The sequence below is a fragment of the Zootoca vivipara genome, chromosome 16, assembly GCF_963506605.1.
Source record: "Zootoca vivipara chromosome 16, rZooViv1.1, whole genome shotgun sequence".
In the NCBI taxonomy this organism is placed as follows: Eukaryota; Metazoa; Chordata; class Lepidosauria; order Squamata; family Lacertidae; genus Zootoca; species Zootoca vivipara.
In genome coordinates, this window is record NC_083291.1 from 23,527,700 (window position 1) to 23,583,485 (window position 55,786).

At 47.5% G+C, this 55,786-nt stretch overlaps 4 protein-coding genes across 6 annotated transcripts in view; 2 read left to right on the top strand and 2 right to left on the bottom strand.

Annotated features, from left to right (window-relative positions):
- Positions 1–6,035, bottom strand: part of TRMT10B (tRNA methyltransferase 10B) — a 25,868-nt gene extending 19,833 nt beyond the window's left edge. The window contains exon 1 of the mRNA XM_035141036.2: positions 5,901–6,035. The gene's annotated coding sequence lies outside the window, so the exon portion shown is untranslated. The remainder of the gene's footprint in view (positions 1–5,900) is intronic.
- Positions 6,036–7,172: 1,137 nt separating this feature from the next.
- On the top strand, positions 7,173–18,501 carry LOC118075420 (uncharacterized). The gene is made up of 5 exons (XM_035097383.2): positions 7,173–7,332; positions 13,390–13,566; positions 14,621–14,720; positions 15,968–16,098; positions 17,572–18,501. The coding sequence occupies exons 1-5, from the start codon at positions 7,267–7,269 to the stop codon at positions 17,848–17,850; spliced, it is 753 nt and encodes a 250-aa protein (XP_034953274.1). The 5' UTR covers positions 7,173–7,266; the 3' UTR covers positions 17,851–18,501.
- A 1,802-nt stretch (positions 18,502–20,303) lies between these two features.
- On the top strand, positions 20,304–37,303 carry DCAF10 (DDB1 and CUL4 associated factor 10). The gene is made up of 7 exons (XM_035141291.2): positions 20,304–20,816; positions 23,735–23,848; positions 30,509–30,706; positions 32,100–32,302; positions 33,568–33,678; positions 34,017–34,162; positions 35,668–37,303. Exons 1-7 carry the CDS (start codon positions 20,464–20,466, stop codon positions 36,034–36,036), a joined length of 1,494 nt encoding a protein of 497 aa, XP_034997182.1. The 5' UTR covers positions 20,304–20,463; the 3' UTR covers positions 36,037–37,303.
- Positions 37,304–41,786: 4,483 nt separating this feature from the next.
- Positions 41,787–47,678, bottom strand: SLC25A51 (solute carrier family 25 member 51). Of its 3 annotated transcripts, XM_035097365.2 has the most exons (3): positions 47,491–47,678; positions 45,404–45,473; positions 41,787–44,284 (listed from the first exon to the last, which is right to left on the bottom strand). In XM_035097365.2, the coding sequence occupies exons 2-3, from the start codon at positions 45,450–45,452 to the stop codon at positions 43,371–43,373; spliced, it is 963 nt and encodes a 320-aa protein (XP_034953256.1). In that variant the 5' UTR covers positions 45,453–45,473; positions 47,491–47,678; the 3' UTR covers positions 41,787–43,370. The 3 variants fall into 3 exon arrangements, with proteins under 3 accessions (XP_034953256.1, XP_034953258.1, XP_034953257.1); XM_035097367.2 differs by lacking the exon at positions 45,404–45,473; XM_035097366.2 differs by lacking the exon at positions 45,404–45,473 and having other exon boundaries at positions 47,351–47,678.
- Between the last annotated feature and the right edge of the window lie 8,108 nt (positions 47,679–55,786).

Consider the following 55,786-nt stretch of genomic DNA (forward strand, 5'->3'; position numbering starts at 1 on the left):
TTTGGACCTACAGAAGAAGTTGGAAGAGGAGAAAGCCGCTAGAGGTGGGGGGGGTGCCCCAGCCGCAGCTAGTCCAAGTGAGAAGGGGACAGAGCCTAGTCACCAAGTTTAGCGGCGACCCTAGGGAGTACCTAGGATTCGAGACAGAAATAAATTATGCGCTGGAATTGCATGCAGCAGAATTCCCAGATGACGCGCACAGAGTCTCCTTTATCATAGAGCATTTGACGGGGGCCGCCCGAGAATGGGTAAGACCGCTCATCGCGCAAAAAAATCCTTGCATGAAGAACGCAAAATTATTTCTAGAAGCTTTAAAAATAATGTACGCTAGTGACAGTGAAATGGAGGCCACTAAAGAGGAGCTTCATAACTTAACACAAGGAAAATCGACAGTTAGGGACTACTGGGCGAGATTCACCATGCTGGTGCACAAACTGGGGTGGGATCTGCAAAGTGAGCCAGTGAAATCAGCCTTCTACATGGGTTTGCACGCAGACGTTAAGGATGAGCTGGCAAGAGGTCCCAAACCGCGAACTATGGATGAGTTAAGCAAAGCGGCGCTAGCGGTGGGGGTGAGACAGGAATCCAGATGGAATGACAAACAAGCGACGCGCGCAGCAAAACCTTGGTTCCCACGCTCCCAGGACAGACCACATCACCAAACCCCACCCCAGGGCCCGCCCCCACACCCGCCCAGGCCAAGCCCAGAGCCGGAACCGATGGAGATCGGAGGAGCGCGCGCGCGGGCTTTTCAAACCCCGGCGGCGCCAAGACGCAAGGAGGGAAGAGGCGGGAATTGCTTTCTCTGCAACTCCCCCAGGCATCGCGTCAGAGACTGCCCTCATCGCAGAGAGTGGCAAGGAAAGGCGGGAACGGTTGTACCTTCCCCAGCTGACGCAGCACCACAGCAGGGAAACGAGACAGCCTGGCTGCAGGAGACAAGGGGGAGCGGCCAGGCACAGTCAGCAGACAACAGCCCCCGCCCGCCCACCCGCACAGAGAGGAGCACAGCCAGCCCACCCCTCCCAGAGCAGGAGTGGTTCTAGAAGTTACGCTCACGCTCCCAAATGGCTATCCCCTGACAGTCCTCGCCTTAATTGACAGTGGTGCCTCAGCCAACTTCTTCTCGAGAAACTTTGCGGAAGAGCACCAGATCCAACTTCTGCAGCTGGATTTTCCCCTGCACGTGGCCACCATTGACGGCAGAGAGCTGCTGGGAGGGGCCATCACGCATCAACCCCCCCCCCCATGAGAATGACGGTGGGAAGGCACTCAGAGACACTGGCTTTCAACGTCACAACCATCTCAGACCCCCCCATCGTCTTGGGCATGAGCTGGCTGACGCGCCACGACCCCTCCATAAGTTGGCACCAGAGATGCATCACTTTTGGATCGGACTTTTGTCTGGAACATTGCATGCAGCACCAACCAGGGGAGGGGCCTCCGATAGCCACGGTGGCCACCATGCACGTCAAGGGGGGTGAGGCAATACCCAAGCCGTACTGGGACCTGCAGGAGGTCTTCAGCGAAGCGGAGTCCGACCACCTACCCCCACACAGGCCTTTTGACTGCCAGATCAACCTGGTGCCAGGGGCAACTATACCCCCAGCCAAGCTGTACGCCATGTCAGATCAGGAACTGGAGGATCTGCGCGCTTTCATCGACAAGAACCTCAAGCGGGGGTTCATCAGAGAAAGCAAGGCAGCAGGGGGCAGCCCGGTCTTCTGGGTGGACAAGAAAGACACGCAACAGCGCCGTCTGGTGGTGGATTTTAGACGGCTGAATTCGGTGACAGAGCCAATGGCTTTCCCCATGCCCAGAGTGGATGATCTCCTGACAGCGGCACGCAGGGGCAAGATCTTCACCAAGCTCGACCTAAGAGGGGCGTACAACTTGATTAGGATCCGGGAGGGTGATGAATGGAAAACCACGATGTTCACGCCTCTGGGCTCTTTTGAATATCTGGTGATGCCCTTCGGGTTGCAAGGGGGCTCAGCATGCTTCCAGGCCTTCATGCACCATGTCCTGGGGTCCCTCCTCTTCAAGAACTGCTTGGTCTTTCTGGATGACATCCTTATCTACTCCACTGACCCAGTGCAGCATGTGAAGGATGTCAGGGAGGTGTTGCAGCGCCTGAAGGACAACCACCTGTATGTGAAGCTGGAGAAGTGCAAGTTTCACACCAAAGAAGTGGACTTCCTAGGCTACAAGCTGTCAGACAAGGGGCTGGCGATGGACAAGGACAAGGTGCAGGCCATCCTGGACTGGCACAGCCCCAGGACGCGCAAAGATGCCCAACGCCTACTAGGCTTCGCGAACTTCTACAGGAAGTTCATCAAGAACTTCTCTCGCGTCACGGCTCCTATCACCGACTGCCTGAGAGGCAAGCAGAAGTTCCGGTGGACACCAGAGGCGCAAGCAGCGTTCGAAAGCCTCAAGAGGGTATTCGCTTCAGACCAGCACCTGTTCCACGTGGTGCAGGATGCGCCCCTACGCCTGGAGACAGATGCTTCGGACAAGGCTCTGGGAGCGATTCTGTTGCAACTGGACGCCAACAGAGAGTGGAGACCCTGTGCCTTCTTCTCCAGGAAGCTGACCCAGCCGGAACGCAACTACACAGTGTTTGACAGGGAACTTCTCGCGATCCACGCTGCGTTCCAGCACTGGCGACACTTCCTGGTGGGAGCCAAGCACCCCATCCAGGTGTGCACAGACCACAAGAACCTGGAGTTCTGGAGAACTGCCAGGGTGCTCAACCAGCGGCAGATACGGTGGGCAGAGTTCTTCTCGAACTTCAACTTCTCCATCCACTACATCCCGGGAGAGCAGAATGTCAGGGTGGATGCCCTCTCCCGCAAGCCAGAGTACATGGAGGAGGAGTTGCCACCGGCACCCAGGCATATTTTCCCCCCATCAGCATGGTCCTGCGGAGCAACAGTGGTGAGCGAGGCAGAACTCACAGCACTGACAGCAGCTGATGAATTTGCCACCCGCATCTTCAGAGAACTGAGAGGGGGGGGGAGCAGGCCAAAGACTTTGAGGAAAGGAGGGGTTTGCTTTTTTACAAGGGAGCCCTGTACCTGCCAACCAAACAGCTGAGAGGTAAGGCCCTCAAGCAGATGCACGACAACCCAACGGCGGGTCATTTTGGAAGGGACAAAACCACTCACCTAGTCATGAGACACTTCTGGTGGCCAGGGGTGCGGGAGGATGTTCGGGATTATGTAAGGGGATGTGACACCTGCCAGCGAGCAAAGGTGGTCAGAGCGCCACCAGCTGGTTTGCTGGAGCCCTTAGCCACACCGCACAGGCCGTGGGAAGTAGTGTCCATGGACTTCATCACAGACCTGCCGTCGTCCAGGGGCAAGACAGCAGTGTTGGTGGTGGTGGACCTCATGTCCAAAATGTGCCATTTTATACCGTGTGCCAGGGCGGTCTCGGCAGAAGAGACGGCCAAACTGTTTGTTGACCACGTATTCAGACTGCATGGATTGCCTTTAAGGGTTATTTCGGATCGTGGCCGCCAATTTGTTTCCAGGTTCTGGCGGCGGCTCATGAACCTCCTGCAGGTGGAGGTCAGCTTGTCGACGGCTAGGCACCCGCAAACCAATGGACAGGCGGAGCGGGTCAACGCCATTCTGCAGCAGTACCTGAGATGTTACGTCAGCCAGAGGCAAACGGACTGGGTGGATCGCCTGCCACTGGCAGAATTTGCCTACAACAATGCGGTGCACGTCTCCACAGGGGTGTCGCCCTTTAAGGCCAACTACGGGCGCGACCTCAGATCTTTCCCGGAGAGGGAGGGGGAGGAGGAGGAAGAGGGCCCACAGGCAGAGGATTGGGCAGAGGACCTGGAGACGGTGCACCAGCAGCTCAGAGAACACTTGGAGAGGGCCAAGGAAGCGTACAAGAAGGGGGCAGATCGCCACAGGCGACCGGGAGAGGTCATCAGGGTGGGGGACAAGGTTTGGTTATCCTCGGAAGGTCTTCCCACCAGGGGGCGATGCAAGAAGTTAGCACCCAGGAGGCTGGGCCCCTTCACGGTCACGCAACAGGTCAACCCGGTAGCCTTCAGGCTAGCACTGCCGGAGGACATGAGAGTGCACCCAGTGTTTCATAGATCGCTGCTGTCGCCGTACAGGGAAAGTACCAGGTTCAGGGACAGCGATCAGCCTCCAGAGGGAGGGGGGGAGACGGGAGACGCCCGACAGCTCAATGAGGCAACTGAGATTTTAGACTCAAGGAGAGGGGTGAGAGGACTGGAGTACCTGATAGCATGGGAGGACACTCCGCCGTCCCACAATGAGTGGATACCGGCCACAGAAGTACCTGAGGAATTTTTAGTGGAAGAGTTCCACGCCCTGTTCCCCCACAGGCCCAAGCCCTGGCACATGGAAAGGGAGGGAGAGGGGGAGGGGCAGGAGGAAGGGATAGCAGGCAGCAGCTCTCCATGGAGATGGGAAGCGGAATTTGAGGACACGGAAGAAGAGGTGTGGGTTTCACCGAGGTCAACGACGTCAGAGGCAGGAGAGGACTGGCAGAACATTTTTACTCCCACCAGCTCTGACGCCACTGACTTCTTGGGATTCCCGTCTTCTCAGGGGGAAGGAGAAAGATCGCAGGATTGGGGGAAAATTTTTACACCCACAGGCTCGGATGCCACAGACTTCTTGGGGTTTCACTCGTCCCCAGCAAGCGAAGAGCCACTAGGAAGGGGGGGAGAGGAGCCTGGGAGGGGGATGGATGTGAGGGACGAGGGATACAGGGAAGTCCCTCCCATCTTAAGTTCCAGCCCATCCCCAAGCGCGGGAGAGAGTAAGGAGAGCTCTGCCTCCAGCGGAGAGTCAGGAAGTGGTGTCCGAGGCTCAGGCAAGGTTGTGGAGCCCAGGCCGCAGGTGGGACAGGACGTAGGACGCACAGGGGGGAGGCCAATTCCCCCAACTCCCGAATTGCGACGCAAACGTAGGGGGAAGAGGTTGGGTCTGCCAAAGCTGTGGTGCTGGAAGAAAACGCGCCAATCGCCATTCGGGAGTTCAGACACCTCACCTTAAGGATGCATTTTTACTGCTCTGAACACTGTAAATAATCAGCACTTAATAAAAACCTTAAAAGACCATGCTGGAGTCGTTACTCTAGAGTAGCCATACCAGGCCCCCTGACAGTATGACAATAAAAACAATACCCACAACCCCACTCAAAAGCCCATAGATGGTTTAAGGCCTAGTTGAAGTGCAGTGTTTCTGCCTGGCAACTAGAGATATGTAATGAAGGTGCCAGGCGAGCCTCCCTGGGAAGAGCATTCCACAAACAGGGAGCCACCAAAGAAAAGGCCCGTTCTCATGTTGCCACCCTCCTGACCTCTCATGTAGGAGGCACCCAGGGCCTCGGGACCTGAGTGCAACAGGACTCTACCCACTAGCGCTTCTTTGTGTGGCATGCCCTCATTCACTGAACATTTGCGCAAGAGAGAAGTGTGAACATCAAAAGAGGGGTTTTCGTGTGCCAGTGCACAGCCCACAAGCCTCCCAGCTGCATCCCTCGCCGGCCACATGCTTTCCCAAACGAAGCATGTTCACTTGTACCCGCAGGGGCTCTTTCAGACGTTACAATAAACACAAGAAGATCAGGGGTACACGACTCCTCCTTCCCCTCCCACTATATAATGTCTTCTACATAATGGGCTGTTTCTACATAATGGGATCCAATCAGCTAGGATGCCTTAATTAGCATTGCAACAAAAGGGGGGGCAGCGTTTGATCAAGCGAAAGGCTTAAATGTAAAATAAAACCGACTTCACTAAAGACTCAGTTAGCTCTCATGCGGGCGCCACCAACGCCGAAATCAGCTGAAGAAGTTACTGCCATTTAATGGTCGGCAATTGCTGGACGTTTGCAACTCACCTCCCTCGGAGAGTAAATAACAAGACGCTGATTAGGCTCCTCTTCTCTGCTTCGGAGTCAATCTGATTGCAAAAATAGCGCAGTTAAAGGCGCCTTGGTGGGAGCCGTTTCCTCGAAAACGTGCAGATCGCTTTGAACATGTGATGCGATATCACGTGCGATACTTCCCTCTAACGTCACAAACCAGTCAGGTGCATTCTGGGGGTTGTAGTTTACTTAATTGGAGGGCTCTGATTCATAGCATGGTAAGAGTTTGAAGGGCCCCTAGGGTCATCTAGTCCAACCCCGTGCAATGCAGGAATCTTTTTGCCCAATATGGGACTTGAACCCACGACTCTAAGGTTAAGAGCCTCATGCTTTAGCGACTGAGCTATCCCAGTTACGGTGATATTTGGGACGAGGCAGCGTTTTATATTTTGATTTCTGCTGCTTAACGCTAAACGCTCGAGCCGCTGGTTTCCCTCACTGCTTACCCAGGAGCCGGAGACATGATACTAAGAGCATCTTTAATACAGTTTCTTGAAAGATTTATACCTCGCATTTCAAAAGCAGATTGTAATTTTGAAAAACCACACGCATAAACTCAAGAGCCCACAGAAACCCGACAATCCTCAATCCTCCGGCGGCCGGCCAGAAAAAGTTCCCCTTAGGCAATGCAGACCGAGAGCAAGTACTGTAGTAGTTATTTACGGCAGGGTGGAAGATGATGTCTTAAGGGCTGCAATTCAGTGGTAGCTCCCATCTTTTTGCATGGAGAAACTCCTCGACATCTCTAGGTCGGGCTGTAAATAAAAGCCTACTGTGGGAAACCTGGCTATTTTATTTGTTTCATAAAATTTGTACAATGCTTGATTACAAAAAGAACAATGTTTCGTGTCTGTTTTGTGCAATTAAAGAAGCCGGGGGCGTGTGACTCTCATTGCACATCTTGCAATACAGTAAAGGCTTTTTGGCTGCAGGGAGGCTGCGAACCCATCTACAAAATATGGCTTTTTCTGCAATAGTACGGTACCTGGCCACATTTGCCATTCCCTCTCGGAAGGTACAATGTGACACACAAACACAATCACAAAAATCGGAAGGGTCCCGCAAGGGGCATCTAGTCCACCCCACTGCAATGCACACGTGCATGGCAGCGCGCGGAGGAAACCCAACGAAGTTCTCCATCGTTGGGAAGTAGGGTCCCGCGTCGAAATGGGGGGCGGTGGCTTGAGGGTGGGGTGGGGCGGGCTAAGGGAGGCCTTTCCGGGCATGCGCGCATGCTCTCGCCTCCGGAGGAGCGCTGGGTATAAAGGAGGAGGCGCCGAGCCGCGCCTGCTCGTCCTTCGGCCCTTCCCAAATCGCGCAGCGGCCGGATCGCAGCACCATGATGGCGAGGCGGCTCCTCCTGGGCACCAGCCTCCTGCAGCTACGCCGTCGGGGCTCCCTGGGCGTGAGTATCCCCGAGCCCTACGCAAAAGGCAGCCCAGCTCGGCTGGGATGTCTTCGCGGGACACGTGCGTCCGGGAAGCGGGCAGCGCTCCAGAAGGGGGCGCTTCCCCTTGGCGCAGCTTCCTGCGTCTTTACGCGCTGCTCAGGTTGCGTTTGCGCCCTGGCTAGGCAGGTCCGGCCCATCCAGGAGGCAAGGGGAGGGGACCGATCATAGAATGGTAGAGATGGAAGGAATCCCGAGGGTCATCTAGCCCAACAAATTGATAAAAATGCTTTAAAAAACCCAACAACGTTTAACCCGGGAGACACCAGCAACACATTCCAGTCCTGGCGCCACTGCAGAGTGTCCAGACTAAATAGCATTCTGATCCCCTTGGTTGAATCAACGAACATAGGTAACATTAAAATCACAGATACACCCCAGTAGAAGTTACTCTTAAAACAGGAGAAGAAACACAAACCACCCCATCATGGTCCGTCCTTCCTAACCACAATTAAACAAATTAGAGAGAGTATCGCAAAAACTCTCCAAAACTACTAAAGAGAAAATGATGCTACAGTTCCTTGACAAACCTCAGCTCCCAGGATTCCCCTTTGGGGGAACCGTGTGCTTTGAATGTGCTTTAAGTGCTGAAAAACACTGTTCTTTCCTTGAATCCCTTGCCCCCCCCCTCTAACTCTTAATTAACTTCATTGTTGCTACAACCAGGTGCACAGAAGCCCCTCCCCTCCTCCAGACAATTTTTTTTTTAAAGCAAGGATAGCACTTCAGAGTTTACACATGCTGCTCGTAATTCCTCCCAGCAAAATGGGTATAGCATTTGAACTATGGAGCCTGCATAGCTCAGTTGGTTAGAGTGTGGTGCTGATGAGGCCAAGGTTGCAGGTTCAATCCCTTTATGGGACGGCTGTGTAGTCTTGCATTGCAGGGGGTGGGACTAGATGATGCTCAGGGTCCCTTCCAACTTTGCAAGTCTATGGTTCTATACTTTGCAGGACTGGCGTAGCCACAGCCCCACACCTTCAATAAGACTTTGTTTGCACTGACACTGGCAGGGTAGCTTTTTAAATGAACTCACGGGGTCATTTTTTTGGAATGCAGTCCAGCAAAGAGAGCTGCCCCGGTGACCCCTCTGTTACTTAACCAATTTCTCTTTTCACGCTTGGAAAAGTTTACATGTAAGGCAGGGGTGTGTGAGAGAGAAGGTGATGGTGCTGTTGTTAGAAGTTCCTGAGAGCTGTAGCAGTTTTTGGTTAAAGGTAAAGGTACCCCTGACCATTAGGTCCAGTCATGGACGACTCTGGGGTTGCGGCGCTCATTTCGCTCTATTGGCTGAGGGAGCCGGCGTTTGTCCGCAGACAGCTTCCAGGTCATGTGGCCAGCATGACTAAGCTGCTTCTGGCGAACCAGAGCAGCGCACGGAAACACTGTTTACCTTCCCGCCGGAGCAGTACCTATTTATCTACTTGCACTTTGACGTGCTTTCGAACTGCTAGGTTGGCAGGAGCTGGGACCGAACAACAGGAGCTCACCCCGTCACGGGGATTTGAACCTTACGATCAGCAAGCCCTAGGCTCTGTGGTTTAGACCACAGCACCACCCGCATCCCTCAGTTTTTTGGTTAGAAATACATAAATGCAATCCCCACAGATTAACAGAAACCCTGCTTTTTGAAATATATTAATGTTTTGCATTGCTTTATGTTGGGGTTGTATTTTATATGCACTTTTCCACAAACATATTCTCCAAACAACCTGCTTGTTAAAGGCCTATTTATGCAGACCCATTGGTGAAACTCTAACCCGGGGGGGGGGGCATCCTGACATTCAGAATGACATTCACTGACATTCAGAACCGGACTTTCTATTATGGTCAGGAAGAAAGAGATTAGTGAAGAAATTTCGCTAGCTGGGTGTTGTGTGACTAAAAACAATGCAAGGAGATTTCAACAGAAGGACGAGTTCTGCCTTTGCTAGTCTAAGTGAAATGGCTTATTGCTCTGTGTGTCTCTTAATTGCACAAGCATTTGTTCCATTGCAAAAGAATGGCTGGTATTTTTTCACACTGTGAGCAGCTCATTCCATTGCTTTATGCCAGTGATGGTGAACCTATGACACGCGTGTCAGCACTGACACGCATAGCCATTTTCGGTGGCATGCAGCCGCATGCTGAGAAGGGCATTTCATCCTCGGCTACTGCACGGATCTTCAACCTCACTTCCTGTTCCCCCGCCGCTGCACAAGCATAGCTGAGTGAGAGGAGAGGTGGGCTGAAGAGGGCCACAAGGAGGCACAGGCCTAACCCGAGCCCACCTCCCCAGCGGCAGACCCGTTGAAGGAAGGCCTGAGCCCAGAGTACCACTGGGAAAGATCTCTGGGTTTTGCCTTATTTTTTCCCCTTTTAAAATATTTTTTAAATATTTTTTTTTCAAAAAAATAAGTTAAATAATTAGTTTTTGGTTTATTAAATACAGTGGTACCTCGGTTTATGAACACAATTGGTTCCGTAAGTCTGTTCATAAACTGAAGCGTTCATAAACTGAAGTGAACTTTCCCATTGAAAGTAATGGAAAATGAATTAATCCGTTCCAGATGGGTCCGCGGCGTTCATAAACCGAAAATTCATAAACCGAGGTGTTCATAAACCGAGGTTCCACTGTACAGTTATATATTACAATTATACATTTTTGTTATTTGTACTATAAATATCGTGAAATTATGGTTTTTTCCTCCAAGTGACACACTACCCGAATTATGCTCTGGTTTTTGGCAAATTTTGACACACCAAGCTCAAAAGGTTGCCCATCACTGCTTTATGCCAAGAATCGGGAACCTGGGACCATGCAAATATTGTTGGACCAGTTCCCATAATCTGATTATGTCAGTCTGCAATGCTGACTGAGGCAGATCGGAGATGGAGTTGAACAATATCTGGAGGGCCGGATTTGCCCATCTCCATCTACAGCCCAGCAAATAAATCCTTCCCCCAATTCTGCACGTTCACACTTGAGTTTTTATTTCGAATTTGGTGATACCATTCTTCTTTTTAAAAGCTATTAGTCACAACAGTCAACCCATTGTTCTATTGCAACACTGTATGCTGCCTCTCAAGTGCTTGGTGTGTTTCGGAAAGGCAGCAACCATGTTTGATTAGAACAATAGGTCTGTTTGCTTTTAAAAATAAGAACACAGTGTCTCGAAAACATTATTTGCCCAAAGGAAAGTAAAAAGCCCACAAGAATAGAAATATGATTTGGAAAAGCAAGAGCAAATTTTACTGCCTTATGCAAATTGACTTTAAAGCTTAGCTGATTTCACTCTCTTGTGGTGCACGCTGGACCTTTTAATTTTAAGAGCTCTAAAGTAGGAAAATGTTTGGCAGCCTTCTTACTTCTGCTGTTAAGAGATGGGGTTGGTCAACATGGGGGGGGGGGTTCCAACGCTCATCAGCCTCAGCCAGCTTGGCCAATATTCAAGGAAGATGAGAATTGCAGTCCATAAAATATGGAAGGCACCACATTGAATCATAGAATTGTAGTGTTGGAAGGGACCCCAAGGATCATTTAGTCCAACCTCCTGCAATGCAGGAATATGCAGCTATCTCATACAGGAATCGAACCTGCAACCTTGGCATTATCAGCACCATGCGCTAGCCAACTGAGCTATCCATATCATATTTCTTACCATCTTGAACCAATAAGCCAACCTCACTTTCCGTTCACATAAGCCTGGAACTGGAATGTGTTAGAATGTAGGAATTTTAAGAGCAGCCCTGCACAATCAGACTAAAGCTCCCATCTACCGTAATGCAGTATTCTGAAAGATCAGCCCCTAAGCCTTCCCCAGCAGAAAGACTAAGCTCAGTTTCTTGCCTCTAATTGATGCTGTAGACCAGGCATCCCCAAACTGCGGCCCTCCAGATGTTTTGGCCTACAACTCCCATGATCCCTAGCTAACAGGACAAGTGGTCAGGGATAATGGGAATTGTAGTCCAAAACATCTGGAGGGCCGAAGTTTGGGGGTGCCTGCTGTAAACCCTCCAAGTGTCCCTATTTTCCAGGGATGTCCCTGATGAAGAGAAGCTGTCCTGGTTTCTGATTTGATCCCGGAATGTCCCACTTTTTCTTAGGATGTCCCTATTTTCATTGGAGAAATGTTGACTGGTGTGGAGTTATCTGGCCCACAAGCCGTCTGAAGGCAATCCTGCATAGGGAAGTTTTTTAAATGTTTAATTATGTTTTTGTATATGCTGGAAGTGGCCCAGAGTGGTTGGGGCAACCCAGTCAGATGTGTGGGGTATAAAATAGTAAAATTATCATCATGGAATGGGATGTCCCTATTTTCATCGGAGGAATGTTGGAGGGTATGCTAGTCCAGCACCCTGCAATGCACATAGCTGTCAACTTTCGGATTTGAAAATAAGGGATCAGCAGCCTCACCTGTCCCAGGGACAGTCTACGGTATATCTAACAATCCAGGATAGCAGCGGGAAACGGCGCTGGAATAAGGGAATTTCCAGCAAAAAAAGGGAGAGTTGACAGCTGTGGCTTGGAATAAGGGAGTTTCCCGCAAAAAAGGGGGGAGAGAGTTGGCAGCTATGGCAATGCAGAAATATGCAGCTGTCCCATACAGGGATCGAACCTGCAACCTTGGTGTTATCAGCACCATGCTCTAACCAACTGAGCTATTGGCTATCCCTGCCCTCCACAATAATGAGAAGAGCATGAGTCCGGAAGGCTGGAAGAAGCGTAATGGGAGAGAGTGCTTAGGAGATGATGGAAAGTTAACACAAAAACCCAGGATATTTGACCCCCAAACACTGAGGCATATGAGCCCTGGAAAACTGAAGACACTCAGATTTATATATCTGTGCCGGAAGCCATAGAACCATACAAGTGGCTCTGCATGCGGCCGGCGGCTTTGTCCTCTGCCATCTGGCAAACAGTTACAGTATTTGCTTTTTAAAAGTCACTCAGTTTCAGCACTGCTTGAAGCTCTCCTCTTCAAGCGTTGGAGGGACACGGGTGGTGCTGTGATCTAAACCAGCGTTTCTCAACCGCTGTTCCGTGGCACACTAGTGTGCCGCGAGACGCTGGCTGGTGTGCCGCGGCGATGAGAAGGGCGATTTGCATTGTCATGTGCCTGGTGGCCGCCAATAATCAGCACTGACCCGCCGGAAAGCAATATTTCTCCTCTTTCCCAAAGCTCAGTGCAAACGAGCCTGGCGGCCGCCAATACACAACACTAACCCGCCGGAAAGCAATATTTGGCAAGTGTTTCTTACAGTCATAATTATAATATAAGGCGGCACAGAGTTAAATTTTTTAACTTTTTAAATGGTGGTGTGCCTCGTGATTTTTTTCACGGAACAAGTGTGCCGTGGCCCAAAAAAGGTTGAGAAACACTGATCTAAACCACCGAGCCTCTTGGGCTTGCCAATCGGAAGGTCAGCAGTTCGAATCCCCGTGACGGAATGAGCTCCCATTGCTCTGTTCCAGCTCCTGCCAGCCTAACAGTTTGAAAGCCCAGAAGTGCAAGTAGATAAATAGGTACCGCTCCGGCGGGAAGGTAAATGGCATTGGCCACATGACTTGGAAAGCTGTCTGTGGACAAATGCCAGCTCCCTCAGCCCCAAAGCAAGATGAACGCCACAACCCCATAGTCACCTTTGACTGGACTTAACCATCCAGGGGTCCTTTACCTTTACCTTGTTGGATTTCCTTTAAAAAAAACCCACTGCATTGGATCCTAGCCTTTTTTGGTCCCTGGCCCTGCAGTGGTGCCAAACAGCAGAGAGATCGAGCTATTCTAGAACTGCATGGAGCTGGTAGATGGGGAACCAGCAGCTCTCCAGATGTTGTTAGATTCCAGCTCCTATCACCACCAGGGATGGTTGATGATGGGATGGGATCCAGAAACATCTGGAGGGTCGCAGGTTCCCCCATCCCCATGCTAGTGGGTGCACAATTTGGGTTTGTTTTCTACACCGACGAAGCCAACATCAGGATGCCGCGCTTTGTCAAACAGAAGATATTTCCCTCTATTTCTGTGTTTCTAGCTTCTGCCTCGCAGTTTGACGTCTTCCCCGAAAACTCTTGAACACTCTGCACCTCAGAACCACGTGTACAGCACAGAGGAAGGGAGTGCTAGCAAACTGTCCGGGCGCTATCCAGTACCCAACAAAAAGGATTTGCCGTATGATATCGTAGAGCTTATGGAGGAAGTGGAAGTAAAGGTAAGAGGAAAATCTGCTGGGGAAGAAGCCAGATGTTAATGAATTGTTGGATTTTGGAGGGAGGGAGAACCAAAAACCAGATTGTCTGGATTTGGCACACTAGGTGATATGGCCTTCATATCAGAAGTTACTGAGCTGTGTGATTTATCTTTGACTAGAAACAGTGTTAGAAACTCAAATATATCAACTAATTGCCAAATGGGACCTTAAACCTAGGTTATGGTCACCACAATAGAATGTGTAGGCGCCTCCCCCCCCCTTTTTTTTTTGCAATGCACTTTATTATTAGAGTGGCTGGGGAAAGCCAGCCTGATGGGTGGGGTATAAAGTATTTTTATTTATTTATTTCTACTACTACTATTACTATTTTTTCTTTTCTATACCACTTTACCTTTTAAAGAAAAAACCTCAAAGCCGTTTACAACACATTAAAACATCTAATAAAACAATCCAGGATTAAACAAATTCAAGCTTCGAGGAAAACATTTCAGATCCTTGTCTATAAGTGCCATTTTGCTTTCCTCATATTTATTTACATACCTACTGAATTTAAGTAGCTTGCCCATACCAGAAGTACTCTAGAAAGGCAGTGTGGTGTAGTGGTTAGAGTGTCAGACTAGGACCTGGGAGATCAGGGTTCAAATCCCCTCTCAGTCATGCAGCTGACTGGGTGACCTTGGGCCAGTCACAGCCTCTTAACCGACCTCACAGGGTCGTTGTAGGGATTAACCGGGGAGGAGGGTGAACCATGTACTCCTTGGAGAAAAAGTTGGGAGAGAAATGCAATAAGCATGCTCTTCTGCTTAGTTTCTTAAGAAAGTTGGAGGGGCCAGCCAGAAGGAGATGTCAGTCGCCAACCTGGCATTCAGAGATCTCCATGTGGTCGCAGTTGGACCCACACTAGAAATAGTAGCAGTGGTAGAATAAACGAAAAGTTTTATGGGATTTTCTGATAAAGGGTAGTATCATAATCATAAAAAGAACTGTACCGGCATCTTCTCTTAACAACTATTTTAAGGTGATTGACTGGTGTATTTTCTTAATTCTCCAACAGAGTGGGTTTTTGCCCAACGTGTTTAAGGTTATGTCTCACCGACCGGCAGAATTTAGAGCATTCTTTGCTTATTACAATACCATCATGAACAAGGAGACAGGTAAGAACAGAAACCATACTCCTGGCTTCCTCAATCTCAACCCTCCAGATGTTTTGAAACTACAATTCCCATCATCCCTGACCACTGGTCCTGCTAGCTAGGGATCATGGGAGTTGTAGGCCAAAAACATCTGGAGGGCCGAGTTTGAGGAAGCCTGCCATACTTAGTCTATCTTAATGTGACCGCCGTTGAATTCCACTAGGGTTACCCATGCGTAAGTTAATTTCCACCAGCTCCAAGGTTCTTTAAGGCCTCTAATCAACCAACAAACAAATAATGGCATTCCAGAACCCCTAGCTCAGCACTGTATTACGTACCTCAGGGGCCGCCTCTCTCCTAATGAATCTACCCAGACCCTGAGATCATCCTCTGAGGCTCTTCTTCATGTGACTCCTCCATGAGAGAGCTGGAGGGTTGCAAAATGAGACCGGGCCTTTTCTGCATTGGCTCCCTGTTTGTGGAATGCTCTCCTCTGGGAGGTTCGGCTGGCTACTCCATTATACACCTTTAGGCACCAGGTGAAAACGTTCCTCTTTAACCAGGCAATGGGCTGATTGACATCCAATGCCCTTTTAAATGTGTTGGGGGCAGGAGGGATTATTGGGTTCTTGTTTTTATTTTTATGATGTATTTTGTAACCCAAGGGACCCAGGTGGCGCTGTGGTTAAACCACTGAGCCTAGGGCTTGCTGATCAGAAGGTCGGCGGTTTGAATCCCTGTAACAGGGTGAGCTCCCGTTGCTCGGTCCCAGCTCCTGCCAACCTAGCAGTTCGAAAGCACGTCAAAATGCAAGTAGATAAATAGGAACCGCTACAGCGGGAAGGTAAACGGCGTTTCCATGTGCTGCTCTGGTTTGCCAGAAGCGGCTTAGTCATGCTGGCCACATGACCTGGAAGCTATACGCCGGCTCCCTCGGCCAATAATGCGAGATGAGCGCGCAACCCCAGAGTCGGTCACGACTGGACCTAATGGTCAGGGGTCCCTTTACCTTTACCTATTTTGTAACCCATGACCTTGATATTAGGAGTCTCGTGCTGTTCCGACTGAGCTGCCCAGAGCTTTTTTCAATAGACCTGCTGCTGCTTCTAGCTGATAGCATTTGGACATCTTCCAGTCAGTCCTTATTATTTGGGAGTCCAATCTATTTTATCTCTATATGGTGGTATTTGTGCATGTTGGTCAAGTGACTCATTTCCACTGCCGCTCTCGAAATATGACCCACCTTCTGCATGTCTGTTCTTCTATAGGAAGCCTAAGCAAGGCTGACAAAGAGCTCATTATTGTGGCCACGAGTATTGTTAACAAGTGTCCATACTGCGTAATTGCACATGGTGCTCTACATCGGATATACTCCAAAAAACCAGCGCTAGCAGATCAGGTTGGTATCCGTGTCTGTCTTGCTTGTCTCATCTTCTTCTGTTTCACTTCCTTGCTTAGGATTTCTCTCCTGTACTTGTTTCCTTGCCACTCGTTGGCTAGTTCTGCACAGATACTTGGCGAAAGAATTGCCAAACAGAGAAGGGAATTGTATGAAGGGGGATGTTGTTATTAATCTGGATTCAAATGCTAGTTTTCTCAATATGTTGAATTGCCCTTGTGAAATCTGCAAAGCAGTTTTATTCTTTCCTGTGCATCAAACTGGTAATATGATGGCAAAGCAGTCCAAAAGTGCCTTCAGGTTGATATTTATGATAGGTGACCTTGAGAGGTTACTGAAGAAGGCATAACAAAAATTATGCAGTTATGATTCCTTGCATTCTGCATGATAGGAAACCGTGGACTTTGATCAGTTTGGATTGTAGTACTAGATGCTGAGTACTTTGCCACTCAATCAGGTCATTGAAAGGTCCTATGAAGCAGCTAAAAAAAGCTGTTTTCCAAAGGCTTAGAATTCTATAGAAGAGGGCTTTTCGGCGGATGCTAATCTTGCTGCCATTCTTGGACTTTTATTCATTTTTGAATGTTTATAAATACCTGGTTCTTATTGATAATTCTAATGTTTTGCTTTCTATTTTTGTAAACCACTTAGAGCAGGCATACCCAAACTCGGCCCTCCAGATGTTTTGGGACTACAATTCCCATCATCCCTGACCACTGGTCCTGTTAGCTGGGGTGATGGGAGTTGTAGTCCCAAAACATCTGGAGGGCCGAGTTTGGGCATGCCTGACTTAGAGGTTCTCTTCCAATCAAGTGGTATATAAAATTATGGACACGACTGGACCTGATGGTCAGGGGCCCCTTTACCTTTTTTTAACTTAAAACAAATAAAATGGTGTTATGCTACAAACCCGAATTCTGTGTTCATCCTCTGAGAACGGGCCTTTTCTGCAGTGGCTCCCTGTTTGTGGGATGCTCTCCCCAGGGAGGCTCGCCTGGTGCCTTCATTCAATATTGTTAGGTGCCAGGCAAAAACGTTCCTCTTCAACCAGGCCTTAATATTCCACAGTCTTTAAAATGTGCTTGTGCAATGGGGGTATTGTTTTGTTCTCTTTGTTCTAACTATTTGTTTGTGCTTTTACCTTGCATTTTTATATTGTGAACCGCCTGAGATCTTACGATGAAGAGCAGTATATGTCCAATAAATAATAATAAATAAATAAATAAGAAGTTGCACTCTGCAAAATTGCCTCTCTTGTACAAGGAGCAAAGATAGAGGAACCCTTTACTCTTTTGCATCACCCTGTTCAGGATCTGGCAGCAATGCATTGTGGTTCATGTTCACGGTTGCTCCCTAATCCTTTTCAGCCCTCGTTCTCTTTGACCTAATGCTGCCAGTAAATTTGGTCCCCATAACTGTTCTAGCGGTTGACCATAACTGCCAATAACCTCCCGTGGCTCTGATTTTGTGCAGGTCACTGTGAACTGGCAAATGGCCGAGCTGAGTGATCGGGAGAGGGCCATGGTTGAATTTGCACTCGCCGTCTGCCAAGCAGATAATATCACCGAAGAGCACTTTCAGAAGCTGGAGGCGAACGGGTTTGACCGAGAAGATGCCTGGGACATAGGCACAATTGCAGCCTTTTTTGCCATGTCGAACCGCATAGCTCACTTCACAGATATGCATCCAAACCCAGAATTCTACGTCATGGGAAGGATACCAAGAGAGAAAGAGAAGAACGATGCCTCCTAACAAGGCTTGCTGGCACCCAAATCATTGCAAGGACATTGGGCTCAGTGACAGGCAGAAGGTCAAGATGGGCAAATGTTGCATCCGCTGAGAAATGAAATGTGTTTCACTTGCTATTGTGCTATACTTTTGGAAAATGTTTTCTGGTAGGGTCTCAATTGTAATGAGATGCTCTGAAGACACGGCAAGATTGGAGATTCGCTGCCCAGTTTCTTTTGATTGTGATAAGCTGTATACTGTGATTTCTTCATAACTGCGGAGTTAACACTTTTGTCATATCTGTTGTTTCTATTAAACGTATTTGAGCAAGTTTGTATCTGCTGTAGAAAATCTTTTAATGGCCAGAAATTGGAAAGAGCTTTTTTAAGTATACACTGGAGAAGATTTGGAGAAAGATCTCCTTTCCTCTGCAAGTATAAAATCTCTGCTCTGTTGGTCTCCTTGGAAGGTCTTCTCAGGAACAATTCCATCTGCATTTTCCCAACCTATACAAATGGGGAAAGTTTTCTAAAGTCAGCATCCCACAGCTCTGTTAGGCAAACTTGATGTCTTACCGTTTCCTTAGTTCTTAGAAGGGGAATAAGCAACTATTTTCCATGAAGGAACATGCTCCTTGTCTCACACATTGGTTGTAGTTTTGACCTTAGTTGTAAAATATGTATAAACATCTTTCCTGGAAAGAATGTACTTTAAAGTTTGGATTCCATATCTGCTTTAACACTAACTTGACTGAGGCCTTCGCCCATAGAATCATAGAATCATAGAGTTGGAAGAGACCACAAGGGCCATCCAGTCCAACCCCCTGCCAAGCAAGAAACTCCATCAAAGCATTCTTGACATATGCCTGCCAAGCCTCTGCTTAAAGACCTCCAAAGAAGGAGACTCCACCACACTCCTTGGCAGCAAATTCCACTGTCGAACAGCTCTTACTGTCAGGAAGTTCTTCCTAATGTTTAGGTGGCATCTTCTTTCTTGTAGCTTGAATCCATTGCTCTATGTCCGCTTCTCTGGAGCAGCAGAAAACAACCTTTCACCCTCTTCCATATGACATCCTTTTATATATTTGAACATGGCTTTCATATCACCCCTTAACCTTCCCTTCTCCAGGCTAAACATGCCCAGCTCCCTAAGCCATTCCTCATAAGGCATCGTTTCCAGGCCTTTGACAATTTTGGTTGCCCTCCTCTGGACACGTTCCAGCTTCTCAGTATCCTTCTTGAGCTGTGGTGCCCAGAACTGGACACAGTACTCCAGGTGAGGCCTGACCAGAGCAGAATACAGTGGTACTATTACTACCCTTGATCCAGACGCTGTACTCCTATTGATGCAGCCCAGAATTGCATGGGCTTTTTTAGCTGCTGCATCACACTGTTGACTCATGTCAAGTTTGTGGTCTACCAAGACTCCTAGGTCCTTTTCACATGTAACTTCTCTCAAGCCAGGTGTCACCCATCCTGTATTTGTGCCTTTCATTATTTTTTTTGCCCAAGTGTAGTACTTTACATATCTCCCTGTTAAAATTCATCTTGTTTGCTTTGGCCCAGTTCTCTAATCTGTTAAGGTCATTTTGAAGTGTGATCCTGTCCTCTGGAGTATTAGTCACCCCTCCCAATTTGGTGTCATCTGCAAACTTGCTCAGGATGCCCTCAAGCCTATCATCCAAGTCATTGATAAAGATGTTGAATAAGACTGGGCCCAAGACAGAACCCTGTGGCACCCCACTAGTCACTTCTCTCCAGGATGAAGAGGAGCCATTGATGAGCACCCATTGTACAGGAGATCTCAGAACTACCTGCAGGCAAGTACTGGGTCCAAAATGCATTCTGTTTGATTCACAGCCTCACATCTTGTTGCATTTTTCATCAAACATCGTAACTAAAATGGAGTTGAACCTCACCTAATTCTATCCCCTGCATAGACGAGAGGCTCTGTAAGAAATGATTAGATGCTCTCATATGGGATCTGTTGCAGTTCACACCCCAGATCAAATCGTGCTTCTCTGTGAAAAGGATGCCCTGAAGGTAGAAAGTCTAATAAATACTGATCTTGAGAGATGGGCATAAGAAGAGATTCAGTGTCTAAGAATGAGGTGTACCACACTATGAAATTACTGCAATGACATCTAATGTCATCGGCCTTTCCTGATAAGCACCCTAAGGATCAGACCTTCCCTTATAACTTGACAACACTTGTATAACCAGTCATGCTATGAATAAAATATATCTGCATTCAACTGACAACACATGCGCAGTGTCTTTTCTAATCGATGGAAGGGCTGTAGTTTTGTACTGTACTTTAGAGGATTTGTTTCGGATAGAAAAGGGGGGGGCAGAAATGGCAGGGGGCGGAGCGACCCACATCGGATGAGGCGTGGCCTTCAGAAGGGGCGGGGCTTTTAAAGCAGGGCCTGCTCGCTCGCACAAGGGAACCTCACCTATGGGGAAAGGAATACCGGCGGCCCTTTGGAACCGGATTCGTGTTTCTGGCCGGCGCCTTTTCGAAGGGTGCTCACCGCACCGGAAGTAGGGGGAAGGAGGCGGAGGAGGCCGAAGGGTGTGTGTTGTGTGAGGGGGAGAGAGGAATGCCGCTGCCGGTGGCGGCGGGGCCGGGCTCGGGATGAGCTGGAAGGCGCGCTGGGGCCCTACCCCAGAGCGGCCGCCTCGCGGCGAGGGGGACCAGTCGTCACCGCCGCCTCCGTCGCCCCCCCGGGAACCGCCGCCCCCGGACGCCGCCGCAGCAGCGGCCGTCTCCTCAGCAGCGGCGGCGGCCGCCGTTTCGGTGCCAGGCGGGGGCCTGTTCGCGTGGGTGCGCGGGCGACGCCTGGGCCATGGCGGCCACTGCGTGGAGCCGGCGAGGGACACGTTCCGGGCTATGACGGGACTCTATGGCGCCATCCAGCCCGCCGATTCGGTTTCGCCCATCACCCGCACGCACGGCGCCGTCTTCAATCTGGAGTACTCCCCTGGCGGGTAAGGCGGAGGGACCGTCGTTGGGAAGTGCAGAACCTTGGAAGGGGCCCGAGGGTCATCTAGACCCACCCCCTGCGAGGCAGAAATCTCGGCTGGGTCATAAAGGGCAGGTGGCCACCCAACCTCTGCTTTAAAAACCCCAAGGAAGGAGAGTCCTTCAGCTTCCGAGGGAGCCCGTTCCACTGTCCAACAGCTCTTCCTGTTGGAAAGTTTTTTCTTTTTTTCTTCCTGAAATAGATTTTATTCGATTTTACAAGTATATAATTATAACAGTACAACCATTCATATCCACATTTACAGAGGAATCTGTAAATTTTACAGAGAAACCTGTAAATTTACATTTACAGGGGAATCTGTGAATCTCATAAAGTTTCCCCATATGTTTAGTCGGAATCTCCTTTCTTATAACTTGAAGTTATTTGGTTCAGGTGCTACCCTCCAGACCAGGAGAAAACAAGCTTGCTCCATCCTCCGTATTTGAAGATGGCTCTCATCTCTCCTCTTTTCCAGGCTAAAAATAACTAGCTCCCTTAACTACTCATCTTAAGGCTTGGTTTCCTTCATCATCTTGGTCGCCCACCTCTGCATACACACCGGCTTGTAAATATCCTTAAATTGTGGTGTCCAGAATTGGACAGAGTATTGCAGTGTTCAAAAGGGATCTATTTAGATATTGAGCTACAATGTGTTTCACTTCTTTATATTATCTCTGTCACACCCACCACCCATCCAGATACACACACACCCCAAAAAAACCAAAGTATGGGTCTAGCGGCTGGTATTGAAATTTGAAGCATAGAATTGTGCCCTGCACATGCCTACTGACTTTCACCCCCATATCTTAATCAGAGATACTGTATTGCATTGCAATGTGATTTCGGATCTCTCTGCCACCTGTGACTGTTTGTGAAAGTGTTGAGGAATTCTACAGTAGAGTAATTGGCCCCACAAGACTTATGAAGTGTTTTCCAACATGAATGTAAGAACACAGTATTCATAATCTATATGAGGGTTGATGCCACTTTTAAAGCTGTTGGTGTGCATTCGTATGGCACATACAGATGTTTTTAAAATAACCTAAACCTGATTTGTAAATCCACCTTCATTTCAGTTTTATGTCAACTAGAGATAGTGGTGCAGCAATAAAACTGCTAGCACATTTGCAAACTAAGTAGGGTCTGGTATGGTTTCAAATCGGATGGGGGGCACTGCATGTTGAGATTCCTGCATTACAGCGGGTTGGTCTAGATGGCACTCAGGATCCCAACTCCACAATTCTTTGATTCTATGAACGTGTCCCTTACTTTCAACAAGGTTTTCTGCTCTTTCACCCCATCTGTTGGGCATCCCTGGAAACACATGACGTATCTCTGATGCCTACCGTACAGTTTATCAATAACTGATGTCCATAAGTGCATTTCTTCCCAGTCTAAGCTTCAGTACTTATTGTGCATTTTCTAGTAGCAGGAATATAGGAAGCTGCCGGATAAGAATTCAGACCATTGTCTGTCTAGCCTGGCATTGTCTACACCAGGAGTGGAGAAGTCTTTCCCCTTCCACCCCAGTCATTTACTCAAAGGAAAAGTAAATTGGGTGCTTGAGATAATGGTGACGAGAGTCATCTCTTCTCTCTGTCCCCTCTTTTCTTTCGTTCTGCACCCCGCACCCCCAGTGATGCTTGGTAAATGGTGGTCCTAATGCTTAGTCCATTGACATAGCAACCAGTGAATCAATTTTGTAGCACAAACCTAATTGGGGGGAGGAGAATTGGACACTGAAGTTTGATCAAAGAGGAGTAGTCTTTTGGGGTAGGCAAGAGCAAAGTAAGACGCACGCCATACTGTTATACAACTTTAACAGTTATGCTTTCCCCAAAGAATCCTGAGAACTGTAGCTGGTCACAGGGCTACAATTCCCAGCACCCGTAACAAGCCAAAGTTCCCAGAATTTTTGCTATGACAGTTAAAGTGGTATAATACACTCTGATTAAACATATGGTTGGGTGGGGAGAGGAGCATGTCCCTTTGCCTGACTGCATGACTGTGCAAGGCCTCCAAATTGGTTTAGGGTCTGGACCTGAGCCAGTGCCGCTGTGAAGCACCAGATTGGGCCCCAAACCATTTTTGTGGTGCCCGTACAAGACTGCCCCTTCCAAGTACATGAATCTTGCCAAATTGCAGTAGGATGGTTGCTGTGGATTTCCTGCAAGGGCTGCCTTTGTAGTTTTGAAGTGGGGTCACTTAATCTTCTGTGGTGTTTTGACAACAATTGGTCCGAAAATTAAAAGATAGGGAGCAGGTTCCCCTGGAAAAGAAATCTGCAAATTGCAGACAAATATGACTGCGTGGACAGCAACTTCCTTCTTCCTCCCATCTCCGACATCATAATGCATCAGGATATCATGAAGTTTAGCTGGTGATCTATAATAATAATAATAATAATAATAATAATAATAATAATAATAATTTTATTTATACCCCGCCCTTCCCAGTCAAGACCAGGCTCAGGGTGGCTAACAACAAATAATAATAATAATAATATTATGATGTTGGAAAGCAGGTATCACCCAGCCCTACCACCTACACAGTAACACTTCTGGTTTCATGGATCATTTGATTGTGGTCATATAATATGTGATCAGTTGGTGGCATTTAATAAATTGATTCACGACCTACTACTGGTACATTGCAGCAAATGAGAGAAAATAAATGTGGTTCTAATTAGAAAATCCAGTGCGTAGAAATTCTGCAAGCCACTCCATGGAACGCCTCTGCCTTTGGAACTATTATTCACATTTCAGCTCTGTGTTTGTGTGCCCTTTAAATAAGGAAACCTTTCTGTTCTTTACCAGATGTCATTGAGAGGGTGTTGGGTTTCTTTGGGCATAATAGTCTATTTCTTGTTTCTTTCCTATCCAGGTCAGTGCTAACTGTTGCTTGTGAACAGACAGAAGTCCTTCTTTTTGATCCCATATCTTCAAAGCACATCAAAACTCTCTCCGAAGCTCACGAGGACTGTGTAAATAATATCAGGTTGGTTGGCTAGGAAATGAAAACCAGTTACAGATATCTAAAATTCCAGTACTTGTTTCATTTAAGCACTGGAAGCATTGATGCTGTAGTGACAAACATATCTTCTATTTTCTTTTTTATGTTTTCCCCTCCCATCAATTAGTAATGAGAGTCATGGTACTAATTTTTCATTTTTTGCTGCAACCCAAGCCAGAACTTGAGTGCTGTTGCCCATAAACAGCCACAGAAAACTGAGGAACCCCCTGACTGCATTGCCCATCCCTGAATGTGTTTCTTGGTGTGAAGCTAGTCTGCGATGGAACCAAGGAAACTGCCTTCTTGGTGTACAAGTTGGACCTTTCCCTCTGTACACTGCTTAACCGCCCATCCCCAAAAAGTTGTAGTTGCCACTTGCCATTCTCTCCCTCCACCCCAAAAAATTGCTAAGCGCTTTTGTTTCTCGGCTGGTGCCTTCCCTAAAGAAGCACAGGCGTGTGTGCATCTTGGACAGCTCATTGCATCAGATAACAGTGTAATGCTGTGTGAGGGACAGGGGATATCGCGAAGTCCCTCCCCTCCTGAGTTCAAGCCCATCACCGACCACAGGGGGAAGCAGAGGGAGCTCCGATTCCAGTGGGGAAGCAGGAAGTCGGGTCCGAGGCTCAGGCAAGGTAGCGGAGCCAGGGTCCCAGGTGGGACAGGAAGGGGGAAGTAAGGGGGGGAGACCCATCCCCCCAACTCCAGAATTACGCCGGAAGAGGAGGGGAAAGAGGATGGGGCTTCCAAGACTTTTGTGCTGGGGAAAGACGCGCCAAAAGTCACTTGGAGGTTCTGAAACCGACTGACCACATCACTCCGTGTAAATAGCATGACTTCAGCACTGTAAATACGCAGCACCAATAAAAGAATAAAAATGCAGAGCTGCGTAGCGTCGTTACTCTGAAGTAGTCCACTCCGGCCACTGTGACAGCAACCTCCAAGTCTTTTTTGGGCTACTTTGGAGTTGCCGGGATGAGCGTGTCAGAGGCGGAGAGATGGCGGCAGATCGCGGAGCAAGCCCAGCAAGAACTGCAGCAGCTGTCGCTGCAGGCGCAGGGGGAATTGAAGGCAGCTAAAGAAGAGACTAAGAAGGTCCAGGACGACCGGCTACAACTGGCGGAACAGGTGAGAGCACTACAGGAAAGAGAGCAGGAATTAAGGGCGGTGGCGGTAGACCTCCAAAACAAGCTGGATGCAGAGAAAAACAAGGCGGGAGGGGCACCCCAAGTCCAAGTGCTGCCAGGAAGGAGAGCCGGGACCCTAGTGAGCAAGTTCAATGGAGACCCGAAGGAATATCAGGGCTTTGAGACTGAGATGGTGTATGCTCTTGAGCTACACCACGCTGAGTTCCCTGATGATGAGCACAGAGTAGCGTTTATTGTGGAGCACCTTACCGGGGCAGCCAGGGAATGGCTAAGACCGTTGATCGCAACAAAGAATCCTTGCATGAAGGATGTCAAACTATTTCTAGAAGGTTTGAGAACGATGTATTCGTCCGATAGTCATATGGACCAGACTAAGGAGGAACTTCATAATTTACGCCAAGGAAATATGACAGTTCGCGCGTACTGGGCGAAATTCACCATGCTGGTGCACAGATTGGGGTGGGAATTAGGGTCACCCCCAATGCAAGCGGCGTTCTACTTGGGGTTGCATGAGGACGTGAAGGATGAGCTCTCGAGAGGTCCAAAGCCCAGTGATATGGATCAGCTGAGCAAAGCGGCTCTGGCGGTGGGGGTGAGACAGGAATCCCGGTGGAGCGACAAACAAGCAACGCGCGCAAAGCGGGCTTGGTTCCCACGGTCGCAGGAGAAACCACTCCCCCAACAACCCTTTCAAGCCACGCCTGGGGCCAGCCAGGACCAGGAGCCCATGCAGATTGATAGCGCGCGCGCGCAGGCTTTTCAAACCCCAGCGGCGCCAAGACGCAAGGAGGGAAAGGGCGGGAATTGCTTTCTCTGCAACTCCCCCCAGCATCTCGTCAGAGACTGCCCACATCGCAGGGAGTGGCAAGGAAGGGCGGGAACGGTGGTGCCCTCCCCCACTGACGCAGCACCACAGCAGGGAAACGGGAAAGCCTGGCTGCAGGAGACAAGGGGCAGCAGCCAGGCACAGTCAGCAGACAACAGCCCCAGCCCACCCACCCGCACAGAGAGGAGCAGAGCCAGCCCACCCCTCCCAGAGCAGGAGTGGTTCTAGAAGTCACGCTAACGCTCCCAAATGGCTATCCCCTGACAGTCCTTGCCTTAATTGACAGTGGTGCCTCAGCGAACTTCTTCTCGAGACACTTTGCAGAAGAGCACCAGATCCAGCTTCTGCAGCTGGATTTTCCCCTTCACGTGGCAACCATTGACGGCAGAGAGCTGCTGGGGGGGGCCATCACTCATCAAACCCCCCCCATGAGAATGACGGTGGGAAGGCACTCAGAGACACTGGCATTCAACGTCACCACCATCTCAGACCCCCCCATCGTCTTGGGCATGAGCTGGCTGGCGCGCCACGACCCCTCCATCAGTTGGCACCAGAGATGCATCACTTTTGGATCGGACTTTTGCCTGGAACATTGCATGCAGCACCAACCAGGGGAGGGGCCTCCGATAGCCACGGTGGCCACCATGCACGTCAAAGGGGGTGAGGCGATACCCAAGCCGTACTGGGACCTGCAGGAGGTCTTCAGCGAAGCGGAGTCCGACCACCTACCCCCACACAGGCCTTTTGACTGCCAGATCAACCTGGTGCCAGGGGCAACTATACCCCCAGCCAAGCTGTACGCCATGTCAGACCAGGAACTGGAGGATCTGCGCGCTTTCATCGACAAGAACCTCAAGCGGGGGTTCATCAGAGAAAGCAAGGCAGCAGGGGGCAGCCCGGTCTTCTGGGTGGACAAGAAAGACACGCAACAGCGCCGCCTGGTGGTGGATTTTAGACGGCTGAATTCGGTGACAGAGCCAGTGGCTTTCCCCATGCCCAGAGTGGATGATCTCCTGACAGCGGCACGCAGGGGCAAGATTTTCACCAAGCTAGACCTGAGGGGGGCGTACAACTTGATCAGGATCCGGGAAGGCGATGAATGGAAGACCACGATGTTCACGCCTCTGGGCTCTTTTGAATATCTGGTGATGCCCTTCGGGTTGCAAGGGGGCTCAGCCTGCTTCCAGGCCTTCATGCACCACGTCCTGGGGTCCCTCCTCTTCAAGAACTGCCTGGTCTTTCTGGATGACATCCTTATCTATTCCAATGACCCAGTGCAGCATGTGAAAGATGTCAGGGAAGTGTTGCAGCGCCTGTAGGAGAACCACCTGTATGTGAAGCTGGAGAAGTGCAAGTTTCACACCAAGGAGGTGGACTACCTGGGCTACAAGCTATCAGACAAGGGGCTGGCGATGGACAAGGACAAGGTGCAGGCCATCCTGGACTGGCACAGCCCCAGGACGCGCAAAGATGCCCAACGCCTACTAGGCTTCGCCAACTTCTACAGGAAGTTCATCAAGAACTTCTCTCGCGTTACGGCTCCCATCACTGACTGCCTGAGAGGCAAGCAGAAGTTCAGGTGGACACCAGAGGCGCAAGCAGCGTTCGAAAGCCTCAAGAGGGTGTTCGCCTCGGACCAGAACCTGTTCCACGTGGTCCAGGACGCGCCCCTACGCATTGAGACAGATGCTTCTGAGAAAGCTGTGGGCGCCATTTTGTTGCAACTGGACGCCAACAGGGAGTGGAGACCCTGTGCCTTCTTCTCCAGGAAGTTGACACAGCCCGAGCGCAACTACACGGTGTTTGACAAAGAACTTCTTGCGATCCACGCTGCGTTCAAACATTGGAGACACTTCCTGGTGGGCGCCAAGCACCCCATCCAGGTGTGCACAGACCACAAGAACCTGGAGTTCTGGAGAACGGCCAGGGTGCTCAACCAGCGGCAGATACGGTGGGCGGAGTTCTTCTCGAACTTCAACTTCTCCATACACTACATCCCGGGGGAGCAGAATGTCAGGGCGGATGCCCTCTCCCGCAAGCCAGAGTACATGGAGGAGGAGGCGCCACCAGCACCAAGGCACATTTTCCCCCCGTCAGCATGGTCCTGCGGAGCAGCAGTGGTGAGCGAGGCAGAACTCACAGCACTGACGGCAGCGGATGAATTTGCCAACCGCATCTTCAGAGAACTGAGAGGGGGGAGGGAGCAGGCAAAGGACTTTGCAGAACGCAGGGGGCTGCTTTTCTACAAGGGTGCACTGTACCTGCCCACCACCCAGCTTAGACGTACGGTCCTCAAGCAGATGCACGACAACCCAATGGCGGGTCATTTTGGAAGGGACAAAACCGCTCACCTAGTCATGAGACACTTCTGGTGGCCAGGGGTGAGGGAAGATGTTCGAGACTATGTACGGGGCTGTGACACCTGCCAGCGGGCAAAGGTGGTCAGAGCAGCGCCAGCAGGATTGCTGGAGCCCTTAGCCACACCACACAGGCCGTGGGAAGTGGTGTCCATGGACTTCATCACAGATCTGCCTTCTTCCAGGGGCAAGACCGCAGTGTTGGTGGTGGTGGACCTCATGTCCAAAATGTGCCACTTTATACCGTGTGCCAGGGCGGTCTCTGCAGAAGAGACAGCCAAACTGTTTGTTGATCACGTATTCAGACTGCATGGATTACCTTTAAGGGTTATTTCGGATCGTGGCCGCCAATTTGTTTCCAGGTTCTGGCGGCGGCTCATGAACCTCCTGCAGGTGGAGGTCAGCTTGTCGACGGCTAGACACCCGCAGACCAATGGACAGGCGGAAAGGGTCAACGCCATTCTGCAGCAGTACCTGAGATGCTACGTCAGCCAGCGGCAAACGGACTGGGTGGATCGCCTGCCACTGGCAGAATTTGCCTACAACAATGCAGTGCACGTCTCCACAGGGGTGTCGCCCTTTAAGGCCAATTACGGGCGCGACCTCAGATCTTTCCCAGAGAGGGAGGGGGAGGAGGAGGAGGAGGGCCCACAGGCTGAGGATTGGGCAGAGGAACTGGAGACGGTGCACCAGCAGCTCAGAGAACACTTGGAGAGGGCCAAGGAAGCGTACAAAAAGGGGGCGGATCGCCACAGGCGACTAGGGGAGGTCATCAGGGTGGGGGACAAGGTTTGGTTGTCCTCGGAGGGCCTTCCCACCAGAGGGAGGTGCAAAAAGCTGGCACCCAGACGGCTGGGCCCCTTCACGGTCACGCAACAGGTCAACCCGGTGGCATACAGGCTGGCACTGCCAGAGGATATGAGGGTGCATCCAGTGTTTCATAGATCGCTGCTGTCGCCGTACAGGGAAAGCAGCAGGCTCCGAGACAGCGAACAAACCCCCGAGGGAGGGGGGGAGAGGGGAGGCAGGGAGCAACTCAATGAGGCCACGGCCATCCTTGATTCACGGAGAGGGGTGGGGGGCCTGGAGTACCTCATGGCATGGGAGGATGCTCCACCGTCCCAGAATGAATGGGTCCCAGCCACTCAGATACAGGAGGAATTCTTGGTGGAAGAATTTCACGCCCTCTATCCCCACAGACCCAAGCCCTGGCACATGGAAAGGGAGGGGGAGGAGGAGGAGGCACGGGAGAGCAGCTCACCATGGCGCTGGGAAGCAGAGTTTGAGGACTCGGGAGACGAGATATGGGTGTCACCGAGATCCACACAGTCAGAGGCAGAAGCAGATTGGCAGCACATTTTTACCCCCACCAGCTCGGACGCCACGGAATTTTTGGGATTCCAGTCCTCCCAGGCGGAAGGGGGAGCCTCGCAGGACTGGGGGGAGGTGTTCACACCAACGGGCTCGGAACGCACTGAGTTCTTAGGCTTCCAGTCGTCACCGACACCTGGGGGGGACCTGGGGAGGGGAGAAGGGGAGCTTGGAAGGGGGGTGGATGTGAGGGACAGGGGATATCGCGAAGTCCCTCCCCTCCTGAGTTCAAGCCCATCACCGACCACAGGGGGAAGCAGAGGGAGCTCCGATTCCAGTGGGGAAGCAGGAAGTCGGGTCCGAGGCTCAGGCAAGGTAGCGGAGCCAGGGTCCCAGGTGGGACAGGAAGGGGGAAGTAAGGGGGGGGAGACCCATCCCCCCAACTCCAGAATTACGCCGGAAGAGGAGGGGAAAGAGGATGGGGCTTCCAAGACTTTTGTGCTGGGGAAAGACGCGCCAAAAGTCACTTGGAGGTTCTGAAACCGACTGACCACATCACTCCGTGTAAATAGCATGACTTCAGCACTGTAAATACGCAGCACCAATAAAAGAATAAAAATGCAGAGCTGCGTAGCGTCGTTACTCTGAAGTAGTCCACTCCGGCCACTGTGACATGCTGTATTGAAATGTTGCATGTTTTGATGTTAATGAAATCTCAGGAACAAATTTGCATTGAAGGGATGATGAAACCAATCCAAACATGAGAATGCATTTTGGCAGCCTGCTAGAGTTTCTTAAACTCTAGCTAGCTCCCAAATGTTCACCTCCAATCTGACAATGTCTGTCTTTGTTTCCACATCAAGATGTTATGAAAATCAATATCCTGGCCTTTCTCTTCATGTGGCTGTCATCTCAAAGTTTCCTTTTGGGGGGCGATTTAGAGAGGTTTTGCATGAATTTCAAGATACGAAATGGCCCCCCTCCCTGTCCATTTTATTTGTAGGTTTCTTGATAACAGACTGTTTGCAACTTGCTCTGATGACACTACCATAGCACTTTGGGATCTGAGGAAGCTGGACACGAAAGTGTGTACTCTGCATGGTCACACTAGCTGGGTAAAGAACATTGAATATGACACTAATACAAGACTGTTGGTAACATCAGGATTTGATGGAAATGTTATCATTTGGGATACCAACAGGTAAGCAGATTTTAAACTTGCATCCCTCTTGATTTGGAAATATTGAGGGAGATAGATGTCTGTTGCTCTGAAATGTCTTTATTCTGTACCTCATTTGTCAGATAGTAGTTTATTTCCTTGACATCTGATGGGAGGGTGTTCCACAGGGCAGGCGTCATTACCGAGAAGGCCCTCTGCCTGGTTCCCTGTAACCTCACTTCTCTCAGTGAGGGAACTGCCAGAAGGCTCTCAGAGCTGGACCTGAGTGTCTGGGCTGAACAATGGGGGTGGAGACACTCCTTCAGGTGTACTGGGCCGAGGCTGTTTAGGGCTTTAAAGGTCAGTACCAACACTGAATTGTGCCCAGAAACATACTGGGAGCCAAAGCATGAGAGGAAGTTTAAATACTAATCGCTGAATTACAATTACAGTGGTACCTCGGTTTGCGAACGTAATCTGTTCCGCGGAGGCATTCGCTTGCCAAGGCATTTGCTCGCTGAAGGCACGCTTCTGTGTGTGTGCGAAGCGCCGATAGAGCGCTTCTGCGCGCACTGCGCAGATCGCGTCTGCGCATCCGACGCTGCAGAACCTGGATGTAAACACTTCCGGGTCCGCGGCGTTCGTAAACGGAGGTGTTCGTAAACAGAGTTTCCACTGTAGAATACTTTATACTTAACCATTCCTATGGCTTGAGGTAGGAATCCCTTGTCACTACTAAACAATATTGTGATTGTATTAAGCCTGAAAACATGGAACAGTTGAGAAAGAGAAGGAATAAAAGAACATTGGAATTTGTGTGATTTGGTCTCAACAGCCTTCCAGTATTCACAGCAAAACACCCAGTGTAGCTGGATATGTTAATGCAAAAATTCCTCCATGAGATCTGGCTCAGGTAGCCTTGTCTTGTAAGCAGAGTTTATGTATAGACAAACCCCATACCAGAAAAGTAACCCAGTGAGGCCAGCCTTATCTCCTCCTTTCATTGTATGAGGTAGAAAGGGAGGAGTTACAATGAGCACTATATTACTCTTAAGCTAAATAAATACCACGTTAAATATAAGGCTGGGGTTCTTCCACATGTGCCTACTGCATGAAAAGCAACAGAATGGGCCTGTGGTGGTTCCCCGCTTGTGGAATGCTCTCCCCAGGGAGGCTCGCCTGGCGCCTTTGTTACATATCTTTAGGCACCAGGCAATAGCATTCCTCTCCTCCCAGGCCTTTGGGTAATTAAATAATCTATGACCTGAGTATTGTTTATGCTTGTTACTATGTCACGTATTTTTGTGCTTTTATATTGTAAACCTCCCTGTGATCTTCAGATGAAGGGTGATGATAGAAATAAATAAATAAATAAATTGAATTCTTGAAACTAGAAGCTGACAGTGGATGTGGTTTGATGCTTCTCTTTCCCCAGGTGCACAGAAGATGGTTGCCCTCACAAGAAGTTCTTTCACACCCGCTTTCTCATGCGCATGAGGTTGACACCAGACTGTTCCAAAATGTTGATCTCAACCTCGTCTGGGTATCTCCTGATCTTACATGATCTTGACTTAACCAAATCCTTAGAGGTTGTCAGCTATCCGATTTTAAGAGCTAGGAGAACGACATCCAATTCGGGTAAGTCCTTGTGTTTTGATTAGTATATACTCCTGTCATGTCTGCTATTCATTTGCCTAACAAGAGATAGCTAGCGCTGGGGGAGCTGTGCTGGGAGCAGTGAATTAGCCAACCCCTCCGTTATTTATTGCATTTCATCAAGTTTATACACTGTTTCATTGCTTTAAAAAAACTTCAAAGCGGTTTACAAAAGGAGATCAACTTGTCCACTGAAGAGCCTTTACATGATGCCTTGGATTCTGGGTAGTGATTTAGGCCGTGTGCTCAAAGTTCATATATAGTCCCTGCTGTGATTCCACCATCAGCTCATGTGAACTGAATGTGTTACACATCCCCCGCCCCAAGGCTTCCCTGTGGCTGCAGCATCTGTGGAAGGAACATTGGTAGTGGTGTGTGCAAGATGTCTTTCCGATTCACCATTACTGATCTACTCACTGAAGAACTCTGATCAGCTTCCAGAAAGCCAGGGTTTCACGGCAGTTTGTAAATCTTTGCTTTGTAGTGGTTTTGAGTTATTGTGGTTTTTTTAATAAAAAAAAACCCCTGCTGCCTTTTTCCTTATTTGCGACTATGACAAGTAACCATTTAATACAAACTGTTGTCCACAACCTTAGGAGGAAAATAAGAGAAACCTAAATAATGCCTCCCCAAAATAGAAGCTTATCAAGAAGTTCCATGGGCTCTGACATTAGCAGACATCCACAGGGAAGGGTTTAAACCCGTGGTTCCCAAAATGGGGCACACGCCCCACAGGGAGGCAATTCGAGAACAAGTTATTAACAGTGAATGGCCTTTTAGGCTTCCTCCATGTGAATAAGAGTTCACTTTTTGAATAATAAGAATTATATGTCACAGAGAGAGGGATCAGGATTTTGGACATGCTTAGGTGGGGCATGGCCAAAGAAAGGTTGGGAACCACTGGTTTAAAGTGATGGAACCAGGGCCGGCCCTACGGCCAGGCTGGGTGGCGCAGGGCGCCACGGCGCCAGCCCGCCGGGGGTGGCGCCTCACAGCTGCACCCGCCGGCCTCGCAGCAGCACCTTCGGCAGCAGCGCTAAGCTGGCCCGCCCGCGCCCTCGGCAGCCGTGTTGCGCGCTGAGCCCGCCCGTCGCGCTGGAAAACGGGGCGGCGGGGAGCGCCAGAGGGATACGGCGCCAGGGTGCCAGAGGTGCTTAAGACGGCCCTGGATGGAACACATCAGATTGAATGGTTGAACATGATCCCTTCTGTACATTTGATTTTATACATTACTGCTTTCTTCTCAGATTTGACATCTGCCACATCGTCCATTCCTCGGAGCGCTGGGTCACCGTGTCATCAGGGTGACACTAACCCAGTGTCTGAGAAGCATATGGTACGAGCTACCCAGCGAGAAGGTGTGTTAAAACAGGGTTAAACCAAGTGTGTGGGGGGGGTTTTTCCACCAACAAGGGTGTCCCAGAAACTAAAAACGGTCTCCTACATTCAGGTTCAATAAAGTTAATGCAGCCTTGCATCTCCATGTAGGCTGCTTGAGGACTGGTTCACAACTTCATGCTTGTCCTTTGATAACTACAGGCCACACACTTGCATGTGTCGATGAGCTCTGGGCCCAGTGCAGTACAGTAGACTTCCATTCATACCATAGTTCTTATGGTCCATTGTTTCCTTTGGCTGACAAGCAGTTTGGGAAATGAAAGGGGGATAGCGACAGTGATGCCTTCTCTCCCTGCAGGTGGATCTCCTCGCAATAGTCTTGAGGTTTTAACCCCAGAAGTTCCCGGAGAGAGAGATCGCGGGAACTGCATCACATCGCTGCAGCTCCATCCCAAAGGATGGGCTACACTTCTTCGATGCTCAAGTAACACTGATGACCAAGAGGTATTGTGTGTGTGTGTGTATGTGTGTGGTTATCACATAAGGTCGGTGGTTTGAATCCCTGTGACGGATTGCTCCCGTTGCTCTGTCCCAGCTCCTGCCAACCTAGCAGTTCGAAAGCATGCCAATGCAAGTAGATAAATAGGTATTGCTGTGGCAGGAAGATAAACGGCGTTTCCATGCGCTCTGGTTTCCGTCATGGTGTTCCATTGCGCCAGAAGCGGTTTAGTCATGCCGACCACATGACCTGTCTGTGAAGAAATTCTGGCTCCCTCGGTCTGAAAGCGAGATGAGCGTTGCAACCCCATAGTCGCCTTTGACTGGACTTAACTGTCCAGAGGTCCTTTACCTTTACCTTATATACAAATACTTTTCTTTTCTTGAAGAGAAACTAGAATTCTTTCACATTAAAAATCCCAGAGCTCGGCAGAGTGAAAGGACTGAGAAGGGTGAATTTAAGATTTTATTTCGAAAATTTAATAAAAAATATTTAAAAAATAATAATTAAAAATGCAATTTGCAAAGCACTGCATTAGATCCAATTCGTGGAGTATAGGTTTGGGGGCATAACTGCTGAATGAAACGTTTATATCCAGGAGAGACATAGCTGGACTTAGCCCTCATCAGCCCCAGCCAGTGTGACCAATGTTCAGAGGTAATGGGAGTTGTAGTCCAGCAATATCTGGAGGTCCCCATGTTCTATATTCATAGGGTCATCTAATTCTGAATACTAGAAACAGGTGATAAATAGCAGAGGGACAATTGCCCTCATGTCCTGTTTGTAAGTTTTCCATAGGTGGCTGAATAGCCACTTCTGGAGTGCTGGACTAGGTGACTTATTGCTGTAATGCAGCAAGGCATTTCTTGCCTCCTCATAGATGATTATAATAACAATTTAATAATAATAATTTATTATTTATACCCCGCCCATCTGGCTGGGTTTCCCCAGCCACTCTGGGTGGCTCTCAACAGAATATTAAAAACATGATAAAACATCAAACATTAAAACTTCCCTAAACAGGGCTGCATTCAGATGTCTTTTAAAAGTCAGATAGTTGTTTATTTCTTTGACACATGATGGGAGGGCATTCCACTACCGAGAAGGCCCTCTGCTTGGTTCCCTGTAACCTCACTTCACGCAGGGAGGGAACCGCCAGAAGGCCCTCGGAGCTGGACCTCAGTGTCCGGGCTGAACGATGGGGGTGGAGACGCTCCTTCAGTTATACTGGGCCAAGGCTGTTTAGGGCTTTAAAGGTCAGCACCAACACTGTGAAATGTGTTCAGAAATGTACCGGGAGCCAATATGGTCTTGGCAGCCATTCCCAGTCACTAGTCTAGCTTCTGCATTCTGGATAAGTTGTAGTTTCTGGGTCACCTTCAAAGGTAGCCCCACATAGAGTGCATTGCAGTAGTACAAGTTAAATTCTTGGGCCCACATGAGTAGGATGAACTGGCAATTAGCAAAGTGGATTAATTGTACTTTTCTCCCCCTCGCCCCCTTCCTGTAGTGGACTTGTGTCTACGAATTCCAAGAAGGAACTCCAGTCCGGCCCGTTTCTCCTCGCTGTTCCCTCCAATTGACTCATTGCATTGAGGAAGCCAATGTTGGCCGGGGCTATATCAAAGAACTCTGTTTCAGCCCTGACGGCCGGATGATCTCCTCCCCGCACGGCTACGGGATTCGCTTGTTGGGATTTGACACCCAGTGCAGTGAACTGGTGGACTGTTTGCCCAAAGAAGCCGCCCCCTTGCAAGAGATCCGCTCGCTCTACTCGCACAACGACGTGGTCCTGACCACCAAGTTCTCGCCGACGCACTGTCAGATTGCCTCCGGGTGCCTTAGCGGTCGTGTTTCTTTATATCAGCCAAAGTTCTAGGCACCTCTTGCCTTGAAAAGAACATTTGACTTTTTTTTTAATTACTTCAGTTTAGTTGGAGTGTTCTTTTTTCAAAAAAGAAAAAGAAAAACTTGTAAATTTGGACAAGTACAGAGTTACTCTGACCCCTTGGACTGAAAAAAGAGAGACAGGTTCAGTCCAGCCCTTTGTGTGTGTGTCTGTATGCGCGTGCGTATGTATGTGTGTGTGTGTTGTGATTCTGAATTCACACACCAGACTTCCTGCTCATTCTTCCTCTTTCCTCCTGCTGATTCCACCTGTCGTTTGGATGTAGCATGGCAGCACTTCTAAGTCTTGTCTTTCCATGTGACTCTTAGTGCAAGATGCTAGCTGGGCATGAGAAGGGGGGGGAACACCCAGACACAGCCCACATGCTTCCTTTGCCTGGAGTTTGCTGTATTTTTCTTCTTCTTCTAGGAATGAAGCAGTTCTCTTGCACACTAGATTAGATACAGCCAGCAAATGCATTGTTTTTTGTTTGTTTGTTTTTTGTGAACTACGGGAAATGCTGTTGCTACATTTTGGTATTGTTCTTCTATAGTTCAATCTGTTGGCTGGAGTTCCTAAAATTGTACGCTGTTTATTGCCAGTTCTTCCCCCCCCCCACCCCACCCCCAAAATGACTGGAAGCACAGTTATTCTTCCTTGTTTTACTAGATATAAAATTTATTGAGAACTGGATAGCTTAACATCTTGCCCTCACAAGTCTTGTACAGGAGCACCTTCTATAATAATGTATGGGCATGGGAAGGAGTGTTAATTGTTCACCTGAATATGTGCCCAAAAACGTAGATATACAATCCAGCAGGAAGTCCTGCACAAATCTCATTGAGATGAGACTTGAACAGCAGAATGTTCTGTTGAATAGTGTCCAAACCCTATGATGGCTTCCATCACTGTGGAAGGTTTTTGGAATTAATAAAACCATTTTTTTCCAATATCAAACTAAAATGTTGCCCCGTACTGTTTCCATTATGCAACATTATGAAGGCCCGCTGGCCTGTTATTTATGTGCCTTGCGAGCCACAAAAGTATGCTACTCCATCTGAGAAAAGGCCCACCGTATTTGAGGATTGATCAAAAAAAATTGTCAGAATGATACTTTCTCTCCCGTGGCAGTAACAACACACAAGTCTTAGCACATAATTGGTACATCCTTTAGAATCATTCTGCAGATCTTCATTAAAATAGCTTTAAATTGTTTCACCGTTACAGACGCTTGTGTGAAATAAATTGAACCATCATATCTGTGTAGTTTCATTTTGACAAAAGGGTAAATACTGCAGGCAGTCAACAGGACCTGCTACATGTGATTATGGCGACTCTGCCTCATCATTCCACAGGATCAGACACGGGACAGCGGAATTTAAACGTGGCAGCAAAAGCTTTGAAGATGATCCAGGAAACAAAAGGCTTGCAACTCTCCATAACAACAAAGAAATGGCCAAAGTAGAATCTGTGATCGTGAAGGATTCCCGATCTCTCCATTGAACATGATATGCACAGACTGAACGTTTGGATCACTCACTCCAGTTATACACGACCATCGGTGTTCATGAGAATACAGCAATGTCTCTTAAGTAATTTGTCCTGAACTGCTGGAGCAGACTGCAAAAAGATCTAGAGAAATGTCATCAAAATGAATGCTAGGTCCATCACTAGGATGCAGAGAGTTGGCATGCGGTGTGTGTGTGTGTTGCCTCACTCCCACAAGAGAGGTTCGGCATCCTGAAATAGAAAGGTGATCTTGAGGGATGATAGGGTGTATTTCTTACTGATTTGGGGGTTGGCAGGAGAGCTACAATGAGACCATTGCAACAGATTTTAAATTACATGAGATTATAAAGAAACGGGTATGTTCCACATTAGTGCACAGAAGTGCTCTGGCAGCTCAAACGACCATCACAACCATTAAAATCATCTGATTACTATCTGTTTGAAAAATTAGAGTCTGTGTGGCATGTGCTCTTATCTAATGATGAAACCCTGAAAAGTGACCCCATGGTTGGAAGACCCAAAAGTAGTTTTTACAAAGAAAGGAGTTTTTGAAATTGAGGCAATGATTTCGGCTGCAATTAGTCACTGTCAGTTGTTTCGACAAGAATGACAGGGTATAAATTTGTAAAATAAATACATCATAGGGGGGGGGAGAAATATGTAACTTCGTCAGGAGGCTATATTGAAGTGTTAAAGTTGTATAAAATTTGGCTAATAAAAATACGTTTGCTAATACAGTTTTGACGAAACCTTTTGACTGAGCCCTCAGAGCCTAATGGCTAATGTGTTGCCTGCATGGGGAATTTCTGGTTCTCTGAATCTGTTTCTCATGAGATTGTGGAGCTTGGCTCCTCTGGAGATGCTTGCACTTGAGAAGCTTTAAATGCCTTCAGTAGAAATGGAGAAGATAAGCAAGTGGCTTGTCTTTCCTAGCAAGAGACCCTTGGAATTTATTGCATTTCAGTACTCATCTTAAATGGAATGCACCCTATTTATATGCATCGGCATGTAACAAAAATCAGGAGGAAAAATCTACCTCATAACGTGGTCTTTTCTTTAAAAATACATTGCTTTGCTGTGGTTGATGACAAAGTTATCTTATCTAATTATCTCATCTCATCTCATTGTAATGTACATTGCTCCTTCTGAAACTGCACAGTACCAGTAATGATGGCACAGTTGTTGTTACTATTACCTTGGGCAAAAGAGCAGGCCCCTTGAAGCAAAGGTTGGCACACATACTAAATTTAGTGGTCTTCACATGTGGTGATATATAGATATAATCACATTTTCTAATAGAAACACTTTTCCCATGCTATAAGTATATGATTATTCCTTGTGGAGCGGGAAGGGATTCCAGTGGGAATTTAGTCCAATCTTACTAAGAAAGCACATTGCAACTCCAATTTGCAAGCAAGTTGTTGTTGTTGTTTAGTCGTGTCCGACTCTTCGTGACCCCATGGACCATAGCACGCCAGGCACTCCTGTCTTGCACTGCCTCCCGCAGTTTGGTCAAACTCATGTTCATAGCTTCGAGAACACTGTCCAACCATCTCGTCCTCTGTCGTCCCCTTCTCCTAGTACCCTCCGTCTTTCCCAACATCAGGGTCTTTTCCAAGGATTCTTCTCTTCTCATGAGGTGGCCAAAGTATTGGAGCCTCAGCTTCACGATCTGTCCTTCCAGTGAGCACTCAGGGCTGATTTCCTTAAGAATGGATAGGTTCGATCTTCTTGCAGTCCATGGGACTCTCAAGAATCTCCTCCAGCACCATAATTCAAAAGCATCAATTCTTCGGCGATCAGCCTTCTTTATGGCCCAGCTCTCACTTCCATACATCGCTACTGGGAAAACCATAGCTTTAACTATACAGACCTTTGTAGGCAAGGTGATGTCTCTGCTTTTTAAGATGCTGTCTAGTCATGCTCAATGAGATGGGCCCTAACTAACTTGTTGCACTGATATTGAATGGGCTCAAAATGACCAGAAATGAAAAATGCAAATATTCAAAGTTTGCCGATTGCACCAACTTCACCATTCATATTTTAAAAGCAAGGGTTCCCCCCCCCTTTAACCTTGGTGAAACTATCAGTAAGCATGGACAAGCTTTTCTGAAAGACAACTTGACGACCACAATTGTACATTACAGAAAAAGAGCAGCAGCGTGGGAAAGTTGGATTTCCCAGAGGGCACCCTCCACTCAAAATTGTGACAGAATAAAACTCTGTGAAATGGGTATGCGCCATAGAACATACCACAGAATCCTGCATACTATTGCACAGACCCCCTGTGGCAAACCCACCCAAGTTACTTTGCAAAGGAAGCAACGTAGAAAATGTTACTCGGAAATATTTGCTGAAGACCAAAATTCATTTGAGTCTCTGCCCAACATCACTCACCACCATCTCTCAAGAGAGTCATACTCTCCCCGGTCCTACATGACACCTTAGTTTGTGAGATGTTACGTTCATTAAATACTTGTGCATAAAATTTACATACAAACACCAGAACATCACATATATACTTCATGAATTTAACATTGATTTTCCCATAACTCAGTTTGTTGATGTGAAGGAAAGAGTTAACACTGAGGAAAACTACGCTCCATACATTTAAATGGTTTATCTCCTGTGAGAGTCCATTTGTTTCCTGTTAGCCGCCCAGAGTGGCTGCAGAAACCCAGCCAGATGGGTGGGATATAAATGTTGTTTAAAAAGCATGAAAGCCACTGTAGCATTATCACAGCAGACCAAGGGCCATAACCTCAGCTATTATTTCTTGCATGTCAACTATCAAATATCACTATTATTGGATGTTATATGCAGTCTCTGTGAACACTTGAACAATCAATACTGAAATACTTTTGCACATTTTGAGGAAGAATTTTGTGAATACATTTGTAAAAGGAAAAGCAAATACTGTACATTTGCCTTGAGAGAGTCTTTGAACCTCTTGTTGAACACCAGCATTACGCTTACCATTTTAAAGTTTGGAATAGAGTACTGTAGTTGCTTTTGAAGATGAAATCCAGCATCGCCTGAGCTCTGCGAGTGCAGCTTTCTCCCGATTGGAGTGCAGAGTGTTTGAGGACCAGGACATTCGCAGGGAAACCAAAATGCTTGTTTACAAAGCTATTGTACTACCAACCTTCCTGCTGAATGTAGCCAAGGCCTTGTTGAGCGAGGCCTTTGTTCTAACTTCAGCGAGGCTGTAGTGAGATGCTTGTGCAGTGCCCACCTTTGAACCCCATGAACTGGGCAAGAGGCAGACAATTGCCATAGTGGCACCTAACACTTGTGTTATTGCCCAGCAGATGGCTATGGCTATTATTACTGAGAATGTTTCCTGTGACTGTAATCCTAAATATGGCAGTATAGTCTCTACTCCGCCATGTTGTTATACAGGATTCCGCACCCCAAAACTCACTCGTGAACATTATGCAATTTTCACCCAATTTCTACTCCTCCCCCAGTTTACTGTATTTACTAACAAACGCACAGGACGGGGCAGCATGCTTGTTTCTGGCAAAGTATGAGCAGCCAGGGACAGCCTACTGTATAGAGCTCTGGAAATACTTTTTAAATGGTGTACAGAGAGCTATCTATATGCAAAAGAGTAAGTTGTTTTCTAACAATGCAATATAAATTGGGGAGAAGGGAAGTCTGAGAAGAAGTGTAATATTCTTCATTGCCTTCCTTTTTCAAGTGTTCAAGATACTTCTAATCTCACATGGACTAAACTTGTAAGATTTGTTTGAAAAATGCTAGTCTACTTCATTGCAGCAAATAAATTTACGTTTGTTTATTCCATCAAGGGAAAGACATCAAAAAAATAAAAAAAAACACTGGTAAAATCAGATTTTACCAGCTAAACATTCAAACAGACATTTTATTTAAATGCATATAATCACAACATTCAAAATATCAAACATTCTTTCATTTTGTGCTTGGCAATCCGTGAGGCTAAACAGCATACACTGGTACAGTACAAGAATCGAGAAATAGGATAAGTGGGTTCACAAATTGCTGCTGAAGGGCAATTTTCAGGTTGACAACAGGCAACATAAAGTATATATAAAAAACACCATCTCAATAGTGAGATATTAGTTCCATTTTTTAAAAAACCTCACTCTGAGGATAAACACTCGGAAGATTATCAATTCAGCTAGCGAAAGCTTTCCTGTATACCACAAATAAGGAAAATATTAACTCCTATTTGCATTTTAAAAAAAACAAAAAAACAACTATACAAAATAATTTCACCCTCCCCTAACCTGTTAAGAGCATTATTTTGGTATTCAGACATGCTTTCCTCTCTGACTTGAAACCTCTTAGGTTGCTTCTGTTCATCTTTTGCTTTTTACTTGAATTCCAATGTGCGGAGAAATGTTTATTAGCATGATTGAATAAACACAGAAAATCAGCTTGCAGAAGCTTATGTCCTTTTTACATACATACATGCATGGTCCTTCGTACTGAACTATGGGCCAGTTCTCACGCTTGATGCGTGTTATATATACATATATGAAGCAAGGCCTGAGTCAACAACTTCTCTGTTGTAAAATGAGTGGACAGATCTCATGAACTGGGCCTACCTGTATTGATTCTATACTGAACGAGATACAGGAGAGGGGGCCATACATGAGGCACATTCTCAACATAAAACAAGCCTGAGCAGCATGTGAAAGGAGCTATTTAAGTTCCTTTTTCAACCACAGTGAAATAGCCTGAAAATTGCAATACCTGGGTGAGTCATTTTCATTCAAGGACATAGAGCCTTGCTTAACTAGAGCATTCAAAGTTTAGGTGACAGCAGGTAACATTTCAGATCCGAAAACCGATTAGCTATGCCAGAATTGCAGAAAGTATCAACAAATAGACCACAACCTACAGAAAAAGCTAAAGCAGTTTAAATATCACCGGGGAGGGGGGGATTCAATGGGGGAAATGCATAATTTTGGTTGGATTGCACCAATTGTCATTCGCACCATCCTTCCTAAAGCAACCCTTTGGAGAAGTATATTCACTTGCAACAAAACTTACCGTAATAGTATAAACAGCCACACAAAAGACCACATTGACAAGTCAGGTGGCAGTGTAACATGAAGGGCACTTAAAAACTTTCCTCACCTTTCCACCAACACACACCTATTTATTTTTAAACAGATACTCCCACCACTGAGCTTACAGTGAATTCAGTTTCTGAAATTTAATACAAAATCTCGACAAGGTGTCATTTGTATCAACAGTCTAGCAAAAGCTATTTGACAACTTTTACAGAACCTTAAGGTTTGGGAGAAAGGATTTCTCTTCAAAATTTGGCAGTCTCTGCTCAAGGAGTTAAAAAAAATAAAAGTGGGGGGAGGGGAAACTTGAAGCATCTTGGGAGTTTATTACAGCATGCCACTGTTTGTTCCAAAAGGGCCAAGCGACAAATTAAATATCAGTCTTCCGCCCAATTACACATTTCTTCAAAGTGCATTCTTTGGATCACCAGGAGTGTTGAGAATAGTTGACGGTGATCTGGAGCAAATGCCGTGGGTAAATCCATCTTCAGGCATATCCGAGGAAACTTTTCAAACAATTGTTCTAGCTGTACAGTTCACTCGCACCCACAGATTGAAAGGCCATTCATAGGACTGAATACAATTATATTTTGAGCTAAGTAGGCACTGCTCAAAACTGGTATCTTCACCTACTGATTAAACTATTATGTTGGAGCTCAGTGTTATCATTAGTGTGTTTGATTTCTCCCTGGAAATTGACAGTTCTGTGTTTGTCTGGCGCCCAACTGAGAAAATGAACTTCGCAAGCACTTTTCACAATAATCTGAGCAAGAATTCATATGTCGCATTGATTATTCCCCAAGAAATCAGAGACCGGTGATAATTCAGATGGGCGCCTCGGAAGAGGTGCGTCAGTTTCCTGTCACGCTCCAGCCAAATCTTCATGAAAACCTTGGAAAAAGACTGGAATTCCCCACCAATTTGTGACTGCATGCGAGCTTTTACTACATTCAGTGGGAAAAAGAGGAACCCCAGCATAGCACCCAACAGACCTCCACAAATAAAATCATTGATCAAGTGAGTACTGTAAGTTGTGGCTTCAGGCAAACACTGCTTGATAGGTCCTCTGAGACCGAAGAAGAGAGCATTGCTAGGGCCGTTCCGGAGCAGGATAGGCACTAACCCCCGGTAATATTCCCTGGCCCCATGGTCTCGGAGAACTCTGAACGCCTGGTAAGTGTTTGTAAATTTGTCGTGATGTTTGTAGTCCTGCAGAAGTGTCTGAACGCGCTCGAAGGGAGTCAGGACCGCTTCCGTGGTCCCAGCGAGCACGGCTGCCAAGCTCCGGGTCAAAATTTCAGGCGCACTCATGTGCTTCAGGAGTACGGAAGACAAGTCCTCATACAGGCCGAACATTATTGCCAGGGTTGTGCTCTTCTGCATCAGCGGTGGAAGGATGCCACGGTACAGATTCCTGAGCCCATCTTTCTGCAGCTGACGTACTGCATCTCTGGTTCGTACACCATACAACTGCTGTCGAAAGAGGACTTTCTGGACAGGGAAGGTGACTGCGACATTTGTGATGGCTGCACAATAACCACAGAAGTAATGTTTGCCTGAGCTAACTTTTACAATGCGGTGACTGACTTGGTCTGCCTTTGATTTGTTCAGGACAAGGTCTTTTGAATCCATCATGCTGCTTGTTCTGTCTTCACAGTTCTCTTCTCCTACAAAAAGGAAGAGTGAGCAAAGCTGTACATAACTCAGCTTAGTTTTATGTACTTTGCTACGCATTTCCCCCCCCCCGAAAGACCCCCAACTACCCTACACACCATGAGTAAAAGGGGAACATCTGTCATTAAAAGCATTGAGGACATGTCTGAGCCAAAATCAGCTGGCTATGAAAATGGATTAAGACTAGTAGAAGGTTGAGAAGGTGATTAAAGAAGAAGAATGAAGCAGTAACACCAGGAATTTAATGGACATATGCTTGCAACGGGAGTGGGAAACCTAATTACTTTTTGGGAAAATGTATTAAATAATTTGGATGGATTTGTTAAAATTTGAAAACGCACACACACACACACACACACACACACACACACGGTATATGGACATGTCTGGGCCAACTATTTTTCCCGTGATAGTATGAACCACCCTGAACATATTTATATTGAAGTCAGCAAAGAAAAGTTTAAAGTAATTTTTAGTAGTCTGATCAGCTTATGCAATCTTCACCTCATCCCATCTCAACTGACACCCCATGTCTGGATTTTTCAGGATGGAATTTAATGCCTGCATTTCACACACGGCCTTAGGTCCATGCAAAGTTAATTTAAGGTTTCTCTGGCAGGGACCATTATCATAAAATTCATAGTGCATTTAATTACAGAAGGTAACTGGAAAGAAAAGTTAAGTCTGCCATGGACAGAAAACATGTATAATGCAAACCATTCTCTTCAAAAAGAAAAACAGAACCCTGGAAGCCTAGTTCCCTTTCTTACTGCTTGCTATCTTCTTTTATCTACTCGCACTTCACTCAGCTCAGCAAACAGATAAATTGCTTCCAAGTTTCACCATAGTTCCCAAACAGTTTCATTTTCTTACTTTCTTCTTGCAGAGCTCTAGGTAAACAACTTTCTCCAAATAATCACTTTCACAAAGAAGGAAGGGACTTAAACTTGGCCATGTTAAAAAGAGAAGCACTGGGAATGTTTGTGTACTTTTTGGGCAATATCTAGAGTGGCAATTGGGAAAGGGAGAGATGGCTGGTCCAAGCTGCTCTACTCTACTGCACAGGCTAGTAGCAAGATTATCCAATACAACATAACTTGAGGCTTGGGTACCTGGAAGAATCTCTGCTTCCACATCAATCTGTCCTTGCATTATAATCATCTGAAGAGGCCCTTCTGTCAACTGAGATGAAGTGGTTAGAAACCAGAGAGAGGGCCTCCCCCCACCCGACAGCCCACTTACAGAACTGTATCCCCAAGGTGGTTCAGCTGGCGGCTACATTAATATATTTCCAGCAACCAGCGCAAAGTTCGTTTACTATCTGAGGAATTTTTCTCATCTGCAAGAGTCTACCCACATAGCTGTCATGGCAATCAAGCATTTGCATCTGGTTAAAAGAGTTGGGGCCTAGGCCAGGAAAAGCTCCAATGTTTCGCCATTTTTATTTAAACCAACAGCATTTTCCTTTTAAGCAGCTCCTCCAAATCCATTACTCATTCTTTTTCAATGTTTAAACTGTAACAGTCAATAACAAATCTGCATTGCAGAATCACAGGCTTGTAGGGACCATGGCGGTCATGTAGTCCAACCCCTTGCAATGCAGGAATCTTTCCTTGCCAACCGCTGCCCCAGCCTCTGCCCTCCTCCTGACAAGTGGCCCTACAGCTGTTCTCTTTCCCCTCTTCTGAAGTGGGGAGGGAACCCAGCGGTTTTGCTCCAAACCCCTCTTTTCATCCTTTGGTGATGAGGCTTCATATACACTAGACCAGGCATCCCCAAACTGCGGCCCTCCAGATGTTTTGGCCTACAACTCCCATGATCCCTAGCTAACAGGACCAGTGGTCGGGGAAGATGGGAATTGTAGTCCAAAACATCTGGAGGGCCAAAGTTTGGGGATACTTGCACTAGACCTTTAAAGCATATTCAAAGAAGTCTGGGACCTGTAGTTTACTCTTGACAGAGTTACAATTCTCAGCAACCCTCTACAAACTACAGTGCCCAGAATTATTTTTGGGGGAGGGGAAATGTGCTTTGAACTGTGCACACAGTCTGGCTGGTTTGTGAAGAACTGAGCTGCTCTGCGGAAGGCAGAAAAATCTGACCAACTACTTTTGTGGAAAGATTTGCATTTGTGATCCTTTTTAGCGCTGGTGTGGAAAGCCAATGCCTTCTGTGCTGGTGTTTGGTTGTTGTTTTTTGCAGACGTATATAAGATTTTGCATGTCTGGTCCTTATGACTCACCTGCTGAAAAGCGAATGTGAGTACTGGTTAGTCATTGTATTGAAAACCCCCCATTCCCGTGCATATATATTTTGTTTCTCCTCCCCACCCCCCACACCCTCAACCAAAGTTCTTTTGCCAGCTTCTTTATGCCTACCAAGCAGCCTTAGCCCTGCAAGATGGCAGGAAGGAAATCCTTTACAAATTCATTTGGGAATAAAAATATTTCTCTTTGAGGTCCCCCCCCCCAATGTATTATATGTATTGCTAAGACATACCTATCATAACAAACACAGGAAATATCCCTTATGGAACTAGTCTCCTTTGTACACAAAAATATTGGGGGGGAGTGGTTTGGGGGGTGTTCCCACACTTTTGAGGCAGTGCTGCCTCCTATAATTATTATTAGTAATAGTAGTATTTCGCCAGCCCTGCCCCTGCACCTTTCAAAGCAAAACATTTATTATTATTATTATTATTATTATTATTATTATTATTATTATTATGCCAGCTCTGCCCATGCCTTCCAAAACGAAACATTATTATTTCACCAGCCCTGCCCCTGCGCCTTTCAAAGCAAAATATTATTATTATTATTATTATTATTTATTATTATTATTATTATTATTATTATTATTATTATTATTATTTCACCAGCCCTGTCCCTGCCTTTCCAAGCAAAACAGGAGCCCGACCTCTCCTCCCCAATAATGGCAAAGAAAAGCACCTCCAGCAACAAGGAGACGAGGCCAAGGAGGAAAGCAAGACCGCGAAAGGAAGGCGGCAGGAAAGCAAGAGAACCCCGCCTTGCAGCGGTCCGGAAGGGCCTTGGCCTTACCCTTGCCCGAGGTCAGCAGGCAGCCACCTGCAGGAGGAGGAAGGCCCGGCCCGGGTCCCGCTCGCCTCTCAATCTCGCCCTCCTCCTCCAACCACTAGCCACTCCTACCCCCGATTCCAGCTGACTCCACACTCACTCACCCGCAGGGGCTACATGGCAGCGAAAGGATGCCCCTAAACGCGCGGGCTCCCGTGCACGCGCGCGCACGCCCCAATAGCCCGGCCCGGCCCCGCGCGCAAAGGAGCGCCGCGCGGAACGCTCTAGCTCTCGGCAACTGCTCTGACAGCGGCAGCCCCGCGGGAACCGGCCGGGGAGCAGGACCCTCGCCACGCCCTGACGCAAAAGACGCGTGACGTCAGGAGGAGGAGGAGGACGGCGTTCACGTGACAGGCACCTCCTCTGTCACTCCCCCTCGGAGAGCGCATGCGCTTTTTCGATGGGCGGCTCTCTTTGAGCGGAGATGGATTCAAACGAGCGCCCCCTTCCGGTTGTTCAAACAGGGCAACTTTATGTGTTTATTTACTTCGTGAGATCTGTAAGCCGCTTGGTTGCGGTTTTCTTAACACCAAGCAGCCCGAAAGCGGTTTACACAAAAAAAGGAAAAGGAAAATTCAGAACCCAGCTTTTTAAATATACGTTTCTGTTAAAAAATTCCTCTTCGAAGCTTTCAAGTCACAGAATCACTCAAAAAAATCACTGCTGCAGGCAATATGGAAAATAAAGTACCTGTTAATGTGACGCTGATGCAAACGTTTTGTTCATATACTATGCAAAAGAATGAATTTCTACTGCCTGTCCTAAACCACCTTTCTCTCTTCCCGCTTCTCTTTCCCCAGAACTCTTCTTTTAAAACATGTTGGCATCTGTCCTCGAGAGACAATGGAGTCAAACTGCTGTGATAGCAGCACCTAAGTGTCCTTCCGAGGTGCAAGCCTGGGCAGTGTGTAAAGGTAAAGGACCTCTGGACGGTTAAGTCCAGTCAAAGGCGACTATGGGGTTGCGGTGCTCATCTTGCTTTCAGGCCGAGGGAGCCGGCATTTATCCACAGACAGCTTTCCAGGTCATGCGGCCAGCATGACTAGACCACTTCTGGTTCAACGGGACACTGTGACAGAAACCAGAACGTATGGAAACGCCGTTTACCTTTCCGCCACAGCGGTACCTATTTATCTACTTGCATTGGCGTGCTTTCAAACTTTTAGGTTGGCAGGAGCTGGGACAGAGCAACGGGAGCTCATTCCGTTGCAGGGATTCGAACTGCTGATCTTCTGATCAGCAAGTCCAAGAGGGTCAGTGGTTTAGACCATAGTGCCACCTGTGTCCCTGGGTAGTGTGTATGGAGGACTTGGGCTGCTCAGACGACATGACCCCCCCCCCTTCTTGGCCTGTTGTGGTCCAAAGGAAAGCAGAGCAAAATGTTTGGCACCAGTTACTGCAAGGAGTTGTACAAGGTGCCATCCGATCGTCTTAGGGACTCCACTCCGGATTTGTACAGGGTTTACTCCTGAGCCTTTTCTTCTCCCCAAAATATCCCACAAGGCAGGAGAGATTTAGGATCAGGGTTTTCCATCTCCTAAGTGAGCTACCTTCCCAGGTTGACAACCCCATCTGCCCCTCGCTTCCCTCTACAGCAGGTGCATAAACCTTCTTGACCATTGGACACACTATGAGTTTCATCCGCTCAATCTGCCAGAGCCTGAGAGTCCATGCCGTTTGCTGGGGTGTACCCGGTTCCCCCTATTTTAAGACGTAGTCATAAAATAAGCCATAGCAGGATTTTTAAGCATTCAAGGAATATAAGCCATACCCCGAAAATAAGACATAGTGATAGGCGCAGCAGCAATGCCGGCCGCGGCAGGAGGAGGAGGAGGGAAAAAGTAAGACATCCCTTGAAAATAAGCCATAGTGTGTGGGTTTTTTTAAGGAAAAATAAATATGAGACGGTGTCTTTTTTTTTCAGAGAAAAACGGTAGCTGCTATCACATGCTGGCAGCTTCTAGGAGCCACGGGTGAGATCTGAGTGCAGGATGAGGGCCAAAGGTGGACCAACTATCCCAGGAGGAGCATTATGTGTCCCCCACTACCCCTTCCATAACACCCCACATGCCCCTTTTAAAACATACAGAAGTTAAAATACTGTAACAGATTAAAAGTTACTTTGACTTTACTAAGCATCTGGCTGCATAGGCTTGTCTGAAACAGGAATGTTTGGGGCAGGTGCTGAAAAGAGTGCAGCAAGCATGCCTGCTTAATCTCAACGGGCAGAGTGCAGGTGTTGCAACACTGAACGATCAAGTTCTTACAAATGTGGAATGGGGATTTATGTCACCTGTAGTGGTGCCAATTCTCAGCTGGCACTTGTGAGGTAAGGAGATCTCATAGGTAAACTGGTCCCAAGTTGTTAAGGGTTTCATATGCTAATACCATGTTTCCCACATTTTAAGACACCGTCTTATTGCTTTTTTTTCTCAAAAAACCACAGGGTGGCTTATTTTTGGTGGCATGTCTTTTTTTTTTACGGTATTACGGTTTTTACAGCACCTTAAGGTCTTCTCGGCCGGGCCAGGCTGCTGGCTCGGGGCACTGCGTGCCATGCTGCTGGGCTGTCTGAGCGCTGCTGGGCGCTTTGAGCAGCTGGGCGCTCCGCACGCTCCAGCAGCTGTTTCCAGGCGGCGGGACGGCGGCGGCCGGGTGGAGGCGAGGCCGCTGGCTCTGGCGCTCGGCTCCGGGGCTGCTGGGCGCTCCGCGCGCTCCAGCAGCCGGTTCCGGGCGGCAGCCGGGTGCAGGTGAGGCCGCTGACTCCGGGGCTGCTGGGCGCTCCGTGCGCTCCAGCAGCCGGTTCTGGGCGGCGGAACAGCAGGCCTCCTCGGCCAGGCAGAGGCAGGGCCGCTGGCTCCGGTGCTCCTGGGTGCTCCGAGCTGCTGGGCTAGAAACTACAATTCACAGAACGCTGTGCATGGTGAAGCTAAGGCTCTTTACACACCAACACCCCGCCCCCTCCAGCTCTTCCCGCGGGAGTGCGAACGATCCCATGCGCCTTGGAGGTGCGGGTGGAGGATGCTGAAAGCGACGCGGCTATTGGTGGCTCGTGCACTCTGTGGGGGGAAGGGTGCGCGCGCTGCCTGGCCGGCCGAGTCTTGTTACTGGCGATGCCGCGCGCTCCGAGATGCGGGCTGCGGGCTGGTAGGCCTCCTCGGCCGGTCCAAGCAGAGACCCGACCGCTGGCTCAGCTCTCCGCCCGCGCTGCTGCAGGCATGGAGATACACTATGTCTTATTTTCGGGGTATGTCTTATCTTTCGCAAATGCTTAAAATTGCTGCCCTGGCTTACTTTATGACTACGTATTAAAAAGGGGGAAACACGGTAGTAACACCTTGAACTTGCCCCAGTAGCAAACTAACAACCGGTGCAGAGTGAGTGCAGCTGTTACCGGTATATGCTGACAAGGTCTCACTGCTGTCAGCAATTGTTCTGCAGCATTATGCAGCTGCAGCAACTTTGTGAGGTTTCTGTCTGTCTCTCTCTCTCTCTGTGTGTGTGTCTGTCTTTGTCTCTGTTTCTCTCTCTCTCTCTCTCTCTCTCTCTCTCTCACACACACACACACACACACACACAAAATGAGATATTATTGTTTACAGAGATTCCCCCCATAGCAGTGGGCAGCCCGTTTACACAGATAGCGATGATAATGTGAAATGCATCAAACAAAAATTGGGTGGGGCACAAATATTTATCCCTCTGTCACCTTTTCTGACAAAAAAGGCCCATTTAAAAAACAACAACCAATTGAATTACTGCATTGGTACAGTATTTCACTTCTGTAAACCTTCCATGGTTCTAGTTACAGGTAGGTAGCTGTGTTGGTCTGACGTAGTCGAAACAAAATAAAAAAATTCCTTCCAGTAGCACCTTAGAGACCAACTAAGTTTGCCATTGGTATGAGCTTTAGTTGGTCTCTAAGGTGCTACTGGAAGGAATTTTTTTATTTTGTTTCCACTTCTGTAAAGTCTGTGTTGCCAACTCAGTTTACTCCCTACTGAGGAGAGTGAAGAGTTAAGAAGTGAAATATTTTATTACTTGATGTTCTAGAGGATAAGCATGAACTTTAGCTTCTACTGAACCTTGTGTGTTATCTAAAATTAATCTCCAGCATTGCTAATGCAAGCATTATTATGTTTTTCTTTCATTCTCTTCTTTAGATCAAGGGGCACAGGATCCAATTCTGCAAGTTCTGACTAATACTAAGAAGAAGGAGGATAGCTACTTTTTTTTGGATGGTATTTCCAAGAGCAGAATCTCCATTGTTGTTTCTCTTTCCTGCTTGTCTTTACAACCAGAGACTGTTTAAACAAGGCACAGTTCCAAATCTAAATTAGTCCACTGTCTGCAGAAAGACTGAAACTAGCAGCAAATAAGTTTAAGCACCAGATATTCTCCGATAAACAGTCTTTTTTTGTTATAAAGCATTTCTGGAGCAGTCAAACTGAAGACGAAAAATTGTAATGCAAAGAATAATTCCCAAAGCCTCACAGACTACTCAAATGACCTTGTTCTGCCTGTTTCTTTGTTTTTTGTCTGTGACGTCTAAAATATTCTTTTCCAAGGTATTAATATGTATTTATTTATTATATTCAGTGCTTTTTTTCTGGGGGTACGCATGGGTACGCATACCCCTAAACATTTTCTGAATCTTTGTACTTTTGACCATTTACCGTATTTATTTCCCCCAAGTCGAACTATAAAATGGTGATTTTCTTGGGATAATTCACACAGTGATCTACGACATCAATCACTTGCGATCTGCAGTCCATTGGCAGTAGGAGTACAATATGGGCATGTCTTTAAGCCAGCAGCCTATATTCAAAACTTGACAGTGCCAAACTACCGAAGGCTGTTCACAAAAGCAAGACTGAATGTTTTCCCCTCTGCAGTGCTGGAGGGCAGGATGAGAGGAGTACCCTACCAGGAAAGACTGTGCTCGTGCACCCATGATGTAGATTCTATAAAACACATTGTGCTGCACTGTGGGAAGTTTGAGCAAGCTAGGGCTGAAGTGATTTCACCCCGCTAGCCTTGCTCCCAGGAAAATCAGAGGATTTCTATATCAGGTTCCTATTGGAAGACAGGTCAAATGCCAGAACACTAGCAGTGGCAAAGTTTTTATCGGTGGTCACAAGAACTAATGTTTCCTATTCTGAATTTGAGTAAGATGTCTGAGTGGTTTGAGGGCGGGGTGTCCCAGCTGTGTATCGCTTGGTAACGAATTGATGGGTCTATGGACCGTAATAAAGATTGTTGTTGTAAAATGGTGATTTTCTTGAATCAAAATGAGAGTACCTCTAAACATTTTAAAAAGAAAATAGCACTGATTATATTTATGTTATTTATACCATGCCTTGCCATAATTATATGCAGATCAGCTAACAAACTGAAAGTTGTTCAAAGCAACGGCTACGAACACACTGGAAATGATTGTAACAAACATAAAAAGGAAGGTTAACCAGTTTGGGGTTGTTGTTTTTTACTCTGCTGCTATTTGTTGATGGTGCAGTGACCACAACGGTTATTCCCCACCCCCACGCTTTAACTTGTAAAACTGGAAAAACTAGAATGTACTTCCATGCGCAAAAGGCAGTAAGTACAAACTGCAAGTACAAAGTCCTGCCCCAAAGACAGTTACTGTAATTTAGTTTTATCAGGCGAAAGTGGGATCTACAAAAAAAATATGACACTGTAGAATGCTACTGTTGCAAGTTCAAGCCACTCAATTCCATTTGCAAAGCAGTAGGGCCAAATGCCTCTTGAAACAAAACCATATTTACTGCTCACCTAAAGGAAAGTAAGAAATGAAGCCAGGTGGACATACAGTACGTACTATGAGAGGGAGGGCACTCCAACATACTGGTGCCAAAACTGAAAAGGCTGTGCTCTTTGTACTTGTTGCCATTTCCATTGACAGAGGAATATCCTTGCAATGAATGCATGCCCACATTTTCTTGCAGCTCTGCATTGCATGAGAAGATTGGACATTTTGAAAAGCTTTATTTCAGCTCAGTTATACACCGCTGCTACTATACTTAAGTAACCACTGGTAAACTTCTGTGGACTCCTATAATCATGCGGAACACAGTTCGAAAACTACTGCTTTAGAATTGCATCATCATGGTAAACTTTATTTTTATTCTTTATTTAAATCATTTGTATCTGATTTTACAAGTACAGAGCTACAACAATACAAAATACATATCCATATTTTGAGATTTCTCTGAATCTCCAGACTTCCCACATTCCCCTCCATTGTGTCCTATTATAAACCTTTTCAACTGCATATTCTTTCATCATCCAAATTTTATGTTTCTCCTTTTTATCCATAATATCTTCTACATTACAAGTGCCATTGCAATCCTGCTAATGTTTTCATCTGCTTACAGTGGTCTCTCAAGTAAATAATATTTTCCCCCCATTCTTTATGGAAGTTTTGGTCTTCTTGGTTCCTGAGCTTTCCGGTCAGTTTTGCCATTTCGGCATAGACTCTAACAGCTTATTTTGCCATTCTTCTCTTGGCAAACTTCACTACCACAATTCTATCAGCACTTACATAGGGATTATAACATCTTGGACAGAGCTACCTTGATTTCCAGTTTTGCAGGTATTAATCCCTTCCTACATCTCACTTTGCGGGAGGCAGTGGAAGACAGGAGTGCCTGGCGTGCTATGGTCCATGGGGTCACGAAGAGTCGGACACGACTAAACAACATCATCTCACTTACCGTAATCAATGCTGATAAATAAAGGCAATGAGGTTCTGCTGCCATCTGGTGGCTAAGCCTCTACGTTTCACAATTTGCACTGGTGCCCACATTTCATGGGACGTGGGTGGCACTGTGGGTTCAACCACAGTGCCTAGGGCTTGCCGATCAGAAGGTCGACTGTTCAAATCCCCGTGATGGGGTGAGCTCCTGTTGCTCGGTCCCAGCTCCTGCAAATCTAGCAGTTCGAAAGCACGTCAAATTGCAAGTAGATAAATAGGTACCGCTACAGTGGGAAGGTAAACAGTGTTTCCGTGTGCTGCTCTGGTTCGCCAGAAGTGGCTTTGTCATGCTGGCCACATGACCTGGAAGCTGTACTCCGGCTCCCTCAGCCAATAACGCGAGATGAGCGCCACAACCCCAGAGTCGGTCACAGCTGGACCTAATGGTCAGGGGTCCCTTTACCTTTTACCACATTTCATAGGAACATCGGAACCTGCCCTGAACAGACCCAGACTGTTAGTTCATCTTTCTCACTGCTGCCAGTAGCTCTCCGGGGTTTAAAACAGGGAGTATTTCCCAGCCCTACCTAGATATGCTGGAGACTGAATCTGGGACCTTTTTCATGCAAAACAGATGCATTCCCACCAAGTTATGGCACCTCCCCAGTTTTGGAGCCGCAGTGTTTAGTGTTCTCAGGATGCAGTAGGGATTAGGGAATAGATATAACTGATTAAATGTGGCATGAGCCATGAAAGCCATATTGCAATAAATATTAGTCTTTAAAAGTTGCCTACCATGCAGTCTATCGAACTTCAGCTGTATAAGAGAGACAGAGCAATTGTCCTCTGCAAGGAAGGTCCAAGGTCAGTTGCTCGACATCACTAGGAATTCTGGCTCTACGATTAGGGGTAATGAGGCGGCTGCCTCAGGCAACAGATACTGGGGTGCAGGGAACATTGCCTATGATAGCTGAGGCTGATGGGAATTGTAGTCCAAAAACATCTGGAGGATGGGGAAAACATATGGGGGTGCTGCTTTTATGGTTTTTCGGGTCAACATGACACCTTTTTTGCTTTAATTTGGTTTTTTGTTTTTTTTTACCCCTGACACTGTATATTTTTAATTGTCTCAGATTTATCCTCTTTTGTTTTTTTGGGGGGACATGCTGTATTTTTATTTACGATTGTGAGCCACGTTTATGGGCCTGTGTGGGGCTAAAGGGCAAGACAGAAATGTTTTAAATAAAGGGGATTGAGGAAAACTATCTGCTTGATTCTCAACCAGGCAGAGTATAAATTACTGTGCCAGACAGATCAATTATTATTGTTTATTAAACCTGTATACCTCTTGACATTCTATATGTAGATTATAAGCATCTTGCAATATGGATCTACCTTTTTATTCTTATGTTACAAATGCTATATGTGCTGTTGGATTGGTCTCTACAATCGATGCCTGCACAGCAAGGATGACCAGTATAATGGCCAATGGTTAGGGTTGATAGGTGCTGTTGTCGAACATTCACCTAGAAGGCCACAGGTTTCCCATTTTTGGTTTACAGGGATCCATCGCTTCAATGGCTTTTTCACATGAGATGCAAGCCCAGTATTAGGCTGCCAGGCCTGTTTGCATATACAGTGGTACCTTGGTTATCAAATGCCTTGGTACTCAAACGCCTTGGTTC

Bases quoted from the DNA above. Each gene is read 5' to 3' on its own strand.
- LOC118075420 (XM_035097383.2), top strand. From the start codon at position 7,267: ATGATGGCGAGGCGGCTCCTCCTGGGCACCAGCCTCCTGCAGCTACGC. The intron at 13,567-14,620 runs GTAAGAGGAAAA...ATTCTCCAACAG, and splicing joins TGGAGGAAGTGGAAGTAAAG to AGTGGGTTTTTGCCCAACGT. The intron at 16,099-17,571 runs GTTGGTATCCGT...GATTTTGTGCAG, and splicing joins AACCAGCGCTAGCAGATCAG to GTCACTGTGAACTGGCAAAT.
- DCAF10 (XM_035141291.2), top strand. From the start codon at position 20,464: ATGAGCTGGAAGGCGCGCTGGGGCCCTACCCCAGAGCGGCCGCCTCGC. The intron at 30,707-32,099 runs GTAAGCAGATTT...CTCTTTCCCCAG, and splicing joins ATCATTTGGGATACCAACAG to GTGCACAGAAGATGGTTGCC. The intron at 34,163-35,667 runs GTATTGTGTGTG...CCCTTCCTGTAG, and splicing joins GTAACACTGATGACCAAGAG to TGGACTTGTGTCTACGAATT.
- SLC25A51 (XM_035097365.2), bottom strand. From the start codon at position 45,452: ATGATTATAATGCAAGGACAGATTGATGTGGAAGCAGAGATTCTTCCA. The intron at 44,285-45,403 runs GTACCCAAGCCT...TCCTTTTTGTAG, and splicing joins GGAAGCAGAGATTCTTCCAG to GAGAAGAGAACTGTGAAGAC.